Raw genomic sequence first — 72,089 nt, 5'->3', positions numbered from 1 at the left:
CACTCGACAATGGTTCGGTAGCTCATTCCAGATTTGTGCAGCATTATAGCGAAACGATCTTAAGCCATATTTAGTAGTTCGAACTCTTGGGAGTACTGCTGTTTTCTGTGATCTTAAATCATACTTGTTAATTTTTATATCAATCAAATCATGAAGGTAGCTCAGACTTTTTTGGTGAATTATTTTAAATGTTTCTATTGCAATTGTTTTTATTCTTCTTATTTTTACAGATGGTAATTTAGATTTTTCTAGCAATTTTTCGTAAGGAATATCATAATCTTCATAAATGAATCTTAGAGCTCTTTCTTGAATTTTTTCCATTTTAAAAGAATTTTTTTCACTACAGTAGTGCCAAATTACTGGACAATAGTTAAAGTTCGAAAGTATGAATGAGTAGTATGCTGTTAACCTACCTAGCCTGTTTAAATATTTACCCATACGTTTTAGAATATTTAATTGTTTTGATGCCTTTTTACATATTTCAGAAATATGATTGTTAAAATTTAAGTCCGAATCTATAGTTATTCCAAGAAGTTTAACATTTTTTTCACAAGAAATTTTATTTCCATTTAAATTAAATATCAAATTATGTTTATTTGTTTTTTTCCCAATGGCTATAGCCTGGAATTTGTCAGGATTAGCCTTAATTAAATTTATAGAAAACCAGTTTATTAGATTTAAACTATCAGTTTCTAAACTTTCAACAACTTTATCTAAATTATGATCACTGTATGATACAGTGTTGTCATCAGCATAATTATAAATGGTGCTTTTTTGTACAAAATGAAATATGTCATTTATGAAGACATTGAAAAGAACTGGACCAAGAATTGACCCTTGTGGTATGCCTTTAAACATACGATCCCATTCGCTGTAAGAACTTCCAATTTTAACAACCCATGATGGCAGTCAAAAGAAATGCAGATTGAAGATGCTGTTCCATTTAAGGAGAGCAATTATTTATTTTGTTTTCAAAATGGTTTCCCAGAATTTCCGAGATACGTCACCTTTGGCAATATAAAATATCAAACTCAGTAAAAAGTAATGGACCTGATTTTCAGAACGCTTGGTTTGTATAATCCAGAAATTCTATTCTGCCAGATTTTACTGAGTTTGATAATTTATATCCCTACCATATGCAGGGATAACTACACTTCAGAATTATAGGGAGGAATAACTTCTTCCTGGCAGCCAAACAGGGCGGATTCCACTTTAAAAAAAAAAAGGGTTTTTAACCAAGGATAAAGGGGTTGGGGTTCCAACTTTGATATGTCTGTATTCAAAAATCAAAAATGGTTGGACCCAATCCCAGGAACCCCTTGCATCATTTTCAAAACGGAGATAGCAACCCATGATGGCAGTCATTATAAATCATTGATGGTAAAAGATTATTTTTGTAAATTATCCTATCTTATTTTAATTTGAATGATTGTATTTCTCTGCATTTCCTGTCTTGTTATATAATGAATACTGTTTGCCTTGCTGCTGGTGCCAATTTTGTATGTTTACAAGCAATTTCCAGTTTTCATAAAATTGAAGTTCTTTTGTATTAGAACTTTTTTAAGATTCAATAGAAATATATATTAAAAACCAATTCTTCAGAGAACAATTGAAGGTCTTTCCACCTCGATAATAAGAATGAAATTTAAAAAACGATGTTAGAAAATGTCACTCCATGTTGATGTAATGTGGTATAAAATCAAACTGATAAAAAAAACCAGAAGATTAATAGGTTTATGCAGTAGACTTTAATTGTTTTATAATGAACCAGAAAGAATTTTTAGCAAAGGTCAAAATCTAAAACGTCAAATTGACCTTTGACCTTGGCCTCAATTTTGAGGTCATAGGTCAGTGATCTCAAATGAAAAGACCCAAGGTCAATCACTTGTATGGCTGTGGAGAAATACTGATTTCATATACATAAGGGGAGAAAACTGATCCTATAAGGGTTAACCAAAACTCTTCGACTTATGTAAATTCTGTTGCCTTAGTAATACATTGTAATAAATTGCCCATTGCAGATTTTTTAATATTGATAGAACTGAAAGACATTGTAATCTTTGTAATGCTAATGAACTTGGTGATGAGTTTCATTACTTACTCAAATGTACCTTTTTCAACAATGTAAGAGCTAAATTTTTACATTTAAATATATGTAACAACTTAAATGTTTTAAAATTTAAAGAATTGATGAATACATCAGATTTATTTACACTTACTGGAATAGCAAAATTTTGTAAAAGTGTTATTAAAACCTTTTAATACATGTGCTTAATCATGTTACTATAATTTGTACTTCCTGTCAAATATCTATTAATTATATACTATTATTGCACCTTTGTTAACCATGTTCTAATGTAAATATGTTCACAATTTTATTGTTTGTTAAAAAATGTTGTACTAACATACCCCATGTGGGGGCTTTAGTGAAATAAAATGTCTTATGTCGGCTTAGATAGGTTGAAGTTGCTCCTTATTGTAAACAGTTATTTGGCACATCATACATGTATCATTTACTGTAACAGTCATGACAGTTTCTTTTGAATAACAATAACAAGCAAAATTTAAAATTTATACCTTGACCTCAATTTCCTTAAGTTTAAATAGAACATGGACTTCATATCAAGACTGTAGACCTCTCTAACTTACAACGTATGAATTGATCCAACATATCGCCTATCTTAAATTTTCAAAGGGAAATAACTCCCATAAGATGTCTTCTGATTACTCCAGTGAAAATTAACCAAATCATTCTTAACAGTAGACAAACAATTTGTTGAAAACAGTTTGTTAAAATCTTTTATCGTTTTAGAGATATAGCAATAACAAGAAACAGGAGGAGGGGGGGGGGGGGGGGGGGGGGATAACTCCTATAAGAATAAGTGTTCTGTCAAACAGGGTGAGTTTTGAAACCCCCATTACTGTACAACATCAATGGCCAAAAAATCCATTCAATATGTTGTAAGACAAAAAAGCATCTCAGACGGCAGAAGAAAAAAAAAATAATCAGAAGAATAACAAAAGATCTAATTATGGCATGTTTATACCAAAGACAAAGTTTTCATTTAAACTTGTGTTTTGAGAAACAAATATATGTTAATATTTGTGTTCCATATTATTTGATATAAATAAAGCACCAGGGATTTCTGATAAATAATCTATTTCACATACATGTCTAATTTGTACTCATTGTTCATGACAGGTGCAGTTATTAAAGCATGGGATCAAGGTGTCGCCACAATGAAAAAGGGGGAGATTGCCCGCTTAACCTGTAAACCAGAATATGCCTATGGAGAGACTGGTTCCCTTCCTAAAATACCAGCAAATGCTACCTTAGTATTTGAAGTTGAGCTGTTTGATTGGAAAGGTAAATTATATTTGAAATATGTGCTATTTCTTCATGGAATATATATGTTACAGGCAATTTCTAAATTTAGGCAATTTGTAAAATGACTGAAATTTTTAGGCATTTTCTAAAACGCCTTCATGATTTAGGCATTTTACAAATTGACTATTTTTTTCAGGCATTTTATAAAATGCCTGAAAAAATTGTAAGGCATTTTACAAAATGCCTAAAAGACTATAACTGAACGGAATGTACTCAAAATTTAATGACTGGAAATATCAAACAGATTATTTTATTCTATCATTAAATATAGCATGCAATTTAAACAGTTACAGTTTTATAATTGTAATTAAATCATTTACATTAACATTGAATATGACAATTATTTTTGCTACATGTAATGATTGGATGACGGCAACTGTTATACATTTTTTCTGAGTTTTTGCAAAGACGTTTAGTGTTACATTTAGTCTCACCATTAGCACTACAGCCACATTTTGTGTAACCCTGACCATCACACAAAGAAACTTAACTGAGAGCTTTACTGAAGGATATTTCATTATCATAATTTACAGATTGAATAGCAAAAAAGTTACTGACAGACTGTTCAAAGTGATTCCTGGTGTAAGGTCCACGTAGTATTCCATCTTTAATTTCCAGTTGATAACCATGCTCTTCCGTTCCAGTAACAACAGTTGATCCACATGGGGAAATGCAACTAATACATTCGCTCCAATATCTGCCTCTGTCAAAACTCTTTCCGATAGATTTCGAAGCTGACAGCTTGTTTTGTCATTGAGTCTGATGCATGCCTTCTTTCATTTTTGATAACAGAAGTCGTCAACTCAATCTTATTATGTGATTTTGTCCTTTTTTAGCTCACCTGGCCTAAAAGGCCATGTGAGCTTTTCTCATCACTTGGCGTCCGTCGTCGTCGTCGTTAACAATTTTTCAAACATCTTCTCCTCTGAAACTACTGAATGGATTTGAATGAAACTTAACATGATTGTTCCTTAGTATATCCTGCACAAAATGTGCGCTTCGATTTTTGATCCGTCAAAAAACATGGCCGCCGTTACTTAAAATAGAACATAGGGGTCAAATGCAGTTTTTGGCTTATATCTCAAAAACGAAAGCATTTAGAGCAAATCTGACATGGGGTAAAAATATTCATTAGGTCAAGATCTATCAGCCCTGAAATTTTCAGATGAATCAAACAAACCATTGTTGGGTTGCTGCCACTTAATTGGTAATTTTAAGGAAATTTTGCAGTTTTTGGTCATTATCTTGAATATTATTATAGATAAAGATAAACTGTAAACAGCAAAAAAGATCAGCAAAGTAAGATCTACAAATAAGTTAATATGACCAAAATTGTCAATTGACCCCTTAAGGGGTTATTGTCCTTTAATGACAATTTTTCACAATTTGTTCATCATATTTGCTAACTTTAAAAAATCTTCTCCTCTGAAACTACTGAATGGATTTGGTTAAAACTTAGCATGATTGTTCCATAGATTATCCTGCACAAAGTGTGTGCTTTGATTTTTGATCCGTCAAAAAACATGGCCGCCGTTACTTAAAATAGAACATAGGGGTCAAATGCAGTTTTTGGCTTATATCTCAAAAACGAAAGCATTTAGAGCAAATCTGACATGGAGTAAAAATGTTCATTAGGTCAAGATCTATCAGCCCTGAAATTTTCAGATGAATCAAACAAACCATTGTTGGGTTGCTGCCACTGAATTGGTAATTTTAAGGAAATTTTGCAGTTTTTGGTCATTATCTTGAATATTATTATAGATAAAGATAAACTGTAAACAGCAAAAAAGATCAGCAAAGTAAGATCTACAAATAAGTTAATTTGACCAAAATAGTCAATTGACCCCTTAAGGGGTTATTGTCCTTTAATGACAATTTTTCACAATTTGTTCATCATATTTGCTAACTTTAAAAAATCTTCTCCTCTGAAACTACTGAATGGATTTGGTTAAAACTTAGCATGGTTGTTCCTTAGTTTATCCTGCACAAAGTGTGTGCTTTGATTTTTGATCCGTCAAAAAACATGGCCGCCGTTACTTAAAATAGAACATAGGGGTCAAATGCAGTTTTTGGCTTATATCTCAAAAACGAAAGCATTAAGAGCAAATCTGACATGGAGTAAAAATGTTCATTAGGTCAATATCTATCAGCCCTGAAATTTTCAGATGAATTAAACATCCAATTGTTGGGTTGCTGCCACTTAATTGGTAATTTTAAGGAAATTTTGTAGTTTTTGGTCATTATCTTGAATATTATTATAGATAAAGATAAACTGTAAACAGCAAATATGATCAGCAAAGTAAGATCTACAAATAAGTCAATTTGACCAAAATTGTCAATTGACCTCTTTAGGAGTTATTGCCCTTTAAAGACTTTTTTCACAATTTGTTCACCATGTTGACTTACTTTAAAAAATCTTCTCTTATGAAACTGCTGTATCAATTTCAGCCAAACTTAGGCTAAATGAGTTTCAGAGTTTCAGAGTATCTAGTATAAATTTTATATTTCATTTCCTTGTATGTCAAGAAACATAGCTCCTATGGCTAAAATAGAACATAGGAGAAAATGATTTTTTTTTGCTTTTGAAGAAAATAGGACGATTCAAAGAACATTTAAATAAATTGAAAAGCCAAAATAATCATTGATGAGAGATTAAACCAAAAAAATTCAGGTGAGCGATTCAGGCTCTTGAGAGCCTCTTGTTTTACTTGACCAATTTAAAAAATATTCCTTGAGTGTATCATACTTTTATTTTCAATATTTTGCAAGGTAAGCAATTCAGGCTCCTAGAAGCCTACAGATTTACGTATTAACGCTTGTTACATTTTTAAAGAATAATCTTAAATTTATTTTACTTAACCCTTTTTGTAGCTTTACAATATCGTTTTCATCTATTACATGTATTTCATATTTACACAATTTGCCTGAAACAGACCAGGCAATTTGTAAAATTTTCATTAAAAATTTCAGGCATTTTACAAAATGACTAGGTTTTTTTTAGGCATTTTATAAAATGCCTGTCAACTTTAGGCATTTTAGAAAATGCCTAAAAATTCAGTCATTTTACAAAATGCCTAAATTTAGAAAATGCCTGTAACATATACATGTAAGGTGATAGTATAGAATAGTATGCTATATTTTTTAGCAGGATTTCCAAAGGAAAATATTGATTAAATTAATTTGGTGATGTACAATAGTTTGGAGGTACAATGTAAGGACAACTGCCAAACAGTGTCCATGCAATAACTTGAGAAGGCTTTAATGAAATCTTTTTGTATTTAGATATGTGTATTCCTGTGACTAAATGTACATGTACATGATGTATGTCCAATTTGATTTTCTTGATTTTAACTCTAGCAAAAAGTGAAACTCAGATTAACTTTGGCTGTTCCATTTCTGAACCCTTCATAAATCATTTATTTTATATACTTTATCCTGTTTGGGGGTCCAGATTTGCAAATACCATTTTCATGCAATCTTGAAAAGCGTGTATTGATGTCAATCTGACAGCTTCTTGTTTTTGTATTACTTGGGGTCTTGCTAGAAGCTCTCAGTACTCTCAATGAAATAGTCATGATCTTTCAGACTCTTGTTTGGGTATAGTAAATCAACTTATTTTAGCGGATACTTTATTTTGCATTTAGCCCTTACCAACACTTTTTGCTGCCATTTAATTTCAAGATTTTCAAATTTGCTGGATGTAGTTTAATGAGAAAAGATCCATGTTTTATATATTCACAATGATTTAAATTTGAGTTATTCATCCACTCATAAAAGACAGGAAAATAAATAGCCTGCAAAAATTATTTAGTTTCATTGGCTGATCTAGAACAATTCATAAGAAGGGGCCAACTGACTTCCTAAAAGAAATCTGGTTCTGGTCCTGCTTTAGTGATTCCCTATATAATCAAGCAAATTTTTCCTAGAAAAGATCTAAATCCGCTTCTGGGTTATCAGTTACTTCAGTCATGCTAGAACCCCTAAATATTCCAATTTAATAGTAATTATCTTTCAGACTAACATGACTAAAGACTTGTTGAAATATAAGAATGTCAGATAAATGTAAACTCACTTTAATATTTAAATACATATTGATGACATGGAATAAGTACAAATTTACATTGTAGGTGAAGATGTATCAGAGGACAAAGATGGTTCTATCATCAGGAGTGTTATAAAGAAGGGAGAAAAATATAGTAATCCTAATGATGGGGCAACTGTCAAAGGTGAGAAAGTTACAGTAATCCTAATGATGGGGCAACTGTCAAAGGTGAGAAACATTCAGTACTTCTTATGTCAGGGCAACTGTCAAAGGTGAGAAAGATACAGTAATCCTAATGATGGGGCAACTGTCAAAGGTGAGAAAGTTACAGTAATCCTAATGATGGGGCAACTGTCAAAGGTGAGAAACATTCAGTGCTTCTTATGTTGGGGCAACTGTCAAAGGTGAGAAACATTCAGTGCTTCTTATGTTGGGGCAACTGTCAAAGGTGAGAAAGATACAGTAATCCTAATGATGGGGCAACTGTCAAAGGTGAGAAAGTTACAGTAATCCTAATGATGGGGCAACTGTCAAAGGTGAGAAACATTCAGTACTTCTTATGTCGGGGCAACTGTCAAAGGTGAGAAAGATACAGTAATCCTAATGATGGGGCAACTGTCAAAGGTGAGAAACATTCAGTAATCCTAATGATAGAGCAACTGTCAAAGGTTAGATAGATACAGTAATCTTAATGATGGGGCAACTGTCAAAGATGAGATAGATACAGTAATCTTAATGATGGGGCAACTGTCAAAGGTCAAAGATAGAGTAACTGACACTGTCAAAGCAGAGATAGAAACAGTAATTCTATTGTGGATGCAACTATCGAAGTTGAAAAAAATACAGTTATCCTTATGACAGATAAGAGCTCTCATGCTTATATATCATGTTTATAGATATTATTTAGCTGATCGTAAAAATAACATCTCCATGCCTTATATATCATGTACTGTAGTACGACCCTAGATTAAAACTGATGTGGAAAGGTAACACCCTGCCATCGAAAGCTTCATTTTAATGCCCATGTGGTCGTGTGGTCTAGCGGGAGGGCTACTGTGCAGGCGATTTGGTGTCACGATATCTCAGTAGCATGGGTTCGAATTCCAACGAGGGAAGAACAAAAATTTGCGAAAGCAAATTTACAGATCTAACATTGTTGGGTTGATGTTTAGACGAGATGTATATAATACATATATATATATATATATATATATATATATACAACTCGTCTAAACATCAACCCAACAATGTTAGATCTGTAAATTTGCTTTCGCAAATTTTTTGTTCTTCCCTCGCCGGGATTCGAACCCATGCTACTGTGATATAGCTGTATGTCGCTTTTCCTACAATCGCAATACTTTATTCATTTACAGTACATACAGAACATTGAACCATGAAAGACATTCATGTTATCAGCATATTTAAAAATACATGTCAATAAAAAACTTCAATATACATATTGTAATTGAACAAAACTTTATTTTGCTTTGTAGTAAAATACACAGCATCATACAACGACAATGTGTTCGAGAAAGAGAGGGAGTTGGAATTCATTGTTGGAGAAGGAGACGAGCAAGGGATCATTCCTGGTTTGGAACAAGCTGTCAAGAAAATGAAACAGCATGAGAAATCCAAATTTGATATCAAGCCTTCACAAGCTTATGGTGCCAAGGGAAATACAGAGTTTAACATCCCAGGGGATGCAACTCTAGTGTATGAAGTTGAACTGTTAAGCTTTGAAAAGGTGAAAGATGTATAGATGTACTCATTGTTTACTTGTGATGTTAACCATGAATAATTTAACTGCTAAAAGTAGGATGAAATATAGAATATAGAATGGAAATTGGAATGTGTAAATGAGACAGCAACCCTAAATAAGAGCAGAATACCACCAATAGTTGTTCAGACATCAAGAAAATCCCTCACGCGGAGGCTGGCTTCAGCTGGCTTCTAAACAATTGAATGTATACTAATCAATAAAACAAACAAATGATAGATTCCAAAAGAAACTCCCAAAAATACAAATAAACAAATGATAGATTCCAAACATTACTCCCAAAAATACAAATAAACAAATGATAGATTCCAAACGAAACTCCCCAAAATACAAATAAACAAATGATAGATTCCAAACGAAACTCCCAAAAATATAAATAAACTAAAACTAAAGAAAATATAGACAAGACTAAAAAAGGCTAGAGTTCCTGACTTGGGACTGGTGCTAAAATGAAGCAGGGTTATACATGTTTTGTGAGATCTCAAACCTCATCCTATACCTCTAGCATAAAAGATCATGTGGTATAACACATGCAGAATGTTGGATTTATCTTCATATTCATTTGATTTTTTATAATCCAAGGCTTAGGTAAATTCCAGTGATATTGTTGGCTTTTTTCAAAACTACCTCTACCCTTTTTTATTGGGAAAATATGCGTCATTTTCATCAAATTGGGAAATTTAAAATAAACCACAAATTTGACTGAAACTTCAATTTACAGACCCCCTTTCAAGAGTCAACCCCTGCTGTGAAATAAAACTCCTTTATGTCAATGATTATACATAAATAGACCATCAAATCTACACATACAGTCATTTAAGGCATGAAAAATGTTTTAATGAGTGTTTTTCAGTTTTTATTCATGCACAATTACTACTGAGACTGCACTGAAGTTGTCTTTTTGGGAATAATTTTAAGCCATTTTTTTTTCAAATTGGGATTCTTCTCCAGGGGAAAAAGCCTTTATTCTCCAATATTTTAAGGCAAACAATATCACTGAATTCTGGTATGGATGTGTATTTATACATTGGCTGATTTCAGGCAAAGGAATCCTGGGAACTTTCTACAGAGGAAAAGTTAGAACAATCAGAGATTGCTAAAAACAGAGGAAGCCAATACTTTAAGGTAAGATTGCTGCAAAACATAACTAAAGTATGGTATGTCTCTTTTAGGAGAAACAACCTTGGGAACTAGATACGTATGGGCGATCGGATATTGCTGAACAAGCCAAAAATAAAGGAAATAAATATGTCAAGGTAGGATACCTTAGGCTTGCAGCTGTTGACGTGTTTTGCTTTGACTTTCTATACTTTTTAACCAAAACATTGCCAAATAGAAACCTATGTTTCACCAGGTTGTTGATGAGGTTTGGTTGTATCATGTTTTATAGACTATTGTCATGATTGTAGCTTTTCTGGGTTTTGTTCAAATCTAATTGAAATGCTATATATATATTCAAAATAAACAGATCTGTCAAATTTTTACTTCATTATCTCAATGCTTTGAGGGGTACATTTAAATGTAAACAGCATAACTACACTGATAAATTCTATTTTCTGAGAAGACACACATGCTTTACCTTGCTTAGAAATGTACAAAATAATTAAAAGTTTTTTAGTTTAAGGATGAAACTGCATGATCTGTAAATTTTCTAAATATTTATAGTTTGCACTACTATTTTTGTATTACTAAAATTTTGTGAAAGCTAGGGATACCTTTCGCTTTATTAATGAAATTAGAATTAACATGGACTCTTCCAGTGATCGTCAATAATATTACTATACATATGTGTGCTTAAGACAAATGCAAATTAAACTGTTTTCAGATAATAAGTTTATCATCCAGGATACAAATATATTTTAAAGTCTACATTTTCAACTTTACTGACTTTTCATGAAATTATAAAAATAATTCAGATAAATGTCCAAGTTGCTGATGTATTTTTGTTTTCATATACATTGTCAACAAATAGGAAAACTCTCATCATTCAGTAAATAATAAAATATTTTGTAGGGAAAATGTATATCATCACCTAGCAATATACTTTCATCCAATATATATCATGTTTATATAGTAAATTCTTATATGTCATGGTACATGTAATTACCCAAATCAAAATCATTCCAAAAAAAAAGCAAATTAAAAGATTTAAAGAAAAAATAAGATTAACATTGGGATAAAACTAGAGGGGATGCTATACAGACTTATTGTTCAGGTCAATATCCAAGTTCAATGTGAGAAAAATTGTGACAAGGTTATTCTCGTGAATAAATGTGCGTCAAGTTCAATTTTGAGTTCAAGAAATGTTGTACTTGATTAATTATAAACTGCTGCCTCATTTCTCTTCTGTGCAATATTGTTTACCCTGTCAATAAACCTTTTCTAATGCTGTTCATCACATTAAAGCCAAAGTAGCCAAAAATAATAAAAAACAAGATGGCTGCCACTTTGGATTTAAAGTAGATCTGAACAGAATACCTGTCACTCGGTATTTAGTAATACATTTATTGTCAAGTCTGACTTTTGTCGCAAAACTAGACATAGCAATCCTACATTCAGTCGTCTGCAGCATCAGTGTCCACTAATATTCACTTGGTGGTTTAAGTTTTTTATATTTTAATAACTTTCTTAAATTATCCTGGATTTCTACCAAACTTTGACAGAAGCTTTTTTATGATCATAAGATATTATCCAGAAGTAAATTTTTTATAAAAAAAACCCTGTTTATCAGTATTTTACATATAAACATGATAAATGAACTTAATTTTTCTGCCAATCTGTGGTTAAACATGTTAAAGTTTTTAGAATTTGAATAACTCTCTTAAAATATCCTGGATTTTTACCAAACTTGAACAAGATTTGTTATAGTCAAAACTAGTATCAAGAAGGAAATTTTGTAAAATATTATTTCTTGTTTTTCCATATACATGTATTACTTATAAATGGACTTAAGTTTTTCTTGTTAACATTACAGTCTGTCGTTAAAGTTTTTAAACATTTATAAGATTCATAAAACATCCTGAGTTTTTACCAAACTTGGACAGAAGCTTCTTACAATCAAAAGATTATATTCAAAGGAAATTATTTAATAATTTTTTTCCCAATTTTTGTTGCCTATGACTAACAGCACAAGTAGGCAAGACACTGGGTTCTGTGGTATTCCTACAAATTTTAATTGATGTTCTAAAGCAGCTACCTACATATAATCTATTGCTAAATACTGAATTAGACTTGAAACATTAGTCTTCACAAATAACCACAAGCCCTATGATTCAAGACCTGGCCAGTTTAACTTTAAATAGATTAATAAAAAATTTCTGAAACAAGGCCTCAAAACACAGACAATTAAAAAAAACTGATTTTGAGCTTGCATGTCAAAAATATTTATCAAGGACTTTCTAATTTGCAGAAAGAAAACTACAGCAAGGCAAAGCAGTTCTACAAAAAAGTGAAAAAATATTTAGAATATGAAACCGATTTACAAGAAGAAAATAAAGAGAAAAGGAATAGTTTAATGTTAGCTACACATCTGAACATTGCCATGTGTGAAATCAAAGTGGGAGATTTCTCTGAAGTGAGAGAAGAATGCAATAAAGCTTTAGAGATAGACCCTAAAAGTGTCAAGGCATACTTTAGGAGGGCTACGGTAAATATTTTATTTTAAGAAAAATTAAAAATGGTTAAATTTTTATAATTCAATATAGAGATTCTTATTTATAGAGTGCAATCTATGAAGGGAGACTCTATTTGTGTAGTTGTACCTTTAGGGAGACCCTATTTGTGTAGTTGTTGTATCTTAGGGAGACTATTTGTGTAGTTGTTGTACCTTTAGGGAGACTATTTGTGTAGTTGTTGTATCTTAGGGAGACTCTATTGTGTATTTGTTGTATCTTAGGGAGACTTTTGTTACACCTTTAGGGATACTCTATTTGTGTGTTTGTTTTACCTTTCAACATGTTGATAACAGGAATACTTTTGTGTTTGTTTTACTTTGAGGGAGACTCTATTTTGTATGTTTTAGGGTCCCTTTACAGAGACTATTTGTGTGTGTGAGACTCCATTTTTTTATGTTTGTAGAACTTTCAGACAAATTTGATATGTATGGGTTCTCAATTCTCTTCAACTACATACATGTACTAGATTTGACTAACTTTTTTTGACCCCACCATTAAGTTTTACCCTTGTCTGTGTGTACATACTTATGTATGACCCAAAGTTAGTTTCTGTTCTCTTACTTTAGTTTGCCTCAGCCAAATGTTATCAAACTTTTACACAATGCTAATTACCACAAAACACAGATCGAGTTTGATGAGTTATGCCTCTTTACAAATGAAAAAAATGCTTAATTTGTTCTTTCTGTTCTCTTACTTTTATTTAACCAAATGTTATGAAACTAATACACAATGCTTATAACCTTAAAATATAGACCATGTTTGAATTTTGGTGGCATCTTTATTGCCATTCTAGAGTTATGCCCCTTTAAATATGGAAAAATTGCTGAATTTTGGTTTCTGTTTCTTAAACTTTAGCTTCTCTCAACCAAATGTTATGAAACTTATACACAATGTTTATTACCAAAAAAATGCATTATCTGTCTAGCGTTATGCCACTTTACTATACACAATGCTAATTACCCCAAAACTCAGATCAAGTACAAACTTTACTATGATACGTATACACAATGCTAATTACCCCAGAACTCAGATCAAGTACAAACTTTACTATGATACGTATACACAATGCTAATTACCCCAGAACTCGGATCAAGTACAAACTTTACTATGATACGTATACACAATGCTAATTACCCCAGAACTCGGATCAAGTACAAACTTTACTATGATACGTATACACAATGCTAATTACCCCAGAACTCGGATCAAGTACAAACTTTACTATGATACGTATACACAATGCTAATTACCCCAAAACTCAGATCAAGTACAAACTTTACTATGATACGTATACACAATGCTAATTACCCCAAAACTCAGATCAAGTACAAACTTTACTATGATACGTATACACAATGCTAATTACCCCAGAACTCGGATCAAGTACAAACTTTACTATGATACGTATACACAATGCTAATTACCCCAAAACTCAGATCAAGTACAAACTTTAGTGGTGTCACTTTACTATTATACGTATACACAATACTAATTACCCCAAAACTCAGATCAAGTACAAACTTTACTATGATACGTATACACAATGCTAATTACCCCAGAACTCAGATCAAGTACAAACTTTACTATGATACGTATACACAATGCTAATTACCCCAAAACTCAGATCAAGTACAAACTTTACTATGATACGTATACACAATGCTAATTACCCCAGAACTCAGATCAAGTACAAACTTTACTATGATACGTATACACAATGCTAATTACCCCAAAACTCAGATCAAGTACAAACTTTAGTGGTGTCACTTTACTATTATACGTATACACAATACTAATTACCCCAAAACTCAGATCAAGTACAAACTTTACTATGATACGTATACACAATGCTAATTACCCCAAAACTCAGATCAAGTACAAACTTTACTATGATACGTATACACAATGCTAATTACCCCAGAACTCAGATCAAGTACAAACTTTACTATGATACGTATACACAATGCTAATTACCCCAAAACTCAGATCAAGTACAAACTTTACTATTATACGTATACACAATACTAATTACCCCAAAACTCAGATCAAGTACAAACTTTACTATGATACGTATACACAATGCTAATTACCCCAAAACTCAGATCAAGTACAAACTTTAGTGGTGTCACTTTACTATTATACGTATACACAATGCTAATTACCCTAAAACTCAGATCAAGTACAAACTTTAGTGGTGTCACATTTACAGTTCTTTAATTATGTTCTTTTATAACTTTAAACGCAAGTGGGGACATCATCTGTGTCCCATGGACATATTCCCCATTTATTTAATTCAAGCATTATGGATGAGTTTTTTGGTAGATGAAACATTGTACTATCTTGCATACTTGTCTTGTACTATAAAGCAGATTTTATATGTATCTTTTAATTTTAGGCCTATTTTCAAGTTCACGATCATGAATCAGCTAAAGCAGATTATGAGAAAGTCTTGGAACTTGAACCAGAGAACAAAGCAGCCAAAAATCAAATAGTTATTTGTGACCAAAAACTGAAGCAGTTCAGGGAAAAAGAAAAACATATTTATGCTGGAATGTTTAATAAATTTGCTGAACGTGATTCACGCCATGTAAGTTCATAGAAACAGAAAATTAGAAAAAAAAACTAGGGTAAAGGTTAGGGTTAGGGTTACCTAGAAAAATAAGGAAATAGCTGAAATATCAAAAGATATACTGTGCATTCATTATTATTCGTTGGATACCAATTTTCGTGAGTACTGTTGAACCACGAATTCAAATCTTCAACGAAATTACATATTTTATATAGGGTTTGCATGCAGACTGGCAAAACAACAAAATCATATATCCACGAAAATGCAAGTTTTCCTGAATCCACAAAAATTGATTCCCACGAAAATTAATGAATCCACAGTAGTTGTAGTTTTTCAATCAACCTGAAACTTAGTACACATGTTCCCTCTTGAAACTTTGTACACATTTTCCCTCTGATATCATCTTTCTAATTTTAATGCCAATTGAGAGTTTTGTCCACATTTTGCAAAAAATGTTTTTCAATGGTAAATATTTCTATTTAGGGCACTTTTAATTTTCTTTTATGTTATAACTTTTCATGGCTTTGTATTCAGAGCTCCAGATAAATTGCATATTTGCGTGATAACGCAATAAAAATAATTAAAAACCTGATGCAATTGCCCATTGCAGCGTTTAAAAACCCAAATCATTCAAAGGAAAATCCAATTATATGCCAAAACCATGAGTTCTTAACGCTTTTATTTGCTATCGTTTGCGTTATTTACCCTTATCTATTACATAGTCATCGCGTAAATCTAAACATTTATAATTGGAAATGTCCTTTCGTTCTAAAAATAGAGCGTTGCATCAAGTAGTTGAACTGGGTCCCTGTTGGAATTTTCCATTGGTCTAAAGGTACATGTGTTGATGAAAACATTTCCATCTTCTCTGTGTTTATCCAATTAGTGTTTGTCATGTTGTCATAATTTTATCGAATTGCTCGGGATTTATCATAACACAATGAATTAAAACGAAAGTAAATGTCTGGTAAAAATATTGAATAGAAGCATGTTTTTATCTTCTTTTTGATAGCTGAGGGATAATAATTATGATGCATATATGATAACAAGACACAGCTAGTGTTTAAGGAAGCATCCAAAGAACGCACAGGCGTGTTTGCGTGCCTTAGTAAGAACATTGTTAGAACGACAAACACAGAATTTTGTCAAGAACTAAATCAGTTGAAACAGTGATAGGCCAGTAGTTGGAAAGCATTGGAAACCAAAAGTTCTAATAAGGGACAAATTAACCCAGATTTATGTAAAATAAATTAAACAAAAACATTCAAGTATAAGTTTATTTTATATATTATTTTTTCTTTTTAGCTGATGAATGAAATCACATATATATCCATTTTTATGTAAATGCAGCTCGACATTTTCTTTGTTTTTGGTCTAATTGTTCTGAATGCTTAAGTTAAGATAGTTGTCTTATTGGCAGTGCAGTGTAACATTGTTATTTATTTATTTGATGTTGCAGGATTATTTGTAAATTTCAATTGAATGTGGTCCCCGTCATTAAACCACCCTATAAACCTGGTCAAGGTCTGGAACTACTTATTATTTTTTTTAAAAGAAGTCTGGCAAATAGGTGATAGGACTGGCAAAACTATCTTACAGCACTTAATGTTCACATATATTACATAAAAATCTAAACACTAAGCCACACCTACCGGCCGGTGACGTACCCCATCTAAACTGTAGGGTGATCATATGTGATCTAGAAAGGTAATTAGTTACTGTCCAACTAGTGACACCAGCTGCAGTTTATATTAGTTGTGAGAAAATACAAAACTGGCAGAACGATTAAAACCGGACACAAATTAAACATACGATTGCTCCTCAGTGTATAAACCAAATAAAACAGCTATCACATATACAAAGAAAGAAACATTTAAGATGGATGAACATCTCAGTTAGATATAAAGTGATTATAACATGCCTAAATATTCAATATTGTGTTGATGAATAACCCAATACATTAAGGAGCTTGGTGGTGAAAAACCCAATTTGATATTTGCTTGAGGGGTGAATTGGAATTGATAATGCAATTATAAAACTTTATCACTCAATTACATAAAAAAATGGTGGGTAAAAACCCCAATTTGTGAATTCTCATCTGGAGCTCTGGTATTAACAAATGATTAATAATCCTTTCAAAACAAATATTTTGGAAAATTTCCTTGAATAATGCACTAATGTATATATTCCATATTTTATAAAGCACTACATGTGTTATCTAGCATCTTTGTAAATAAAGAAACTAGTATAAAAAAATATTCAGGTGAAGACATGAATTATTTCCGGGTTATTGAAAATTTGTGTACAAACATAATTAATCATAACAGATGTTCTATACTAATGATAATAAGGCCAGGATAAGGTACCGGCATTTGATCTACCTTTTAACAAATGTAAAAATGTTAATAAAACTTAGTTTAAGAAAAAAAAACGAAAAAAAAAAAAAATTGATTAAGGGCCAACTCTTGTTTTGTGAACAGTGTTTGTCAATATTTTTTATTAGAATTGATATGGGAAACAAACAAAGCTGGTGTGAGGCACACAGGTATCAACATTTGTAAAAAGATAAAAAGATTTTCTGTTGCAACATAATACCCCTTTTATAAATTCTACTAAAACAACAATATGATTATCAAAGGTTAATGATGAGGTATGAAGAACACTTTAGTTATAATTTGTATCACTATTTCATAGTGTACATATTGTATATGAAGTTGGAAAAAATGGTTCAGTGTTCTTCAATCTGATTCAAATACAGATCTGGTTTCCATGCTGTGCTAACAACTCACAGTTCTTCTTTCTGTCTTAAAGACCTTTCGGAATCCTCTGGTTTTGTTGTAATAGTACACAATTTTCAAAATTTGAGGACAGACATTTCATTGGCTGTTGTAAGAATTAGCAGAACAGAAAGAAGAAAGAAGTGTAATGAGATCCTTGTAACTGAAGCTTGGACACAGGATCTGTATGTCAGATTGAGTGTTCTCTTGATGTATTGTCAGAACATTATTTCAAGACGTGTCTAGTTTTGTATCTAAAACCTAGTTTGCTATAAAATAGTTTTATATTCGTCAAACTACTTGTGTATTGAAAATAAAGGTGCCACCATTACAGCAATAACTACAGTTTTGATTGGGAGGGATTGGTATTATATGAAAACTGACATGTATAAATGTTGGAGAACTTCATAGACCAGGTTTGGTATTATATGAAAACTGACATGTATAAATGTTGGAGAACTTCATAGACCAGGTTTGGTATTATATGAAAACTGACATGTATAAATGTTGGAGAACTTCATAGACCAGGTTTGGTATTATATGAAAACTGACATGTATAAATGTTGGAGAACTTCATAGACCAGGTTTGGTATTATATGAAAACTGACATGTATAAATGTTGGAGAACTTCATAGACCAGGTTTGGTATTATATGAAAACTGACATGTATAAATGTTGGAGAACTTCATAGACCAGGTTTGTATTAATCACCTCTGACTGTGAAAGGGAGAACCCTAAAAAAAAAAAAGGACAAGTTTCATATACAGGTTTGCTTGATTACCCTACTTTAATGAATTTGACTATTAAAATGATTTAAAAGAAAAATCTAGCATGCTATGTATATTGATAACTTGTCCTTTTTGTTTTCCAGCCATACTCTGGCTATGAAGATGGGCTGGAAAGCATTGGGGAATGGCACAATGAAATGGCTGATGGTATGATGACACTTCAGCAAGAGTGTGAGGCATTCGGTGAAACAATGCCTGAACCTAAAACCAACAATCATGGCAGGAAACACCAAGAAGATGATTGACAGGCAGGCTACAAGATATGACAATGGTATTAGAAATGGTGTCTTCAGTTTCAATACGGATTTGACAATTTTAAACATGTATCAGCAGCCCTATTTGCACTTATTCTTTTGCTTCTAGCCTATTCAATTAATATAAAAGAATAGGGTAGAAAGTTGTTTGTTATTCTTTCACATATTTGTGCATCATTTATGATTTGTTTTCCATTTGTTGTTTAGGCAGTTGGTTTTCTGATGTATTAATGTAACCAATTCAAACAAAAAAGTTAAGGTCTGATTAATGTACTAAACAAGTATGATATAATACTACAACAAACAACAACTACTGAATTACAGGACTTCTGATTGTTGTGGGGTTTCTACCACTAAGTGACCACTGTCACCAGTTAAACATGTTTGCTGACACCGAAACCTCCCCCTTACCTGGTGATATGTTTCAAATGTTTTGAAAATTTCTGAATCCTGTATGTTTTTATTTTTCCTTCCAGGTGAAAGTTTCAGATGAATCAAAGACAACCAAACAGTCGGATTCTAAACCAGAAGAAAGTGCCCCAATGGAAACAAGTTAAAATGGTGGAGGATTTTTATTTACTTTTATAATTATTATTGTTGATTTAATTGTGATCTGTGTACTGCCATTTTGTTTTTGAGATACAATTTTGTTCCTAAGCTACGGTATGTATTTTTGTTAATAATAAATTGTGCCATGAATATAATAATTTTTTAACATTGAAACATTTGTATGTAAATCATTTATACATCTGATTTTTGTTGAACAAAAAAGACATAGAAATATATGGACCTTGCAATTTTTTATTCAGTTTGTATAACAAACTTCATACTTAATATATTATGTATTATCTTACATGTATATCATATCTTTGTATACCATATCAGACAAAAGTTATATATATACATAAGTTCCAACGGTATATATTGTTTACACAACTCTAAGTTACAGTTATAATTATACTTTGAACATCATTCTTTATATTCATATGTAATTTTTTCAGTGTCTTTTTGGTATGAATAGAATTGGCATTATTAGAAAGAAATCCTCTTATTGTAATTTAAACTGACCAAAATCTCCATGTTTCCCATCCAATTCAAATAAGGTACAACAAATATTTAACAGAAACATAAACTTTTGCCCAACATACTTCAATATTATTTTACAAATAGTATTTGTTGAGACATAATAATAATGGTTATTCCCCCGTTTTTTTAATTAAAAAAATAAATTATCAGCTGTAAACCTACAAACCAGTTTAGAAACTTTCTAAATGTTATTCTTATAATTAATACAAAATTAACTGTATGATAATGGGTAGTGTTAAAGTTTTGAGGTCATTTCCACACCAGAACATGTACAGGTAAACCAGAAATATCAACAGAATAAAATTGTTAGTCTAATATTAAAGCTTTATTACTTACTGTTTGAAAAGAGCAATCCTGAAAAGTAAAACCTTTAATTGTTCTGTGTGCACATAAATGAGGAAGATCTTGGGAGGAGGCATTTTTTTCCTTCTTATATTTTTTTTTTTACAAATCTAGAAAATCGAGACTACAATCTTTTTTGGAATTGTTTTTCAAAGTTATAATAAAATTATTGCATGAATTGTAATGAACTGCTTACTTAAATTGATAATTGCATAATATTATCTGTCAAACATATTGTGATAAATCCATAACTCATTAGTCTCATCAACTATACAGTAGAAATCATTGTATACATTCCAATAAATCATTGTAATAAATCTTTTTATATTAAACATTTCTTTTGTTGATATAGTTACTATAGCATTATATTCCTTTGTTACACCCCTGACATCTGAAGTAGAACATTGATATGAATTTATGGGAGTCTGTCTATTTATTCCACTGAAGTATTTATGATTGCTCCTGAATTTGGACTGGTACATACAGAATGTGACAGGATTAAACATTTGGACAGGTACATACAGAATGTGACAGGATTAAACATTTGGACAGGTACATACAGAATGTGACAGGTACATACAGAATGTAACTAGATTAAACATTGTTGCTGCTGCTGAAGTTTTTGTCAAGTGAATTTCTCATGAGTTTGGTTTTTATCTCAGATATTATGAGCAATGTGTCAGCAACATTAATTGTATCTTGTAATAATTGTAATGTGTGTGTATTTTGTTTGGCAGGATTCATCTGACCTTGGACTCATTTTATCGTTGATTGATCACTGTTAAATTTCTAATGATTGGTCCATTCTTCAGATACTGTAAGCAATAGGTCAAAAATATTTTATGGTTTGTTTAAAATAAATGTTCTTCTTTCTTGTAAGTTCATTTTGACCTGGCTCCAATTAGTAGTTACCTTATGGTTTAATTATGTTATAGAATAAGAAGATGTGGTATGATTGCAAAAGAACAAATAAGAAGACTAAATAAAATGTTGTCACAGAGATTTGTATTGTCTTTTTGGAATTTTGATTATGCAAATGTTGAAATGAAAAAATCAAAACTTAAAAAAGAGGGGCAAAAGATACCTGAGGGACAGTCAAACTCACAAATCGAAAATAAACGGACAACACCATAGCTAAAAAAAAGGCAAACAGACACAAGACAACATAGAAAACTGAAGACAAATACTGGGGTGATCTGCTGTGCTACAGAAGGGTAAGCAGTTCCTGCTCAACATGTGGCACCTGACATGTTGCTCATGTTATTACAAATGTTTATTCCATTATGGTCAACCAACTGGTGATGGTATCCATAAAAATTTACAAAGCTCCAACGTTTGGAAATCTTGGTTTAAAAGCTTCCTAGTTAGCAGCAACCATCTTTCAAGGAAATCATGACAGGAAATACAACCCCAGGAATATTGTATCAATTAGTAGATATATACTCCATATGCCTGCATGTTTAACATTTTACAAAAGTTATGCAAATATTCAAAGTCAAGGAATCATGGCTGAGGTAAATGGCTAAACAATCTCCATGTAAATGAGATGTGCCAATGCTAATACAGTTGCATACGAAATACTAGTACCATTGATGCCTTATAAGTGGTTCCCTTTAAACAGACCTAAACACAAACATAACTTGTAAACTATGTGAAAGTTTCAAAGTCAATGGACCATGAGGAGGGGTGGGATTATCCAATCTCCATGGAAATGAAATCTGCCAATATTTGTAAAACTGTATACCAAATATCATTGACCTACCACTTGTGGTTCCCTATAAACTCATCTAATCACAAACTAATACATATAAACTAAGTAAAAGTTTCAAAGTCAGTAGACTATGACTAAGGGGGCATGGCCAAATAATCTCCATGGAAACGAGATGTACCAATGCTAATACAACTGCATTTCAAATATGATTGACCTAACACAAGTGGTTTACCATAAGCTAGACCTAATCACAAAGGAATACACTGTTGACGCTGCTGCCTTCTTCGCTGGAAACAGCATACCTATGTCTCGCTTTCGGACTCCGTCAAGGTCAGACAAAAACTACAGGTAGCCCTTCATTCTTCAGCCATGCACAAATCACTGTTGAAAAGTAACCTTTTTAAGCCCCTTTAACAACATAATATAGAACAATTCAAAGGGAACATCCAATTTACTTTTCTAAGGTAATAACATTAAATGAAAAACAATACTAGTTGGGATGTGTGTTCAAAACATTGTCTAGATTTCCTCACTGTAATCAAGTGAATTTTTAAGTTTTTAAAGGAGAGAAATAAAACACTTCCTTTGTTAAGACTTTATTTCTTGTATAAATCTGTATAAAACTGATACTTTGATAACATATAAAGAAATCAGCAATTTAAAGCTCATAAACAAACCTACAACCATAAACCACATTTACTGTTAATAAGTACTGAGAGATATACATATTTAACAACTACCAGAACTTCTTAATACATATTCTACAAGATCTCTTAATCATCATAATATTTGAGCTGCATCAGAAAGAAATCGACCTTATGTGAGTGCACACACACACACATATATATATGTATGGAACACCCATTCATTTTGGAACATTCAAATACAATGAATAAAATGAAAGTTGAAATTTGGGCTGTTTTGAAGGGTTCTTAAAATAACTAATTATTCAAACAGTTACCAACTTGGTATAGAGATTTTTTTCAACATGAAATAGGATATGAATGCCTCAGGGAAGTTTAGTTTATTGTAACTAACTGTGTTTACTTTAATAAAGAATACATTATTACACTATTATAACAGATGTATTGATATGAGGGCCTCAGGAAAGTTTAGTTTGTTGTAACTAACTGTGTTTACCCACTTTAATAAAGAATACATTATTACACTATTATAACAGATGTATTGATATGAGGGCCTCAGGGAAGTTTAGTTTGTTGTAACTAACTGTGTTTACCCACTTTAATAAAGAATACATTATTACACTATTATAACAGATGTATACCCACTTTAAAAAAGAATACATTATAACACTATTATAACAGATGTATTGATATTCATTTGCATACGGTAGATTTATATATGACAGCTCGTTCATGATTCTTCAATCCTATTTTCTAATTCTTTATTTCATTTGATATTTCCTCCTAGTTGTAAGATATCTCATATGTACTGACCTGTTGTTAACCTGATATACATTAATCATTATTTCACTGCCAATTATACAAAAAGATTTCATCTTTCTTTCCCGTAAGCAACACAATTGACTATAAAACAATCAGATAAGTGATCACATCAATATAACCAAGCATTCTTAATACTTTCTGATTACAATACAAGCAAATACACTTTAAGTGTGTAAATGAAAGGAGACGACAGATATATTCAAAATTCTTAATCAGAAATTATTTTTAATAGTGTTTTCCAACAAATATATATTTGAGATTCAAACTTTTCCATTCAATTTTAGGGCAAAATGAGGTGAAAAGCATCAGATTTTTATTTTACATGTACCTATTGAAAAATATCATTCAAATGGATAGAAATTATACTTTGGACCAAATTTTGGGACTTTATAAACATTTTCAACTCCCTTTTTGCAATATTTTGTATGAAGAAATGCAGATTGTTACCATGGTTACACAAAGAAAAAGCTTATATTTTATCATTTCAAATATTGAAAATAAAATCTATGAAGATGTTGCATACATATTAGCATGGTTTTGGGTGTGGCTTAGCTAACTACATGTACTACTCAAACATCTTGTTTATGGTCTTTCTCTTATTTTGACAGTTAAAGATTTCTGCAGATATTTAATTTTAATGTGTCTCTTGCAATTACAATACCAGTACAAATCAAATAAGTAGAAAAGTTAAATGAAATATTTGTGACTAGAATTGCAGTGGTCACAGGAAAATTTTTCACATAACAGGTGCAAAATTAATACCTTTTTTGGTTTTCAAAATTTATTTTTTGATATGCAGGCTAAAAATAAAATTAAAATGCTAAAACAAAGATGTTTTAAAAAATAATATATAACACCTAATCTATATTTGTTTTGAAATAAATAATTTAATGACAATGTGTCAATAAAAGAACCTTGTATCAAAAACTACTAAAAATAAATCATAAAACTACATTATATGTATTGGCACTAAATTCTAAGCAAAACGTTTATATATTTTACTCGTCATAATTAAAAAAAAACATTACCTAAACAAAGTGTATTACATGCTAAAAGATTGATAAAAATATGGCTACTACACTCATCTTAATAATATGATATTTCTAAGACATTAAGGTTAATCAGCAGTACTAAAGTTACACAACATAGCTAATTGATTACAGGATGATGTTTCGACGTACTCAGAAACTGTTATTTATGGCAAATTGCTGGATTATCCTGAAAACAAGCAGAAATTTATCAAATGAACTACACTTTTGTACAGACAAAGTGAGATTCATGCTTTGCCATTTTAACCCCCAAATTAGTTGGATCAATCAATGAAACAAGAGGTTCACAATGGCATAATGTAAGAGAGATTCAGTTAAAGCTTAAACAGTTACAATGTACAGGGACTTTCTTTACAAACGGGACTTGTCTCTATTGATTTTAACTGATTACTAAGCCATCTGTATAAAGCTACCACCCAACGATAAACTTAGTTTCGTATCTCTGATATACGATGCTGAGTAATTATTTGCGTATTTCACAGTTCACTGTAATTATATAATTATTATTAATTGTTAATATAAAAATTGATTCATAGCCATTTTCGGTTACAATAATTTATAAGATTTTGAAAGAATGATGAATTATCATACTCAGATGTATCTTTTTAAAGAACATCCCAGTTGTGTAAAATGGAAATACATATCGAACAAGATGGCGGCTACTGAAAATTCAAGGAACAAATACCTCAAAGTTTTGAAAAACAACATTTTGCAATGACAAAATGTATAAAATTTCATAAAAACGTTTTTTTGTTAAACTTGAACATATATATATATAAAGAACACTTCGTAAATGTGAAATGATTTGCTAAAAAGCCATGTGACATCAGCTACGGCCGAGAACAGTGATAATTTGTATAGACATCGTTATAAGTGACCCGTCCCATTAGTATAGAATGTCCCCGCATTGTACCAACTCATATTAAACGCCTGCCCCTTTCTAAAGATATTACATAAACTCAGGTAGAAAATGAATGTAACTTGCAAGTCTATAAAGGTGGTTAAATCTAAAATAATATGATAGCTTGGCTCAACATGACAACAGATAATAAAGGTTTAACATCTGTATGAACAAAATTTGACCTTGTTTACTTGTCTACAAGTATATTTAAATCTTATTTTAATAACAAAAATACCCCAAAAATGCATCAGAAACAGGTAAATGAACCATTTGGATCGTTCCTCATCCAACTACATCAAGTGAATTAGAAAATCCCGAAATTAAATTAAGTAGGAAGTGGATGCTCTGCTTCTTTGTCTCTGGTGCTGACTGACGGCATTGGATCCTTATAAATTTGGCCTCAAATTGTTCATTTTTCATTTATCTCTTCATTTAAGTAATTATATATGTCATCTACCTGTATTAATAGCATCTAAACTGACGATTAATAAAAATGGGACTAGAGATTCTGTTTTTAAGTACATGTTTTAAAACTTACATATGAACATAGTATTTAGGAAAATATAATAATAATAGCTTTCGCTCCTATAAATGACATTAACATGTGAAGTAAACAAAAAAAATCAATACAAGTCTGGCCTGAAATTACACATTTGATGGACTCTATTTTTGTTCATAAACTAAAATTTATTCATTCCTCACCCAGGTCTCATTAATAAGTTCTCAATCATTTAACAAAGCTAATAAAAGCTAAGCTTTTTTTAAAATACAAAGTAAATTTTTCTGTCACAAAGACAATGACAAAGTAATGGACCAGTGATTCTTGGATACATTTAGAAATCAAAACTAGCCATAAATCATCTTATCTAAATAAAAAAGTTATACTTTTAATCACCAACTTGGCAAGTGGTTCATATATACATCTTTATAAAATACAATGTTGTTGGAGATATTTGTACAATTGGGATTGAATAAAAAAAACAACTTCGGTGGAGATTTCATACAATTGGAATAGAATATATAACTACTTCAAAAGTAAAGCAGTGTCATAAGTAAACCAAATATTATCTTATTTCCTCTCACAAGATTTAATCATAAAAAAAGAGCTAGCTGTTGATACATAACATCTGAATGATAATTGATACTGTCCCTGCAGCATTTGGTCTGATATTTCATAAGACATAATAGTTCCATTGATTTAAAGAAAAAAAACAGCTCCCTGTAGTTTTTGTAAAACAGCTCCCTGTAGTTTTTGAAAAACAGCTCCCTGTAGTTTTTGAAAAACAGCTCCCTGTAGTTTTTGAAAAAACAGCTCCCTGTAGTTTGTGAAAAAACAGCTCCCTGTAGTTTGTGAAAAACAGCAGCAGCTTTGAATTCAACAGAAAATAATTGTTTTTATATAACCTACAGAAAGCGGTGAGCAGATCTTTATAGACAACACTGGTGTCAAATAAAATACTCCATGAGCAATAATCCATCAAGTCTAGGCTAAAATGTATTTGTGTGGCCGATATATTTAAAGCTAAATAGGATTTCTTGACTTCTGTTTCTGTGCTAAAGCTGATTATACATTGTGTTCCCTGGTACATTCCAACACTGTCAAGTCTTTAATTCCTGAACTTATCTTCCCTGAAACCCCAACATAAACATAGTGATGCTGCCATTGTACAAACCTGTCAAAATATATAATAGAAAAAATAAGTTGGTTAACAGTAAGTAATGACTTATAAGATTTCAAGAATGAAGTTCCATACCCTATCCAAGAAAGCACCCTGCTAAATGACTTAAAAAGTAAAATATTTAGTATCTTGAAAACTTTCTACTACAAAATACAGATGGACTTAACCACCTTCTCCTAAATGTTTTCAAATAGCACAATGGCATTTTAAATTGGTAGCTTCCTTAAAAGCATAGTCATTTTGCTTAGTTTCTTCTGTTACCTATTCTGACATCAGACTTCAACTTCTTTTAAAATAAGTTTTACTGTGCGTATACTGTGTGTTTGTTTATTCTACATTGGCTAGATGTATAGGTGTAATACCACCATTGATTTTCCCCTATTAGTCTTTGTTAAATTTGCACTTTTCAAAAAAATGTGCAGAATTTATCCTCGTTTCAAATAAAGAAATACTTGGCATGAGTAAAGTTTTATCCTGTCCAGTTCTATAGAAAAAAAATGATTTGGTGGTATTACACCTAAAGGGGGAGGATTGTTAGTCTAGTATGTTTTTTTTATTTTTGTTCATTTATATTTTTTAGAGTTAAGTATGAGGTTCATTTTCTCTGCTGAGGCTGAGGTGGGATTGTCTTTCTTCATTGAAGATCCATTGGTGGCCTTCAGCTGTTATCTCTTTGACATATTCCCGATTTCCATTCTCAATTATATAATATATCAGTGTAAGATTTATCTAATTTAGTACTTATTTTTTTAAACTAAGGTAAAATTAGGAACAATTGTTTTTTAAGTTTCAAGTTTAACTTCATCATTGTCAACTGTAGTTAAAGGGGAGATAATAATGTAATGGTTTATTTCTCAATGTTGCAATGTGACATATTTGGAAAAGATTGTTTCTCCACTAAATTTCAATATAAGCTTGAAAATGACATATGGCTTCATTATGTAGCAAGATTATACGTGCTAATTTTGTGAGAAAAATGACAAAAATATAGAAAAGAAATGCAAAATTTATTGTTAAATCATGAACATTTAATGCATATGAGTCATTTCCAAAGAATTGTTACACAAATTCAGAGCATACTTCTATAAGAAAGATACTCTGATTGATTAGAATTATGAATAAAAAAAGTGAGGTATTTGTAAACAATGGGGAAAAAATCATTTCAAAATAGAAAACATATCGAAAATTACCACTTATTTATCTCTGAGATAAAAACTATCTTAGCCAGGTCACTTCTATGCAAATTTGACAGGACCAGTCTGCACGGTTAGCCACTAGTCCGATACCCCAGACTAGTAAAATTTCATTCGGACTAGTAAGTTTTTGCAAAACTTTGTTTGGCCCAATAAGAAAAATGTCAGAATATTGGTCTTCGGACTAGTAGTTGAAAAAGTTTTTGGTGCAGACTGCAGGACTACTTTTAACAACACACTTCTCCCCTGAAAGGGTCATGTCATATTTGACCATGTTGGAGCTACCTATTCAAGCATGTATGGTGGATTGTAATGGTGAAATTCAAAACTTGTACAGGCTTGCTTGCAATTAGTAAATGTGTAATGTTGATTCACTTATCAGCAAATTATGAAAAAATCTTAATTCAAGACAAACCTACCTGTAACACAATAATCATTAAAGCAGATATCCCTAAAGCAGTCATATTCTGTATAAACCAATAATCTATTTCTCCTTTACAGCCCTGTAAAATACAATATTAATTATTTCTCACATACATCAAAATTAATTATTGCTTCCTTACACCCCTGTAAATACAATATTAATTATTTCTCACATACATCAATATTAATTATTTCTCCCTGACAGCCCTGTAAAATACAATATTAATTATTTCTTCCATACATCAATATTAATTATTTCTCCCTGACAGCCCTGTAAAATACAATATTAATTATTTCTCCCTGACAGCCCTGTAAAATACAATATTAATTATTTCTCCCTGACAGCCCTGTAAAATACAATATTAATTATTTCTCCCTGACAGCCCTGTAAAATACAATATTAATTATTTCTCCCTGACAGTCCTATAAAATACAATATTAATTATTTCTCCCTTACAGTCCTATAAAATACAATATTAGTTATTTCTCCCTTACAGTCCTATAAAATACAATATTAATTATTTCTCCCTTACAGTCCTATAAAATACAATATTAATTATTTCTCCCTTACAGTCCTATAAAATACAATATTAGTTATTTCTCCCTTACAGTCCTATAAAATACAATATTAGTTATTTCTCCCTTACAGTCCTGTAAAATACAATATTAGTTATTTCTCCCTGACAGCCCTTTAAAATACAATATTAATTATTTCTCCCATACAGCCCTTTAAAATACAATATTAATTATTTCTCCCTTACAGTCCTATAAAATACAATATTAATTATTTCTCACATACATCAATATTAGTTATTTCTCCCTGACAGCCCTTTAAAATACAATATTAGTTATTTCTCCCTTACAGTCCTATAAAATACAATATTAATTATTTCTCCCTGACAGCCCTGTAAAATACAATATTAGTTATTTCTCCCTTACAGTCCTGTAAAATACAATATTAGTTATTTCTCCCTTACAGTCCTATAAAATACAGTATTAATTATTTCTCCCTTACAGTCCTATAAAATACAATATTAATTATTTCTCCCTTACAGTCCTATAAAATACAATATTAGTTATTTCTCCCTTACAGTCCTATAAAATACAATATTAGTTATTTCTCCCTGACAGTCCTATAAAATACAATATTAGTTATTTCTCCCTTACAGCCCTTTAAAATACAATATTAGTTATTTCTCCCTTACAGTCCTATAAAATACAATATTAGTTATTTCTCCCTTACAGTCCTGTAAAATACAATATTAGTTATTTCTCCCTTACAGTCCTGTAAAATACAATATTAATTATTTCTCCCTTACAGTCCTATAAAATACAATATTAATTATTTCTCCCTTACAGTCCTGTAAAATACAATATTAGTTATTTCTCCCTTACAGTCCTATAAAATACAATATTAGTTATTTCTCCCTTACAGTCCTGTAAAATACAATATTAATTATTTCTCCCTTACAGTCCTATAAAATACAATATTAATTATTTCTCCCTTACAGCCCTGTAAAATACAATATTAGTTATTTCTCCCTTACAGTCCTGTAAAATACAATATTAATTATTTCTCCCTGACAGCCCTGTAAAATACAATATTAGTTATTTCTCCCTTACAGTCCTATAAAATACAATATTAGTTATTTCTCCCTTACAGCCCTTTAAAATACAATATTAATTATTTCTCCCTGACAGCCCTGTAAAATACAATATTAGTTATTTCTCCCTGACAGCCCTATAAAATACAATATTAATTATTTCTCCCTTACAGTCCTATAAAATACAATATTAATTATTTCTCCCTTACAGTCCTATAAAATACAATATTAGTTATTTCTCCCTTACAGTCCTATAAAATACAATATTAATTATTTCTCCCTTACAGCCCTTTAAAATACAATATTAGTTATTTCTCCCTTACAGTCCTGTAAAATACAATATTAGTTATTTCTCCCTTACAGTCCTATAAAATACAATATTAATTATTTCTCCCTGACAGTCCTATAAAATACAATATTAATTATTTCTCCCTGACAGTCCTATAAAATACAATATTAATTATTTCTCCCTTACAGTCCTGTAAAATACAATATTAATTATTTCTCCCTGACAGTCCTATAAAATACAATATTAATTATTTCTCCCTTACAGTCCTGTAAAATACAATATTAATTATTTCTCCCTTACAGTCCTTTAAAATACAATATTAGTTATTTCTCCCTTACAGTCCTATAAAATACAATATTAATTATTTCTCCCTTACAGTCCTATAAAATACAATATTAATTATTTCTCCCTTACAGTCCTGTAAAATACAATATTAGTTATTTCTCCCTTACAGCCCTTTAAAATACAATATTAATTATTTCTCCCTTACAGCCCTGTAAAATACAATATTAGTTATTTCTCCCTTACAGTCCTATAAAATACAATATTAGTTATTTCTCCCTTACAGCCCTTTAAAATACAATATTAATTATTTCTCCCTTACAGTCCTATAAAATACAATATTAGTTATTTCTCCCTTACAGTCCTGTAAAATACAATATTAATTATTTCTCCCTGACAGCCCTGTAAAATACAATATTAATTATTTCTCCCTGACAGCCCTGTAAAACACAATATTAATTATTTCTCCCTTACAGTCCTGTAAAATACAATATTAGTTATTTCTCCCTTACAGCCCTTTAAAATACAATATTAATTATTTCTCCCTGACAGCCCTGTAAAATACAATATTAGTTATTTCTCCCTTACTGTCCTATAAAATACAATATTAGTTATTTCTCCCTTACAGTCCTATAAAATACAATATTAGTTATTTCTCCCATACAGTCCTATAAAATACAATATTAATTATTTCTCCCTGACAGCCCTGTAAAATACAATATTAATTATTTCTCCCTGACAGTCCTATAAAATACAATATTAATTATTTCTCCCTGACAGCCCTGTAAAATACAATATTAATTATTTCTCCCTGACAGCCCTGTAAAATACAATATTAATTATTTCTCCCTGACAGCCCTGTAAAACACAATATTAATTATTTCTCCCTGACAGCCCTGTAAAATACAATATTAATTATTTCTCCCTTACAGTCCTATAAAATACAATATTAATTATTTCTCACATACATCAATATTAGTTATTTCTCCCTGACAGCCCTTTAAAATACAATATTAGTTATTTCTCCCTTACAGTCCTATAAAATACAATATTAATTATTTCTCCCTGACAGCCCTGTAAAATACAATATTAGTTATTTCTCCCTTACAGTCCTGTAAAATACAATATTAGTTATTTCTCCCTTACAGTCCTATAAAATACAATATTAATTATTTCTCCCTTACAGTCCTATAAAATACAATATTAATTATTTCTCCCTTACAGTCCTATAAAATACAATATTAATTATTTCTCCCTTACAGTCCTGTAAAATACAATATTAGTTATTTCTCCCTTACAGCCCTTTAAAATACAATATTAATTATTTCTCCCTTACAGCCCTGTAAAATACAATATTAGTTATTTCTCCCTTACTGTCCTATAAAATACAATATTAGTTATTTCTCCCTTACAGTCCTGTAAAATACAATATTAATTATTTCTCCCTGACAGCCCTGTAAAATACAATATTAATTATTTCTCCCTGACAGCCCTGTAAAACACAATATTAATTATTTCTCCCTTACAGTCCTGTAAAATACAATATTAGTTATTTCTCCCTTACAGCCCTTTAAAATACAATATTAATTATTTCTCCCTGACAGCCCTTTAAAATACAATATTAGTTATTTCTCCCTTACAGCCCTGTAAAATACAATATTAGTTATTTCTCCCTTACAGTCCTATAAAATACAATATTAATTATTTCTCCCTTACAGTCCTGTAAAATACAATATTAATTATTTCTCCCTGACAGCCCTGTAAAATACAATATTAATTATTTCTCCCTGACAGCCCTGTAAAACACAATATTAATTATTTCTCCCTGACAGCCCTGTAAAATACAATATTAATTATTTCTCCCTGACAGCCCTGTAAAATGTAATATTAGTTATTTCTCCCTCACAGTCCTATAAAATACAATATTAATTATTTCTCCCTGACAGCCCTGTAAAATACAATATTAGTTATTTCTCCCTGACAGCCCTGTAAAATACAATATTAATTATTTCTCCCTTACAGCCCTTTTAAATGTAATATTAGTTATTTCTCCCTTACAGTCCTATAAAATACAATATTAGTTATTTCTCCCTGACAGCCCTATAAAATACAATATTAGTTATTTCTCCCTTACAGCCCTGTAAAATACAATATTAATTATTTCTCCCTGACAGTCCTATAAAATACAATATTAGTTATTTCTCCCTTACAGTCCAATAAAATACAATATTAGTTATTTCTCCCTGACAGCCCTGTAAAATACAATATTAATTATTTCTTCCATACATCAATATTAATTATTTCTCCCTAACAGCCCTGTAAAATACAATATTAATTATTTCTCCCTGACAGCCCTGTAAAATACAATATTAATTATTTCTCCCTGACAGCCTTGTAAAATGTAATATTAGTTATTTCTCCCTTACAGTCCAATAAAATACAATATTAGTTATTTCTCCCTGACAGCCCTGTAAAATACAATATTAATTATTTCTTCCATACATCAATATTAATTATTTCTCCCTGACAGCCCTGTAAAATACAATATTAATTATTTCTCCCTGACAGCCCTGTAAAATACAATATTAGTTATTTCTCCCTTACAGCCCTTTAAAATACAATATTAATTATTTCTCCCTGACAGCCCTGTAAAATACAATATTAATTATTTCTTCCATACATCAATATTAATTATTTCTCCCTGACAGCCCTGTAAAATACAATATTAATTATTTCTCCCTGACAGCCCTGTAAAATGTAATATTAGTTATTTCTCCCTTACAGTCCAATAAAATACAATATTAGTTATTTCTCCCTGACAGCCCTTTAAAATACAATATTAGTTATTTCTCCCTTACAGTCCTATAAAATACAATATTAGTTATTTCTCCCTGACAGCCCTGTAAAATACAATATTAGTTATTTCTCCCTTACAGCCCTTTAAAATACAATATTAATTATTTCTCCCTGACAGCCCTGTAAAATACAATATTAATTATTTCTTCCATACATCAATATTAATTATTTCTCCCTGACAGCCCTGTAAAATACAATATTAATTATTTCTCCCTGACAGCCCTGTAAAATACAATATTAGTTATTTCTCCCTTACAGTCCTATAAAATACAATATTAGTTATTTCTCCCTGACAGTCCTGTAAAATACAATATTAGTTATTTCTCCCTTACAGTCCTATAAAATACAATATTAATTATTTCTCCCTGACAGCCCTATAAAATACAATATTAGTTATTTCTCCCTTACAGCCCTTTAAAATACAATATTAATTATTTCTCCCTGACAGTCCTATAAAATACAATATTAGTTATTTCTCCCTGACAGCCCTGTAAAATACAATATTAATTATTTCTCCCTTACAGTCCTATAAAATACAATATTAGTTATTTCTCCCTGACAGCCCTGCAAAATACAATATTAGTTATTTCTCCCTGACAGCCCTGTAAAATACAATATTAATTATTTCTCCCTTACAGTCCTTTAAAATACAATATTAGTTATTTCTCCCTTACAGTCCTATAAAATACAATATTAGTTATTTCTCCCTTACAGTCCTATAAAATACAATATTAGTTATTTCTCCCATACAGTCCTATAAAATACAATATTAGTTATTTCTCCCTGACAGCCCTGTAAAATACAATATTAATTATTTCTCCCTGACAGCCCTGTAAAATACAATATTAATTATTTCTCCCTTACAGCCCTTTAAAATACAATATTAATTATTTCACCCTTACAGTCCTGTAAAATACAATATTAATTATTTCTCCCTTACAGTCCTATAAAATACAATATTAATTATTTCTCCCTTACAGTCCTATAAAATACAATATTAATTATTTCTCACATACATCAATATTAATTATTTCTCCCTTACAGTCCTTTAAAATACAATATTAGTTATTTCTCCCTTACAGTCCTATAAAATACAATATTAGTTATTTCTCCGTGACAGTCCTATAAAATACAATATTAGTTATTTCTCCCTGACAGCCCTTTAAAATACAATATTAATTATTTCTCCCATACAGCCCTTTAAAATACAATATTAATTATTTCTCCCTTACAGTCCTATAAAATACAATATTAGTTATTTCTCCCTTACAGTCCTTTAAAATACAATATTAATTATTTCTCCCTTACAGTCCTATAAAATACAATATTAATTATTTCTCCCATACAGCCCTTTAAAATACAATATTAGTTATTTCTCCCTTACAGTCCTATAAAATACAATATTAGTTATTTCTCCCTTACAGTCCTATAAAATACAATATTAATTATTTCTCACATACATCAATATTAATTATTTCTCCCTTACACAGTCCTTTAAAATACAATATTAATTATTTCTCCCTTACAGCCCTTTAAAATACAATATTAGTTATTTCTCCCTTACAGTCCTATAAAATACAATATTAGTTATTTCTCCCTTACAGTCCTATAAAATACAATATTAATTATTTCTCCCTTACAGCCCTGTAAAATACAATATTAGTTATTTCTCCCTGACAGTCCTATAAAATACAATATTAATTATTTCTCCCTTACAGTCCTGTAAAATACAATATTAATTATTTCTCCCTTACAGTCCTGTAAAATACAATATTAGTTATTTCTCCCTTACAGTCCTATAAAATACAATATTAATTATTTCTCCCTTACAGCCCTGTAAAATACAATATTAGTTATTTCTCCCTTACAGTCCTATAAAATACAATATTAATTATTTCTCCCTTACTGTCCTATAAAATACAATATTAATTATTTCTCCCTTACAGTCCTGTAAAATACAATATTAGTTATTTCTCCCTTACAGTCCTATAAAATACAATATTAATTATTTCTCCCTTACAGTCCTATAAAATACAATATTAGTTATTTCTCCCTTACAGTCCTATAAAATACAATATTAATTATTTCTCCCTTACAGTCCTATAAAATACAATATTAGTTATTTCTCCCTTACAGTCCTATAAAATACAATATTAATTATTTCTCCCTTACTGTCCTATAAAATACAATATTAGTTATTTCTCCCTTACAGCCCTTTAAAATACAATATTAATTATTTCTCCCTTACAGCCCTGTAAAATACAATATTAGTTATTTCTCCCTTACAGTCCTATAAAATACAATATTAGTTATTTCTCCCTTACAGCCCTTTAAAATACAATATTAATTATTTCTCCCTTACAGCCCTGTAAAATACAATATTAGTTATTTCTCCCTTACAGTCCTGTAAAATACAATATTAATTATTTCTCCCTTACTGTCCTATAAAATACAATATTAGTTATTTCTCCCTTACAGCCCTTTAAAATACAATATTAATTATTTCTCCCTTACAGCCCTGTAAAATACAATATTAGTTATTTCTCCCTTACAGTCCTATAAAATACAATATTAATTATTTCTCCCTTACAGCCCTGTAAAATACAATATTAGTTATTTCTCCCTTACAGTCCTATAAAATACAATATTAATTATTTCTCCCTTACTGTCCTATAAAATACAATATTAATTATTTCTCCCTTACAGTCCTGTAAAATACAATATTAATTATTTCTCCCTTACAGTCCTATAAAATACAATATTAATTATTTCTCCCTTACTGTCCTATAAAATACAATATTAATTATTTCTCCCTTACTGTCCTATAAAATACAATATTAATTATTTCTCCCTTACAGTCCTGTAAAATACAATATTAATTATTTCTCCCTTACTGTCCTATAAAATACAATATTAATTATTTCTCCCTTACAGTCCTATAAAATACAATATTAGTTATTTCTCCCTTACAGTCCTGTAAAATACAATATTAGTTATTTCTCCCTGACAGTCCTATAAAATACAATATTAATTATTTCTCCCTGACAGCCCTGTAAAATACAATATTAATTATTTCTCCCTGACAGTCCTATAAAATACAATATTAATTATTTCTCCCTTACAGTCCTATAAAATACAATATTAGTTATTTCTCCCTTACAGTCCTATAAAATACAATATTAATTATTTCTCCCTTACAGTCCTATAAAATACAATATTAATTATTTCTCCCTTACAGTCCTATAAAATACAATATTAGTTATTTCTCCCTTACAGTCCTATAAAATACAATATTAGTTATTTCTCCCTTACAGTCCTGTAAAATACAATATTAGTTATTTCTCCCTGACAGCCCTTTAAAATACAATATTAATTATTTCTCCCATACAGCCCTTTAAAATACAATATTAATTATTTCTCCCTTACAGTCCTATAAAATACAATATTAATTATTTCTCACATACATCAATATTAGTTATTTCTCCCTGACAGCCCTTTAAAATACAATATTAGTTATTTCTCCCTTACAGTCCTATAAAATACAATATTAATTATTTCTCCCTGACAGCCCTGTAAAATACAATATTAGTTATTTCTCCCTTACAGTCCTGTAAAATACAATATTAGTTATTTCTCCCTTACAGTCCTATAAAATACAGTATTAATTATTTCTCCCTTACAGTCCTATAAAATACAATATTAATTATTTCTCCCTTACAGTCCTATAAAATACAATATTAGTTATTTCTCCCTTACAGTCCTATAAAATACAATATTAGTTATTTCTCCCTGACAGTCCTATAAAATACAATATTAGTTATTTCTCCCTTACAGCCCTTTAAAATACAATATTAGTTATTTCTCCCTTACAGTCCTATAAAATACAATATTAGTTATTTCTCCCTTACAGTCCTGTAAAATACAATATTAGTTATTTCTCCCTTACAGTCCTATAAAATACAATATTAGTTATTTCTCCCTTACAGCCCTTTAAAATACAATATTAATTATTTCTCCCTGACAGCCCTGTAAAATACAATATTAGTTATTTCTCCCTGACAGCCCTATAAAATACAATATTAATTATTTCTCCCTTACAGTCCTATAAAATACAATATTAATTATTTCTCCCTTACAGTCCTATAAAATACAATATTAGTTATTTCTCCCTTACAGTCCTATAAAATACAATATTAATTATTTCTCCCTTACAGCCCTTTAAAATACAATATTAGTTATTTCTCCCTTACAGTCCTGTAAAATACAATATTAGTTATTTCTCCCTTACAGTCCTATAAAATACAATATTAATTATTTCTCCCTGACAGTCCTATAAAATACAATATTAATTATTTCTCCCTGACAGTCCTATAAAATACAATATTAATTATTTCTCCCTTACAGTCCTGTAAAATACAATATTAATTATTTCTCCCTGACAGTCCTATAAAATACAATATTAATTATTTCTCCCTTACAGTCCTGTAAAATACAATATTAATTATTTCTCCCTTACAGTCCTTTAAAATACAATATTAGTTATTTCTCCCTTACAGTCCTATAAAATACAATATTAATTATTTCTCCCTTACAGTCCTATAAAATACAATATTAATTATTTCTCCCTTACAGTCCTGTAAAATACAATATTAGTTATTTCTCCCTTACAGCCCTTTAAAATACAATATTAATTATTTCTCCCTTACAGCCCTGTAAAATACAATATTAGTTATTTCTCCCTTACTGTCCTATAAAATACAATATTAGTTATTTCTCCCTTACAGTCCTGTAAAATACAATATTAATTATTTCTCCCTGACAGCCCTGTAAAATACAATATTAATTATTTCTCCCTGACAGCCCTGTAAAACACAATATTAATTATTTCTCCCTTACAGTCCTGTAAAATACAATATTAGTTATTTCTCCCTTACAGCCCTTTAAAATACAATATTAATTATTTCTCCCTGACAGCCCTGTAAAATACAATATTAGTTATTTCTCCCTTACTGTCCTATAAAATACAATATTAGTTATTTCTCCCTTACAGTCCTATAAAATACAATATTAGTTATTTCTCCCATACAGTCCTATAAAATACAATATTAATTATTTCTCCCTGACAGCCCTGTAAAATACAATATTAATTATTTCTCCCTGACAGTCCTATAAAATACAATATTAATTATTTCTCCCTGACAGCCCTGTAAAATACAATATTAATTATTTCTCCCTGACAGCCCTGTAAAATACAATATTAATTATTTCTCCCTGACAGCCCTGTAAAACACAATATTAATTATTTCTCCCTGACAGCCCTGTAAAATACAATATTAATTATTTCTCCCTTACAGTCCTATAAAATACAATATTAATTATTTCTCACATACATCAATATTAGTTATTTCTCCCTGACAGCCCTTTAAAATACAATATTAGTTATTTCTCCCTTACAGTCCTATAAAATACAATATTAATTATTTCTCCCTGACAGCCCTGTAAAATACAATATTAGTTATTTCTCCCTTACAGTCCTGTAAAATACAATATTAGTTATTTCTCCCTTACAGTCCTATAAAATACAATATTAATTATTTCTCCCTTACAGTCCTATAAAATACAATATTAATTATTTCTCCCTTACAGTCCTATAAAATACAATATTAATTATTTCTCCCTTATAGTCCTGTAAAATACAATATTAGTTATTTCTCCCTTACAGCCCTTTAAAATACAATATTAATTATTTCTCCCTTACAGCCCTGTAAAATACAATATTAGTTATTTCTCCCTTACTGTCCTATAAAATACAATATTAGTTATTTCTCCCTTACAGTCCTGTAAAATACAATATTAATTATTTCTCCCTGACAGCCCTGTAAAATACAATATTAATTATTTCTCCCTGACAGCCCTGTAAAACACAATATTAATTATTTCTCCCTTACAGTCCTGTAAAATACAATATTAGTTATTTCTCCCTTACAGCCCTTTAAAATACAATATTAATTATTTCTCCCTGACAGCCCTTTAAAATACAATATTAGTTATTTCTCCCTTACAGCCCTGTAAAATACAATATTAGTTATTTCTCCCTTACAGTCCTATAAAATACAATATTAATTATTTCTCCCTTACAGTCCTGTAAAATACAATATTAATTATTTCTCCCTGACAGCCCTGTAAAATACAATATTAATTATTTCTCCCTGACAGCCCTGTAAAACACAATATTAATTATTTCTCCCTGACAGCCCTGTAAAATACAATATTAATTATTTCTCCCTGACAGCCCTGTAAAATGTAATATTAGTTATTTCTCCCTTACAGTCCTATAAAATACAATATTAATTATTTCTCCCTGACAGCCCTGTAAAATACAATATTAGTTATTTCTCCCTGACAGCCCTGTAAAATACAATATTAATTATTTCTCCCTTACAGCCCTTTTAAATGTAATATTAGTTATTTCTCCCTTACAGTCCTATAAAATACAATATTAGTTATTTCTCCCTGACAGCCCTATAAAATACAATATTAGTTATTTCTCCCTTACAGCCCTGTAAAATACAATATTAATTATTTCTCCCTGACAGTCCTATAAAATACAATATTAGTTATTTCTCCCTTACAGTCCAATAAAATACAATATTAGTTATTTCTCCCTGACAGCCCTGTAAAATACAATATTAATTATTTCTTCCATACATCAATATTAATTATTTCTCCCTAACAGCCCTGTAAAATACAATATTAATTATTTCTCCCTGACAGCCCTGTAAAATACAATATTAATTATTTCTCCCTGACAGCCTTGTAAAATGTAATATTAGTTATTTCTCCCTTACAGTCCAATAAAATACAATATTAGTTATTTCTCCCTGACAGCCCTGTAAAATACAATATTAATTATTTCTTCCATACATCAATATTAATTATTTCTCCCTGACAGCCCTGTAAAATACAATATTAATTATTTCTCCCTGACAGCCCTGTAAAATACAATATTAGTTATTTCTCCCTTACAGCCCTTTAAAATACAATATTAATTATTTCTCCCTGACAGCCCTGTAAAATACAATATTAATTATTTCTTCCATACATCAATATTAATTATTTCTCCCTGACAGCCCTGTAAAATACAATATTAATTATTTCTCCCTGACAGCCCTGTAAAATGTAATATTAGTTATTTCTCCCTTACAGTCCAATAAAATACAATATTAGTTATTTCTCCCTGACAGCCCTTTAAAATACAATATTAGTTATTTCTCCCTTACAGTCCTATAAAATACAATATTAGTTATTTCTCCCTGACAGCCCTGTAAAATACAATATTAGTTATTTCTCCCTTACAGCCCTTTAAAATACAATATTAATTATTTCTCCCTGACAGCCCTGTAAAATACAATATTAATTATTTCTTCCATACATCAATATTAATTATTTCTCCCTGACAGCCCTGTAAAATACAATATTAATTATTTCTCCCTGACAGCCCTGTAAAATACAATATTAGTTATTTCTCCCTTACAGTCCTATAAAATACAATATTAGTTATTTCTCCCTGACAGTCCTGTAAAATACAATATTAGTTATTTCTCCCTTACAGTCCTATAAAATACAATATTAATTATTTCTCCCTGACAGCCCTATAAAATACAATATTAGTTATTTCTCCCTTACAGCCCTTTAAAATACAATATTAATTATTTCTCCCTGACAGTCCTATAAAATACAATATTAGTTATTTCTCCCTGACAGCCCTGTAAAATACAATATTAATTATTTCTCCCTTACAGTCCTATAAAATACAATATTAGTTATTTCTCCCTGACAGCCCTGTAAAATACAATATTAGTTATTTCTCCCTGACAGCCCTGTAAAATACAATATTAATTATTTCTCCCTTACAGTCCTTTAAAATACAATATTAGTTATTTCTCCCTTACAGTCCTATAAAATACAATATTAGTTATTTCTCCCTTACAGTCCTATAAAATACAATATTAGTTATTTCTCCCATACAGTCCTATAAAATACAATATTAGTTATTTCTCCCTGACAGCCCTGTAAAATACAATATTAATTATTTCTCCCTGACAGCCCTGTAAAATACAATATTAATTATTTCTCCCTTACAGCCCTTTAAAATACAATATTAATTATTTCTCCCTTACAGTCCTGTAAAATACAATATTAATTATTTCTCCCTTACAGTCCTATAAAATACAATATTAATTATTTCTCCCTTACAGTCCTATAAAATACAATATTAATTATTTCTCACATACATCAATATTAATTATTTCTCCCTTACAGTCCTTTAAAATACAATATTAGTTATTTCTCCCTTACAGTCCTATAAAATACAATATTAGTTATTTCTCCGTGACAGTCCTATAAAATACAATATTAGTTATTTCTCCCTGACAGCCCTTTAAAATACAATATTAATTATTTCTCCCATACAGCCCTTTAAAATACAATATTAATTATTTCTCCCTTACAGTCCTATAAAATACAATATTAGTTATTTCTCCCTTACAGTCCTTTAAAATACAATATTAATTATTTCTCCCTTACAGTCCTATAAAATACAATATTAATTATTTCTCCCATACAGCCCTTTAAAATACAATATTAGTTATTTCTCCCTTACAGTCCTATAAAATACAATATTAGTTATTTCTCCCTTACAGTCCTATAAAATACAATATTAATTATTTCTCACATACATCAATATTAATTATTTCTCCCTTACACAGTCCTTTAAAATACAATATTAATTATTTCTCCCTTACAGCCCTTTAAAATACAATATTAGTTATTTCTCCCTTACAGTCCTATAAAATACAATATTAATTATTTCTCCCTTACAGCCCTGTAAAATACAATATTAGTTATTTCTCCCTGACAGTCCTATAAAATACAATATTAATTATTTCTCCCTTACAGTCCTGTAAAATACAATATTAATTATTTCTCCCTTACAGTCCTGTAAAATACAATATTAGTTATTTCTCCCTTACAGTCCTATAAAATACAATATTAATTATTTCTCCCTTACAGCCCTGTAAAATACAATATTAGTTATTTCTCCCTTACAGTCCTATAAAATACAATATTAATTATTTCTCCCTTACTGTCCTATAAAATACAATATTAATTATTTCTCCCTTACAGTCCTGTAAAATACAATATTAGTTATTTCTCCCTTACAGTCCTATAAAATACAATATTAATTATTTCTCCCTTACAGTCCTATAAAATACAATATTAGTTATTTCTCCCTTACAGCCCTGTAAAATACAATATTAGTTATTTCTCCCTTACAGTCCTATAAAATACAATATTAATTATTTCTCCCTTACTGTCCTATAAAATACAATATTAATTATTTCTCCCTTACAGTCCTGTAAAATACAATATTAGTTATTTCTCCCTTACAGTCCTATAAAATACAATATTAATTATTTCTCCCTTACAGCCCTGTAAAATACAATATTAGTTATTTCTCCCTTACAGTCCTATAAAATACAATATTAATTATTTCTCCCTTACTGTCCTATAAAATACAATATTAATTATTTCTCCCTTACAGTCCTGTAAAATACAATATTAGTTATTTCTCCCTTACAGTCCTATAAAATACAATATTAATTATTTCTCCCTTACAGTCCTATAAAATACAATATTAGTTATTTCTCCCTTACAGTCCTATAAAATACAATATTAATTATTTCTCCCTTACAGTCCTATAAAATACAATATTAGTTATTTCTCCCTTACAGTCCTATAAAATACAATATTAATTATTTCTCCCTTACTGTCCTATAAAATACAATATTAGTTATTTCTCCCTTACAGCCCTTTAAAATACAATATTAATTATTTCTCCCTTACAGCCCTGTAAAATACAATATTAGTTATTTCTCCCTTACAGTCCTGTAAAATACAATATTAGTTATTTCTCCCTTACAGTCCTATAAAATACAATATTAATTATTTCTCCCTTACAGTCCTATAAAATACAATATTAGTTATTTCTCCCTTACAGTCCTATAAAATACAATATTAATTATTTCTCCCTTACAGTCCTATAAAATACAATATTAGTTATTTCTCCCTTACAGTCCTATAAAATACAATATTAGTTATTTCTCCCTTACTGTCCTATAAAATACAATATTAGTTATTTCTCCCTTACAGCCCTTTAAAATACAATATTAATTATTTCTCCCTTACAGCCCTGTAAAATACAATATTAGTTATTTCTCCCTTACAGTCCTGTAAAATACAATATTAATTATTTCTCCCTTACTGTCCTATAAAATACAATATTAGTTATTTCTCCCTTACAGCCCTTTAAAATACAATATTAATTATTTCTCCCTTACAGCCCTGTAAAATACAATATTAGTTATTTCTCCCTTACAGTCCTATAAAATACAATATTAATTATTTCTCCCTTACAGCCCTGTAAAATACAATATTAGTTATTTCTCCCTTACAGTCCTATAAAATACAATATTAATTATTTCTCCCTTACTGTCCTATAAAATACAATATTAATTATTTCTCCCTTACAGTCCTGTAAAATACAATATTAGTTATTTCTCCCTTACAGTCCTATAAAATACAATATTAATTATTTCTCCCTTACAGTCCTATAAAATACAATATTAGTTATTTCTCCCTTACAGTCCTATAAAATGCAATATTAATTATTTCTCCCTTACAGTCCTATAAAATACAATATTAGTTATTTCTCCCTTACAGTCCTATAAAATACAATATTAATTATTTCTCCCTTACAGCCCTTTAAAATACAATATTAATTATTTCTCCCTTACAGTCCTATAAAATACAATATTAATTATTTCTCCCTTACAGTCCTATAAAATACAATATTAATTATTTCTCCCTTACAGTCCTATAAAATACAATATTAATTATTTCTCCCTTACAGCCCTTTAAAATACAATATTAATTATTTCTCCCTTACAGTCCTATAAAATACAATATTAATTATTTCTCCCTTACAGTCCTATAAAATACAATATTAATTATTTCTCACATACATCAATATTAGTTATTTCTCCCTGACAGCCCTTTAAAATACAATATTAATTATTTCTCCCTTACAGCCCTTTAAAATACAATATTAGTTATTTCTCCCTTACAGTCCTATAAAATACAATATTAGTTATTTCTCCCTTACTGTCCTATAAAATACAATATTAATTATTTCTCCCTTACAGTCCTATAAAATACAATATTAATTATTTCTCACATACATCAATATTAGTTATTTCTCCCTGACAGCCCTTTAAAATACAATATTAATTATTTCTCCCTTACAGCCCTTTAAAATACAATATTAGTTATTTCTCCCTTACAGTCCTATAAAATACAATATTAGTTATTTCTCCCTTACAGTCCAATAAAATACAATATTAATTATTTCTCCCTGACAGCCCTGTAAAATACAATATTAGTTATTTCTCCCTTACAGTCCAATAAAATACAATATTAATTATTTCTCCCTGACAGCCCTGTAAAATACAATATTAGTTATTTCTCCCTGACAGCCCTATAAAATACAATATTAATTATTTCTCCCTTACAGTCCTATAAAATACAATATTAATTATTTCTCCCTTACAGTCCTATAAAATACAATATTAATTATTTCTCCCTGACAGCCCTGTAAAATACAATATTAGTTATTTCTCCCTTACAGTCCTATAAAATACAATATTAATTATTTCTCCCTTACTGTCCTATAAAATACAATATTAATTATTTCTCCCTTACAGTCCTATAAAATACAATATTAGTTATTACTCCCTTACAGTCCTGTAAAATACAATATTAGTTATTTCTCCCTTACAGCCCTGTAAAATACAATATTAGTTATTTCTCCCTTACAGTCCTATAAAATACAATATTAATTATTTCTCCCTTACAGCCCTTTAAAATACAATATTAATTATTTCTCCCTTACAGTCCTATAAAATACAATATTAGTTATTTCTCCCTTACAGTCCTATAAAATACAATATTAATTATTTCTCCCTTACTGTCCTATAAAATACAATATTAATTATTTCTCCCTGACAGCCCTTTAAAATACAATATTAATTATTTCTCCCTGACAGTCCTATAAAATACAATATTAGTTATTTCTCCCTTACAGTCCTGTAAAATACAATATTAGTTATTTCTCCCTTACAGCCCTGTAAAATACAATATTAGTTATTTCTCCCTGACAGCCCTTTAAAATACAATATTAATTATTTCTCCCTTACAGCCCTTTAAAATACAATATTAGTTATTTCTCCCTTACAGTCCTGTAAAATACAATATTAGTTATTTCTCCCTGACAGCCCTGTAAAATACAATATTAATTATTTCTCCCTTACAGTCCTATAAAATACAATATTAATTATTTCTCACATACATCAATATTAGTTATTTCTCCCTGACAGCCCTTTAAAATACAATATTAATTATTTCTCCCTTACAGCCCTTTAAAATACAATATTAGTTATTTCTCCCTTACAGTCCTATAAAATACAATATTAGTTATTTCTCCCTTACAGTCCAATAAAATACAATATTAATTATTTCTCCCTGACAGCCCTGTAAAATACAATATTAGTTATTTCTCCCTTACAGTCCTATAAAATACAATATTAATTATTTCTCCCTTACTGTCCTATAAAATACAATATTAATTATTTCTCCCTTACAGTCCTATAAAATACAATATTAGTTATTACTCCCTTACAGTCCTGTAAAATACAATATTAGTTATTTCTCCCTTACAGCCCTGTAAAATACAATATTAGTTATTTCTCCCTTACAGTCCTATAAAATACAATATTAATTATTTCTCCCTTACAGCCCTTTAAAATACAATATTAATTATTTCTCCCTTACAGTCCTATAAAATACAATATTAGTTATTTCTCCCTTACAGTCCTATAAAATACAATATTAATTATTTCTCCCTTACTGTCCTATAAAATACAATATTAATTATTTCTCCCTTACAGTCCTATAAAATACAATATTAGTTATTTCTCCCTTACAGTCCTGTAAAATACAATATTAGTTATTTCTCCCTTACAGCCCTGTAAAATACAATATTAATTATTTCTCCCTTACAGTCCTATAAAATACAATATTAATTATTTCTCCCTTACAGTCCTGTAAAATACAATATTAATTATTTCTCCCTTACAGCCCTTTAAAATACAATATTAATTATTTCCCCTTTAAAATACAATATTAATTATTTCTCCCTTACAGTCCTGTAAAATACAATATTAATTATTTCTCCCTTACAGTCCTGTAAAATACAATATCAGTTATTTCTCCCTTACAGTCCAATAAAATACAATATTAATTATTTCTCCCTTACAGTCCTATAAAATACAATATTAGTTATTTCTCCCTGACAGCCCTTTAAAATACAATATTAGTTATTTCTCCCTTACAGTCCAATAAAATACAATATTAATTATTTCTCCCTTACAGTCCTATAAAATACAATATTAATTATTTCTCCCTTACAGTCCTGTAAAATACAATATTAGTTATTTCTCCCTTACAGTCCTATAAAATACAATATTAGTTATTTCTCCCTTACAGCCCTGTAAAATACAATATTAGTTATTTCTCCCTTACAGTCCTGTAAAATACAATATTAGTTATTTCTCCCTTACAGTCCTATAAAATACAATATTAGTTATTTCTCCCTTACAGTCCTATAAAATACAATATTAATTATTTCTCCCTTACAGTCCTATAAAATACAATATTAGTTATTTCTCCCTTACAGTCCTGTAAAATACAATATAAGTTATTTCTCCCTTACAGTCCTATAAAATACAATATTAATTATTTCTCCCTTACAGTCCTATAAAATACAATATTAATTATTTCTCCCTTACAGTCCTATAAAATACAATATTAATTATTTCTCCCTTACAGTCCTGTAAAATACAATATTAGTTATTTCTCCCTTACAGTCCTGTAAAATACAATATTAATTATTTCTCCCTTACAGCCCTGTAAAATACAATATTAATTATTTCTTCCATACATCAATATTAATTACTTCTCCCTGACAGCCCTGTAAAATACAATATTAGTTATTTCTCCCTTACAGCCCTTTAAAATACAATATTAATTATTTCTCCCTTACAGCCCTTTAAAATACAATATTAATTATTTCTCCCTTACAGCCCTTTAAAATACAATATTAGTTATTTCTCCCTTACAGTCCTGTAAAATACAATATTAATTATTTCTCCCTTACAGCCCTTTAAAATACAATATTAGTTATTTCTCCCTTACAGTCCTATAAAATACAATATTAGTTATTTCTCCCTTACAGTCCTATAAAATACAATATTAATTATTTCTCCCTGACAGTCCTATAAAATACAATATTAATTATTTCTCCCTGACAGCCCTGTAAAATACAATATTAGTTATTTCTCCCTGACAGTCCTATAAAATACAATATTAGTTATTTCTCCCTTACAGTCCTATAAAATACAATATTAGTTATTTCTCCCTTACAGTCCTATAAAATACAATATTAGTTATTTCTCCCTTACAGTCCTATAAAATACAATATTAATTATTTCTCCCTTACAGTCCTATAAAATACAATATTAGTTATTTCTCCCTTACAGCCCTTTAAAATACAATATTAATTATTTCTCCCTTACAGCCCTGTAAAATACAATATTAGTTATTTCTCACATACAGCCCTTTAAAATACAATATTAATTATTTCTCCCTTACAGCCCTGTAAAATACAATATTAGTTATTTCTCCCTTACAGCCCTTTAAAATACAATATTAATTATTTCTCCCTTACAGCCCTGTAAAATACAATATTAGTTATTTCTCACATACAGCCCTTTAAAATACAATATTAATTATTTCTCCCTTACAGTCCTGTAAAATACAATATTAATTATTTCTCCCTTACAGTCCTATAAAATACAATATTAATTATTTCTCCCTTACAGTCCTATAAAATACAATATTAGTTATTTCTCCCTGACAGCCCTGTAAAATACAATATTAGTTATTTCTCCCTGACAGTCCAATAAAATACAATATTAGTTATTTCTCCCTTACAGCCCTGTAAAATACAATATTAATTATTTCTCCCTTACAGTCCTATAAAATACAATATTAATTATTTCTCCCTTACTGTCCTATAAAATACAATATTAATTATTTCTCCCTGACAGTCCTATAAAATACAATATTAGTTATTTCTCCCTGACAGCCCTGTAAAATACAATATTAGTTATTTCTCCCTGACAGTCCAATAAAATACAATATTAGTTATTTCTCCCTTACAGCCCTGTAAAATACAATATTAATTATTTCTCCCTTACAGTCCTATAAAATACAATATTAATTATTTCTCCCTTACTGTCCTATAAAACACAATATTAGTTATTTCTCCCTTACAGCCCTGTAAAATACAATATTAATTATTTCTCCCTTACAGTCCTATAAAATACAATATTAATTATTTCTCCCTTACTGTCCTATAAAACACAATATTAGTTATTTCTCCCTTACAGCCCTGTAAAATACAATATTAGTTATTTCTCCCTTACAGCCCTTTAAAATACAATATTAGTTATTTCTCCCTTACTGTCCTATAAAATACAATATTAGTTATTTCTCCCTTACAGCCCTGTAAAATACAATATTAATTATTTCTCCCTTACAGTCCTATAAAATACAATATTAATTATTTCTCCCTTACTGTCCTATAAAACACAATATTAGTTATTTCTCCCTTACAGCCCTGTAAAATACAATATTAATTATTTCTCCCTTACAGCCCTTTAAAATACAATATTAATTATTTCTCCCTTACTGTCCTATAAAATACAATATTAATTATTTCTCCCTTACAGTCCTGTAAAATACAATATTAGTTATTTCTCCCTTACAGTCCTATAAAATACAATATTAATTATTTCTCCCTTACAGCCCTGTAAAATACAATATTAGTTATTTCTCCCTTACAGTCCTATAAAATACAATATTAATTATTTCTCCCTTACTGTCCTATAAAATACAATATTAATTATTTCTCCCTTACAGTCCTATAAAATACAATATTAGTTATTTCTCCCTTACAGTCCTATAAAATACAATATTAATTATTTCTCCCTTACAGTCCTGTAAAATACAATATTAGTTATTTCTCCCTTACAGTCCTATAAAATACAATATTAATTATTTCTCCCTTACAGCCCTGTAAAATACAATATTAATTATTTCTCCCTTACAGTCCTATAAAATACAATATTAATTATTTCTCCCTTAAAGTCCTGTAAAATACAATATTAGTTATTTCTCCCTTACAGTCCTATAAAATACAATATTAATTATTTCTCCCTTACAGTCCTATAAAATACAATATTAATTATTTCTCACATACATCAATATTAGTTATTTCTCCCTGACAGCCCTTTAAAATACAATATTAATTATTTCTCCCTTACAGTCCTATAAAATACAATATTAATTATTTCTCCCTTACAGCCCTTTAAAATACAATATTAATTATTTCTCCCTTACAGCCCTTTAAAATACAATATTAATTATTTCTCCCTTACAGTCCTATAAAATACAATATTAATTATTTCTCCCTGACAGCCCTTTAAAATACAATATTACTTATTTCTCCCTTACAGCCCTTTAAAATACAATATTAGTTATTTCTCCTTTACAGTCCTATAAAATACAATATTAATTATTTCTCACATACATCAATATTAGTTATTTCTCCCTGACAAACCCTTTAAAATACAATATTAATTATTTCTCCCTTACAGTCCTATAAAATACAATATTAATTATTTCTCCCTGACAGCCCTTTAAAATACAATATTAATTATTTCTCCCTTACAGCCCTTTAAAATACAATATTAATTATTTCTGCCTTACAGTCCTATAAAATACAATATTAATTATTTCTCCCTGACAGCCCTTTAAAATACAATATTAATTATTTCTCCCATACAGTCCTATAAAATACAATATTAATTATTTCTCCCTTACAGTCCTATAAAATACAATATTAATTATTTCTCCCTGACAGCCCTTTAAAATACAATATTAATTATTTCTCCCTTACAGCCCTTTAAAATACAATATTAATTATTTCTCCCTTACAGTCCTATAAAATACAATATTAATTATTTCTCCCTGACAGCCCTATAAAATACAATATTAGTTATTTCTCCCTTACAGTCCTATAAAATACAATATTAATTATTTCTCCCTTACAGCCCTGTAAAATGTAATAATAATTGGAGATCTAAAGTGATAAAAATGAAATGAACATTGAGGACAATTAAAATTCATTTTCCTCCACCATAATAACAGACTTCCGGGTGTCCTAGCACTCCCTTTGTGTTGGGGTGGGGATTGTCCTTGTAAATATTGTTGTAAATACATTAGTGACATATCTCCATTAATCCCAAAAGAGAGCGTACACAGGTTTCACTGTACCCTCGCAGCTATCGAAGGGTGCTATGAATAACGGAGAAATCTATCAGTACATACTTACCCGGCGGAACCACACAGCAGTAGAAGATTTGCCACACTCCTCCCCTTCATGTAAACAGCAGGAATCGGTAACATAACTCTTCCCTGGCCATGCTGGATGGTTAAACCAGTCTGTGTAATTGTTTATACCACAACATTTCAGCTGCAATCAGAAATATATATTACCATCATGTGGTGCAGAGGTAAACTATTGACAACCATACATACATGATCACAGTGTTGTGACCATACATACATGATCATAGGGGTGTTACCATACATACATGGTCACAAAAAAGTATGTGGCTAAAAGAAAGCCTTTTTTTCAGAACAAAACTAATGACAATGCTAGAGTAAAATACTATGCTCTAAACCTTTCCATTTCTAGAATTCTTAATAAACTCTTAATCTTAAAAATTCTCTGTTAAGGGTAAAACTTAATGCCTCCTTAACTATGGTGAAGGTGGAGCATAAAAAAAGAGAAAAGATTAAACAAGAGTACACACTGTAAAATGTCTAGCCTGATATAATATAAAATAACTTGTCATGATGGAATTATGTTGAAGGTCTTATACTAAGGTTTTACTGCTAGTATTTCATAATCATGATCAATGATCCATTTAATGAGGTTAATGTCAAATGAATCTTGCAAGACAGACATGTATACTTTACACTGGATAAACAAATATTTTAATTACTTACGTCTTGTTGTATGTAATCTATAACATTATCTACACCTTCTCTTTTGTTTGATTGGATGTCAGGATTATGACTAAACTCTAAACTATACATTAATTCTTCCTTCACAAAAGACTGCAGCTGTAATACAAGAATATCTCCATCATATATTAACTCTTCATGCTCATAACAATTCATTCAAAGCTTATATCTAGGACTTAAAAAAATGAGAATTGGTGAAGGTTTCCTAAAGAAAAATTGCATCAAATTCTTCCTCCTATACATATGAAGCCAATTCTTTTCAAAATTTTACTACCTGTTTTGATTATAAAAAATCATATAAATAAGAAGGGACAGCTTTTTAAACTAAAACTATGATTAAAAGTCACTTTGATAAAAAAAAAAAAAAAAAAAAAAAAAAAAAAGCCTATTCAATTACTGATAAGGTAAATATTGCCATTTCAAATACAAATATCAAAATATATGGCTAATGAATGAATTCAAGATATTTCACAATTAATGATTAGAGTGTGTGTACAGGGTATACCCCAGCCACTATCCCCAGACATAAAGGTCTTGTTGTGGCAATTCACAATGCATATGGTTTAGGTGTGTGTACAGGGTATACCCCAGCCACAATCCCCAGACATAAAGGTCTTGTTGTGGCAATTCACAATCCATATGGGTTAGGTGTGGGAAAACAATCTATTTTATACAAGATTGGACCCAAATTCCTTTTAAAAATCAGATTCAATGGTTCACAAGTTACACATCGTCTTGGGTTAGAGCACCTGTGTACCTTACATCTAAACCCCAAAATGGGGAGTAATACTTTCTTTTTTGGACACATATCTATCCCATCAAATCAACTAGATTGACCCTTATGTCAGAGGTCACATGAATGTCAGGGAGATATATCATACACCATATGTTGTTAAAACACAATCGAACCAAATGGAAAATTTCAATTTCTTAAGAATAAAAAGTTTTGACACCATACAATATTTCATGACAACAAGAACCAAAAGAAAATAAATGGGGAATGTGTCCACGTGACACAGATGATGCCCCTGCTTGCATATAACATTATAAAGGGACATAACTCAAGAACGGTAAAAGTGATGCCACTTAAATTCATACTTAAATGAGGGACATAAAAGTGATGCCACCTAAATTCATACTTTAATGAGTTTTGTGGTAATAAACTGTATTAACATTGCATAAAAGTTTCATTTAACATTTAGTTTTACATTAACAGGTGTAAGTGTTCGAAATTTTGTCTGATATTACCATGGTTAAACAGTTACTTTTCTGATGAAATGTGGGCTAGCTTTTCTGTTTGTAAGTGTTGCACATTACCTGGGATTTCTTTGAGAATCCTATAGCAATAATAGTTATTTCTGCAGCAAATACCACAATATTAAACACAAAATACTGAAAATAAAATAGGAATACATTTTACGATATGTTTGAACATGTTGAATAAAAACACATTTTTCTTCTAGACATATTGCGCACACACACACACACACGTCTAATAGAATAGTAAATAATAATAACCAATTAGTAAAAGCCTCTTTTAAATCATGTAGATATGGAGTATATGTCAGTAGCTTTAACTCTTAAATCATGTAGATATGGAGTATATGTCGGTAGCTTTAACTCTTATATCATGTAGATATGGAGTATATGTCAGTAGCTTCAACTCTTAAATCATGTAGATATGGAGTATATGTCAGTAGCTTCAACTCTTAAATCATGTAGATATGGAGTATATGTCAGTAGCTTTAACTCTTAAATCATGTAGATATGGAGTATATGTCAGTAGCATTAACTCTTAAATCATGTAGATATGGAGTATATGTCAGTAGCTTTAACTCTTAAATCATGTAGATGTGGAGTATATGTCAGTAGCTTCAACTCTTAAATCATGTAGATGTGGAGTATATGTCGGTAGCTTCAACTCTTAAATCATGTAGATGTGGAGTATATGTCGGTAGCTTCAACTCTTAAATCATGTAGATATGGAGTATATGTCGGTAGCTTCAACTCTTAAATCATGTAGATATGGAGTATATGTCGGTAGCTTTAACTCTTAAATCATGTAAATATGGAGTATATGTCGGTAGCATTAACTCTTAAATCATGTAGATATGGAGTATATGTCGGTAGCTTTAACTCTTAAATCATGTAGATGTGGAGTATATGTCGGTAGCTTTAACTCTTATATCATGTAGATGTGGAGTATATGTCGGTAGCTTTAACTCTTAAATCATGTAGATGTGGAGTATATGTCGGTAGCTTTAACTCTTAAATCATGTAGATGTGGAGTATATGTCGGTAGCTTTAACTCTTAAATCATGTAGATGTGGAGTATATGTCGGTAGCATTAACTCTTAAATCATGTAGATGTGGAGTATATGTCGGTAGCTTTAACTCTTAAATCATGTAGATGTGGAGTATATGTCGGTAGCTTTAACTCTTATATCATGTAGATATGGAGTATATGTCGGTAGCTTTAACTCTTAAATCATGTAGATATGGAGTATATGTCGGTAGCTTTAACTCTTAAATCATGTAGATATGGAGTATATGTCGGTAGCTTTAACTCTTAAATCATGTAGATATGGAGTATATGTCGGTAGCTTTAACTCTTAAATCATGTAGATATGGAGTATATGTCAGTAGCATTAACTCTTAAATCATGTAGATATGGAGTATATGTCAGTAGCTTTAACTCTTAAATCATGTAGATATGGAGTATATGTCAGTAGCTTTAACTCTTAAATCATGTAGATATGGAGTATATGTCAGTAGCATTAACTCTTAAATCATGTAGATATGGAGTATATGTCAGTAGCTTTAACTCTTAAATCATGTAGATATGGAGTATATATGTCAGTAGCATTAACTCTTAAATCATGTAGATATGGAGTATATGTCAGTAGCTTTAACTCTTAAATCATGTAGATATGCTATTGTTTCAGAAAAAGGGAGAAGGTTTGGATCCATGAAAACGTTTAATCCCGCTGCAAATGTTTGCACCTGTCCTAAGTCAAGAATCTGATGTACAGTAGTTGTCGTTTGTTTATGTAATATATACGTGTTTCTCGTTTCTCGTTTTGTTTATATAGATTAGACCGTTGGTTTTCCCGTTTGAATGGTTTTACACTAGTAATTTTGGGGCCCTTTATAGCTTGTTGTTCGGTGTGAGCCAAGGCTCCGTGTTGAAGGCCGTACTTTAACCTATAATGGTTTACTTTTTAAATTGTTATTTGTATGGAGAGTTGTCTCATTGGCACTCACACCACATCTTCCTATATCTATATATGGAGTATATGTCAGTAGCTTTAACTCTTAAATCATGTAGATATGGAGTATATGTCAGTAGCATTAACTCTTAAATCGTGTAGATATGGAGTACATGTCAGTAGCTTTAACTCTTAAATGATGTAGATATGGAGTATATGTCAGTAGCTTTAACTCTTAAATCATGTAGATGTGGAGTATATGTCGGTAGCTTTAACTCTTAAATCATGTAGATATGAAGTATATGTCAGTAGCTTTAACTCTTAAATCATGTAGATATGGAGTATATGTCAGTAGCTTTAACTCTTATATCATGTAGATATGGAGTATAGGTCAATAGCTTTAACTCTTAAATCATGTAGATATGGAGTATATGTCAGTAGCTTTAACTCTTAAATCATGTAGATATGGAGTATATGTCAGTAGCTTTAACTCTTAAATCATGTAGATATGGAGTATATGTCGGTAGCTTTAAATCTTAATTCATGTAGATATGGAGTATATGTCAGTAGCTTTAACTCTTAAATCATGTAGATATGGAGTATATGTCAGTAGCTTTAACTCTTAAATCATGTAGATATGGAGTATATGTCAGTAGCTTTAACTCTTAAATCATGTAGATATGGAGTATATGTCAGTAGCTTTAACTCTTAAATCATGTAGATATGGAGTATATGTCAGTAGCTTTAACTCTTAAATCATGTAGATATGGAGTATATGTCAGTAGCTTTAACTCTTAAATCATGTAGATTTTTTTTTTTTACACTAGTAATTTTGGGGCCCTTTATAGCTTGTTGTTCGGTGTGAGCTAAGGCTCCGTGTTGAAGGCCGTACTTTAACCTATAATGGTTTACTTTTTAAATTGTTATTTGTATGGAGAGTTGTCTCATTGGCACTCACACCACATCTTCCTATATCTATGGAGTATATGTCAGTAGCTTTAACTCTTAAATCATGTAGATATGGAGTATATGTCAGTAGCATTAACTCTTAAATCATGTAGATATGGAGTATATGTCAGTAGCTTTAACTCTTAAATCATATAGATTAGATATGGAGTATATGTCAGTAGCTTTAACTCTTAAATCATGTAGATATGGAGTATATGTCAGTAGCTTTAACTCTTAAATCATGTAGATATGGAGTATATGTCAGTAGCTTTAACTCTTAAATCATATAGATTAGATATGGAGTATGTCAGTAGCATTAACTCTTAAATCATGTAGATATGGAGTATATATCAGTAGCATTAACTCTTAAATCATGTAGATATGTAGTATATGTCGGTACCTTTAACTCTTAAATCATGTAGATATGGAGCATATGTCAGTAGCTTTAACTCTTAAATCATGTAGATATGGAGTATATGTCAGTAGCTTTAACTCTTAAATCATGTAGATATGTAGTTTATGTCAGTAGCTTTAACTCTTAAATCATATAGATATGGAGTATATGTCAGTAGCTTTAACTCTTAAATCATGTAGATATGGAGTACATGTCAGTAGCATTAACTCTTAAATCATGTAGATATGGAGTATATGTCAGAAGCTTTAACTCTTAAATCATATAGATTAGATATGGAGTATATGTCAGTAGCTTTAACTTTTGAATCATGTAGATATGGAGTATATGTCAGTAGCTTTAACTCTTAAATCATGTAGATATGGAGTATATGTCAGTAGCATTAACTCTTAAATCATGTAGATATGTAGTATATGTCGGTACCTTTAACTCTTAAATCATGTAGATATGGAGCATATGTCAGTAGCTTTAACTCTTAAATCATGTAGATATGGAGTATATGTCAGTAGCTTTAACTCTTAAATCATGTAGATATGGAGTATATGTCAGTAGCTTTAACTCTTAAATCATGTAGATATGGAGTATATGTCAGTAGCATTAACTCTTAAATCATGTAGATATGGAGTATATGTCAGTAGCTTTAACTCTTAAATCATGTAGATATGGCATATATGTCGGTAGCTTTAACTCTTAAATCATATAGATTAGATATGGAGTATATGTCAGTAGCTTTAACTCTTAAATCATATAGATATGGAGTATATGTCAGTAGCTTTAACTCTTAAATCATGTAGATATGTAGTATATGTCAGTAGCTTCAACTCTTAAATCATGTAGATATGGAGTATATGTCAGTAGCTTTAACTCTTAAATCATGTAGATATGGAGTATATGTCAGTAGCTTTAACTCTTAAATCATGTAGATATTGAGTATATGTCAGTAGCTTTAACTCTTAAATCATGTAGATATGGAGTATATGTCAGTAGCTTTAACTCTTAAATCATGTAGATATGGAGTATATGTCAGTAGCTTTAACTCTTAAATCATGTAGATATGGAGTATATGTCGGTAGCTTTAACTCTTAAATCATGTAGATATGGAGTATATGTCAGTAGCATTAACTCTTAAATCATGTAGATATGGAGTATATGTCAGTAGCTTTAACTCTTAAATCATGTAGATATGGCATATATGTCGGTAGCTTTAACTCTTAAATCATATAGATATGGAGTACATGTCAGTAGCATTAACTCTTAAATCATGTAGATATGGAGTATATGTCAGTAGCTTTAACTCTTAAATCATGTAGATATGGAGTATATGTCAGTAGCTTTAACTCTTAAATCATGTAGATATGGAGTATATGTCAGTAGCTTTAACTCTTAAATCATGTAGATATGTAGTATATGTCAGTAGCTTTAACTCTTAAATCATGTAGATATGGAGTATATGTCAGTAGCTTTAACTCTTAAATCATGTAGATATGTAGTATATGTCAGTAGCTTTAACTCTTAAATCATGTAGATATGGAGTATATGTCAGTAGCTTTAACTCTTAAATCATGTAGATATGGAGTATATGTCAGTAGCTTTAACTCTTAAATCATGTAGATATGGAGTATATGTCAGTAGCTTTAACTCTTAAATCATGTAGATATGGAGTATATGTCAGTAGCTTTAACTCTTAAATCATGTAGATATGGAGTATATGTCAGTAGCTTTAATTCTTAAATCATGTAGATATGTAGTATATGTCAGTTGCTTTAACTCTTAAATCATGTAGATATGGAGTACATGTCAGTAGCTTTAACTCTTAAATCATGTAGATATGGAGTATATGTCAGTAGCTTTAACTCTTAATTCATGTAGATATGGAGTATATGTCAGTAGCTTTAACTCTTAAATCATGTAGATATGGCATATATGTCGGTAGCTTTAACTCTTAAATCATATAGATTAGATATGGAGTATATGTCAGTAGCTTTAACTCTTAAATCATATAGATATGGAGTATATGTCAGTAGCTTTAACTCTTAAATCATGTAGATATGGAGTATATGTCAGTAGCTTTAACTCTTAAATCATGTAGATATGGAGTATATGTCAGTAGCTTTAACTCTTAAATCATGTAGTTATGGAGTATATGTCAGTAGCTTTAACTCTTAAATCATGTAGATATGGAGTACATGTCAGTAGCTTTAACTCTTAAATCATGTAGATATGGAGTATATGTCAGTAGCTTTAACACATTCTTGATGTATTCTATTTCTTTAGTTTACACATTTATTTTAGCTACCACAATGTACTAATTTCAATAGTGCAAAATTCAAAATTAGCGTGAGTTTCAGTTCTTTGATTAATGCTGTACAGTGAATTCGAGCTGCTCATTTCCATTCAAATTCTATTGAGTTGCCTAAACGCTAATATGTTTCTCAGATATTGTATATCATTCATAGCATGAAAGAAGGGAATTTTTATTTGTACCATTTTTTGGTGACAGGTCTGAAAGACTAAACAAGAAATCAATTTGTTTAGTGGTTTATTCTTTTTGACAAATAAGTGATATGCAGTTCTGTTCAGACACTTTTGTTGCAGTTTTATCTAATTAACTTATTTGTCCTACTGTTTAATGTATGCTGCAACCATGATGAAACTGTTAACATTTCTGGACCCAGACAAACCAGTACCTTGTTTCCCTACCTTATTCTGTTGCTTAATAAATAAATATGACAAATTTCATTTAACCAAACATTTTAAAAATAAAAATGAAGAAATCATTGACCATGAAATTCATAAAAATAATCATATTTGATTATGTGTAGGCAAATGTTTTTTTTATTGAGTTTGAATAAGCATTTTAATACAGTAAAAACAAAACTGATTTTAGTAAGTATAAAAAAGAAGATGTGGTATGATTGCCAATGAGACAACTGTCCACAAGAGACCAAAATGACACAGACATTAACAACTATAGGTCACTGTATGGCCTTCAACAATGAGCAAATCCCATACCACATAGTCAGCTTTAAAAGGCCCTGATATAAAAGGCATTAATCATAGTAATTTTAAATATTTTTCAACATAAAACTAAAAAGTCCAGGATACAAACCAAATGAGTATAGACTGACAGGCTTACAAGACTGTGTCTCATGTGCAGTCTGCTGAGACTTTGGAATTGATCAAAACTAGAAACTAAATTCTGTCAATGTCTGTGACATTACTAGATTCAGTTCTTCTCAACTTATATTTTTAAAAGCACTTCAAATTCTGTTCTATTGTTTTATTCATTTTGCTCTTTGAATCAACTTAAAATCCCAAAAAGGTTAACATCTACGTTGGTTTGTTTTTTGGACAAGTAACGATTCCATTCAAATAAGTAAGTTTTGGTATGTACATTTTGTACTTGTCCTATTGGACACATTGAAAAAACGTTTTTGATGAGGCCTGTGCAGTCTCAATCTCTATCAGACAAAATCTTAAAATATCACTTTAGACCAAGGTCACAAATAATTGTAATGGATTGCTGTCTCATTCACAGTATAATTTTACATGATTTTCCTATGAATACCTTCACAAATTAATTGTTTATAATCAAGATACTTACTACAACCATACAAAGACGACTCTCCATGATACCACCAACTAGGCCACAAAATCCTATAATAAGTGCCACAACACCTGTTATACATATTATTGCTGTGGCACCAAACACATAGTGGCTGGGTAGCAGATTTATGTAGGGTCCTGTGTTAACCTGCATCCAAATACCAACAGAAAATAGTCCACAACCAATCAACTGTAAATAGTTAAAAAGAATCTGCTCATATGGGTAAAATATATTCATGATAATAACTACCGGTAATTGAAATAATTAACATAAAATTTCCATTCTGAAATTTGGTCGGAATCAAAATTGAACAACACTTTTTTTTATACATTTTCTCATCAACCTATTGGGATCACATGTACTTCATCCAGCTCCTGTATTATCTTACAATTTCTAGGGTTTTACTTATCATGACAATTAAGGCTATTAAAACCATAAAATTTAAAGTTAAGAACATATGTATTATGTGAGATCATTGAAGATGATACATGTATATATATCTATATTTATACTTTTAAATTAATTAAAACCTACATGTACCCGTATAAGAACATTGAAGATAATAAATATGTACGTTAATCAAAACCTATCAATATAATACATGTAATAAGATTGAAGATAATAAATATGTACAGTAATCAAAACCTACCCATATAATAACATTGAAGATAATAAATATGTACTTTAAAGTACAGAATGCTGAAGTTTTCATGCTCCCCATATCTTTAGTGATGTATCATATCTGTAAATCTGAAAAACAATGATTGAAGTAGAACAATATACATGATACCGTGCTAATATTTTACATTTAATCATTTTCAAGTGCAAATAAAATATGTTTTCTTCAAGTAGAATAATATACATAATATAGTGCTAATAATTTACATTTAATTCAATTGCTTAATGGACAAGCCCTGTACAATGTACATGTAAGGTATTATAAGGTATAATTGGCAACCAGTGTCAAATGCTTTGACAAACAAACAATGCGACAGAACAAACAAAAATCACCCTTTTTCTGTCACACTTTCGAACAGGGTCAAACAAGAAAAAGGCAAACATGACAAACTTGTGGTGATCATGGACTAAGGTTTATTGCTACAATTCTAAAGAAAACAGAATACCTGTAAAGTTGTTTTTTTCAAAAGGAAGATCTAAAGTGCACAGCTTGTGTTTAATGATGGGGATTTTTGGCTTTCTACAAGAAAATTATTGTATCATTAACAACATTCCCATTGTTAAGCCATAATCTGCAAGCCATATACATGATATATAAATGTAAAACCAAGAATCAATATCAAGAAATTTAATGCTTTGACATCTAGGCATTAATCATGTTAATTAACAGGTTGGGGACAACCCGCCAAATGGGGAACTATTCCCCAAATGAGTAACAATCCCACATTTGAGTAATCATTTCATAGTGCTAAAAACTAGAGTACAGAAATACTTGCATGTGAGCACATGGAAAAATTTTGAAGCATGGCTGATCCTGGTTATATAAAATTTTTATTTATAAAAAAAATTATTAGTTATTTTACAAATAACAAACATATGTTATTACAGATTTATTAAATTTGAGGAATAAAGAGTAGACAACTCATGAAAGTGTCTGTAATAACACATGCAAGTAATTTCCTGTAATAAACCTATAGAGTTATATTCCTGACTGATCATACATTTTGTAGATACATAAAGATACGCTTGGGTTTAAATAAATAGTGGTAAACGCTTTGAATATAGAAATTGACGAATGCGCTTTTGGCATACCAATTCCCACTTAACCTGATACGAACCAATAAACCATGTTACAAAAACACACCATCAATTTTAAATATTTCCATGTGTTCAAATGAATTTCAAGAATTTATACCATAAGGCCGAGAAAAAAAAGATCAATGTTTCCGGTAACCCGACCGACCCTGTTTTTTAGCCCCGACCCTAACTTTTTTATTGGATCTTCAAAAAAAAAAAAAATTGTATCAACCGACCCCGTTTTTGACACAGGCTTCTGATAGATGACATAATATTTTTTCTCTCTTGCTTCTACTTGCATAGAAAGCCAGTAAAACATTTTATTAATGTCAAAAGGTATTCCAAATAGGTTAAAATCCAAGAAATTTGCACAGCAGGTGCTTCAAAAACATTGCAAATGGCACACTGCCGGTTTTTTAAACTAATTACGGATCCGGACTTGGTAAAACCATGATAATTTTCCGGATTTCATTTACGATGTCAAAAAAAAAAAAAAAGAATTCCGACCTACCGACCCTATTTTTCAGAATGATGTTACCGGAAACACATATCTTTTTTTTTTAGGCCTAAGCATAAGTTTATCAAATTTTAATATCCCTAATGTTAATAGTTTTGCTAAAAGTAGGTAGAACCAACTCAAGGTGGATGGACTCTATATCGGCAAAGGAACTCTGAAGGTGGGTCTCTGAACGAACAGCCCTAGGGCTAGGGTGACCAAAAATTCAGTGCGATTAAATCAGGACAACGGACCCAGGGCGAACACGAACCCTGTGCTAATTAGTGATGATGAGATTCATTGTTTGTTATATATATATGCCAATGACTTGGTACTATTGTCAAGTAGTCCAGAAGGACTACAATGTAGTCTTGACACTCTAGCTCAGTTCTGTACAGATTAATGGAAGCTGGAAGTAAATTCTACAAAATCAAAAGTCCTAACATTTAATTCTAGCAGCAAATCATTTCTTTTTTACTATCAACAAATATTGTATTGAGACAGTCGATAAATATTGTTACCTTGTGATAAAAATGTAACTTTAAAATGCAATTGTAAATTTAACCTTGCCTCCAATTTATTGATGGAAAAGGCTAGAAAAGCTCTATTCAAAATAAAGAAATCTCTTAGTCTTAACAATTCATGTAGACTTTTAGAAAAACTTTTTGATACAATGGTACTTCTAATTTTATTATATGGAAGTGAAGTTTGGGGTATTGAACATGTTGAATCAATTCAAAAAATACTGAGAATGAACCATATGAAAAGTTTCATATAAAATTTATGAAAGAAATTCTTGGGGTTCACTGTAAAACTTCCAACCATGCATGTCGCCGTGAGTTTGGTAGACTCCCCCTAAAAGCTAAAATTTTGTTGTCTTCCATGAAATTTTTAGATCATTTAATCTCATCTAACAAGATCTTAGCTCATGACATATTTATTCAAACAAGAGAAAATAACCTATGGCTATGGACAAGTAATATGAAGAAATGTATCCAAAATCTGGGTTTCTCGTATTTAACATCTTTTAAAATCAATATAGTTTATTCATATTTTAATATAGGGCCGTATCGACGTGGGACGGATCAACCTTGGCCGGATCGACTTGGGGCCAGAATTGACTTGGGGCCAGAACGACCGGATACCGGCCGTTGGCAATTATTGTAATTGAGTTTGTGCCAATAAAATATTTGTATTTGTAATCAGGGTAAATCCAATAACGGCACCTAGGCAGTAACAAAAATGAACAATATATCTATCATAAAAAAATGACAGCCTTAAATAAATAAAGATAATGTCTGATTAATAATGACTTTTATGTCACGAATCTCACATAAATTTAATGTTTATCAATTACGATAAATTGGTCAATCTGATCATAGTATCTAAATATTTTTAAATCTAATTGTGTGTTTAGTAAGTTATGCTTACATATAATTTGATAAATTCATGATAATTTACAATAAATTAGAGAGACTGGATTTTGTTCATACGCCTCCATTTTGCTTGAGGTCAAGGGTCAATTCAACGGTGAGTAATAACCGAAACAAACTCGAATTTTATTCCGGGTCTAGAAAGATTGTAAGACCCTTAACGATTGGAGGAAATAAATCTCAACAACCAACCATAAAGGAGCTATTATAGACAAATACACTACCACGTCAACATGGTCGACAGCTGATGTTCGCTGAGAACTTCAAATACAGTTTGCACCTCACATCTTAAGAGAAGGTGTAAAGGTTAAGAAAAAAGACAATTCAAATATGGTACAAAATCTCTTTATGGAAAGACGGACACCATTAAACATAAATTGATCTCAGGTGTAAACTATTGCCAATAGTACAGTAGAAATTTAATTTCTAGTCAAATCGACACCCGGTTAAATCGGCACCGGGTATAGTCATTTCGGCACTCATGATAAATGTCTTAAATATGGACTTATTAACAATTGTTGGGGGTTTCTATATATTTCCCCCGTTAAACAGGTTACCCGTAACCCCTGTATGGTGATTATACCTGTATAGAGGGATAATCCTTCTATAGAGGGGTATTTTTGTTTGCACTGGATTTCTTCTTCTTCTTTAGGTTTCTAGCGATCCTTCAATTATTGAAGATTATTCGCCGGGCGTCGACTATAAAATTTATAATTTACACTAATTTAGCAACAAAAAATCAAAAATAACAAAATCAAAAAATCAACATAACGTATGTACATTTGAAAAAATAAATTGTGATAAAACTATATACATTTGATAACAGAATAGTTAGGGATAGAAAATGGGGATGAGAGCAGATTCTGAGATCATACTCTTGAATCCCTCTACTGTACTGCATGATACTATTTGTTGTGGCAGATGATTCCAATTTATAACTGTTCGAGGATAAAATGAATATTTATAACTGTCTTTAGATGTTTGTATTTGCCTAAATGAGTGTGGATTGCTATGTCTGGTTCTATTGTCAAGTGGGATCAAAAGATTATGTGTAGGAACTGCAACAATTTCATGAATAATTTTGTAAAAGAAAACAAGTCTGTATCGTAAACGCCTAATTTCGAGTGGGTACCAATTTAGGTCTGTCATCATTTCAGTAACTGAGCTGGTGTTATGGAAGCGGTTGCATGAGAAGCGTGCTGCTCTTCTCTGAACCTTTTCAATTTGTAGAGTTTGTTGTTTTTGATGTGGGTCCCAAATTGTTGAGCAGTACTCTAATTTTGGTCGGACAAGAGCTTTATATGCATGAGCTTTAACTTTCGGTGATGCTATTTTTAGGTTTCTACGAATAAATCCAAGGGACTGGTTTGCTTTTGATGTCATGTTATCTATATGTTTGTCCCATTTTAAATTTGATTGAAGAGTTAGGCCTAAATATTTTGTAGAGTCAACTTTTTCTAAAGAGTGATTGTGTAATTTATAGGTAAAGTCTAAAGGTTTGCGTTTTTGGGTTACACTGAGAATGTTGCACTTATCAGGGTGAAAATGCATGAGCCAGTCCTGCTCCCACCTGCCGGCCGCTTCTAAGTCAGACTGTAATTTAAATGTGTCATCTGTTTTTTTAATTTCCCTATAAATAATGCTGTCATCTGCAAACAATCTTAATGTACTGTGTTCAATATATTCTGCCAAATCATTAATGAAGATTAAAAATAAAATTGGACCAAGCACTGTGCCTTGAGGTACCCCAGATGTTACAGGAATTTTATTTGATGTTTCACCTTCAAGGACTACTGTTTGTGTTCTGTTTGTTAAGAAATCTTGAATCCAATAATATGCATTACAATTTATACCATAGAAACCAATTTTATACATGAGGTGGTGGTGTGAAACTTTATCAAATGCTTTTGCAAAATCCATTATTATGATGTCTATTTGGATGTTTTTATTATTTGAATTTGCAAGATCTTGAATAAATGATATTAGCTGAGTTTCACAGGAGCGGGAGGATCGAAAACCATGTTGTAATTCATATAGTATTTTATTTTTTTCCAGATGTTTCATAATGCTACTAGCTACAACATGTTCTAATAGTTTGCAGCAGATGCAAGTCAATGATATTGGGCGATAGTTTATGGGATCGTGTTTGTCGCCTTTTTTAAATGCTGGACATACACTTGCGTGACGCCAGTCATCTGGGATCTTTCCAGAGTTCAGTGATGTTTGAAATATGATGGATAAGATGGGAGAGATAGATGATTTACACTCTTTTAAAATTTTACCATGGATATGATCAGGCCCAGCAGCTTTGTTGATGTTGATATTATTTAGGAGTTTTTCTATGCCTTGTTTTTGTATCTTGATATCAGGCATCTGTGGATGTTTACTGACGCCCTTGTCTGGTATTGGGTCATCTGTTACAGGTGTAAATGCTTTTTCGAACTGTTCATTTAAAATATTAGCTTTTGCTTTCGAGTCAGATGTTAGTGAGCCCTCTTTTCGGAGTGGTGGTATGTTAGAGCTTTCAGACTTTTGTGTTTTTATGTAACTGAACAGATTTTTTGGGAAGCTCTTTGATATAGTTGTAGGGTTTTCATCAACTGGTATCCCACATATCATATTTTCAATATAATTCCAATAAGATGTTCTTTGTTGTTTTTGTATATCATGTTTCAATTTTTTAAGTTGGTCTAGTTTCCCTTTGCCTTTCAATTTGTACTTTTGATATTTTTTCTTGTACTTTTTCATTTGCCGTCTAATACTGTCTGTTATCCAAGGTAAATTTTTACTATTTCTCATCATTTTCTGTGGTATGTTCTCAGTGATAGTGTTTTGTAATGAGTTTTTGAATATTAACCAAAGTGTGTTTGTATCTTCACTATCTTTTTTATGTATGATCTTTTGATATATTTTGTCTATATCCTCTTTTATTTTTTGCCAATTTGCATTTTTATATTTATATACTTTCCGTGGCTTGGTTTGGCATCTTTTTAGTGATAGTAAACATTCTAAATATACAATATCATGGTCTGCCTCCCCTAGTGGTGGTATGGTTTCAGTTTTTTCAATGATGGCTGGATAATTTGTTAACACAAGATCTAAAATTTTATCATTTCGAGTTGGTATGTTTACAACTTGTGCTAACGAGTGGTCATTTATCATATCTAAAAATTGTTGATGTTGTTTTTGGTTTGGTTTTCCAGGGATGACACTTGTTGTTTCCCAATTGATGTTTCCTAAATTAAAGTCCCCACCAATAATTATGGCTGACTTTGATTTAAAGCAAATTAGGTCAGAATGGCATTGTCTAGTTATATTGGCTATAATCTCTAGCATTATATATGCATCAACATATGCACTTTGCTAAAAATTGGGATAACCAGTTTTCTGCTAAAGTGACAAAACTTGCAACCTATTGTATACCTATCTGAACACCTGATCAACAACCAAAGGAATAGTTGACCTTTAAATTTCATGTTAAATCTAACAATAGAAATTCTGTTCAGTGAGGCATAAGTGAGTAGAATTTACTTGATCATCACACCTTTCAATCATGGTGAACAATAGATTTTATATTTAGTCAGATAAGCAGCAAACTGGGCATGTGCATATTAAATTAAGTACATCAATTGGTGCATCAACTGTTCCAGGTTACTGCCATAATAAGTAGAAAATGCCATTCTGCCCTATTTTGATTTAAATCCAGTCTAAACAAAAATACCCCTATAATTTTATCCTTCTATAGAAGGATTATCCCTCTATACAGGTATAATCACCCTATAGAGGGTTTGTTCCCAACCTGTTAAATCACATCAATGAAATCTTTCTGACTGCAATCTGATATACATGTAAGTTTAGAGGTTCAGCATAAGACATTTTAGCTTTACAAACATCAGCTCTCAAGAGCTTTGAAAACCGACAGAACAACCAGTGAAATGAAACATACATATGAAGTCATGAACATGCAATGAACAACTAAATTAAACATATAAAGCAAGAGTTCATATCAGTTGAGTTGAGCATGAGTTGATCTTAATCTAAACATAATTTATTGTTTTCTAATATAAATGTCAATGAAAGGTTTATACTTTATATAAAGAGTATACTTTATATAAAGAGTATACTTTATATAAAGAGTATATATTTATATATGATTTTAGAGAAACAGGGGTGACTTGGGTTATGCTGTACAATACTTATAAATATGTGTATGAATTTGCATATGATGTATCCAAAGCTTTTATTCAGATTTATGTATTAACTTTATTATGTTTTATTTTGTAGTCTGCACTGTTCAACTTTCAAAGTCTCCTTACAGTAGTATTACTTCTTATCTGTACCTGTGCATACATAAGATCAATAGCACCAAGAATATTGGACAAAAATAAAACTGGGTAAGTCAACAAGTTGTACTTTCTTTGCAAAACAGAAATAGACAGGGATAATATCTACATGTCACATGCATGTAGAGATAACATATGTCTTAAAATTGTGATCAAAATATACACCAAATTATTTCTATTTAAATGAATTAATGTTCTGATGCTTAACTTAATGCAATTTTCTTTTAAAGAGATCATATCCATTGTGATAGAGTTTTATTTATAATTTGGCTACAAATGTATTGAATTGGTAACTGATCTAGTTCAATGAGTAATCTTAAAAATTGGACTTATCTTCCTTTGCCCACAATTGTAGTTGAATTAGCTACAACCAATTCTTTGTACACTGCAATGTTTATAATTAGTTTTACTTCCCACTGATAATTTGAAGCAATCTTTACCTTCAGCATGTTAAGTGCTTACAAGCACTTTGATTTTTATTTGTAGATAATCAAACCTCTTCACTATTGAAATTTTGTGCATTTGAATTGCATGTACATGTACACTTGTATACATGTACTGTGACTTTGTTGTACAGTTTGTGTCTGAATTTATTCATCAAATTTTCAAAAAAAAATCTGTGTCATGAAGACGACTTAGCGCCGGAACTATAACTCTTTTGACCTTCTGCTATTTTTAAAATTATTTGCAGACCATATATATATCAAAGTATCCCATATTTTTCATGTGGTACATGCAATAGCTACAGTGTGAAAGTTAGTTTTTATGAATTTTTTTTATTTCAGAGTTTTAGGTATCTTTTGGAAATGTGCAAGAATAGGTAAGAACTTCTGTATATTAACAAGTCAAATTAAACCCCTTTTTTCATATTAAAAGGTGGAATTAAAGGTTCAAAAGTTGTAATATGGCACTTAGCTCAGAGTTTTACTTTATCATTTTAATATTTTGTATTTGACACTGGTTTTGTTGTAATAGTTTATTTGAAAAAAGGGGTGAAAGATACCAAACAGAGAATCTCAAAAGTTTAAGACTTTGATAGACCTACGAAATCATGGAAAAATGAAATACATGTATGAGGAATAGACAATAAAAGTGTACTTATAAAAAATAAAAACTGAACAACACTAATCCAACCAAAATCTAGTATAATTTCTCCAGAAGAGTGAGCTTATCCACATGTGGCACCTGTTGTGTTGATGAGCTCATTGTTAGTACAATTTGGAAATGCAAATTAAAAAAACCTGTATAAAAAGAAATTAAAACAGAAACCAAATATGTAAGTCACTAGATCCATAATGAATATTCTAAATTTTTGAAGACCTTGCGCAAATACATTTGTACTTAACATCTTTGCACAATTAGTTCTTTGTTGATTTAATAAGATGTAAGACATTTGGTTTTTGCACTATAACTTTAGTATAAGTAAATAGAAATCTATGAAATTTAAACACATGATTTATGACCATAAAAGGAAGGTTGGGATTGATGTTAGGAGTGTTGGTCCCAACAGTTTAGGAATTAGGGGCCAAAAGGGTCCAAAATTAAACTTTGTTTGATTTCTGTTAGACATCAAAAAATGAATTATTGGGGTTCTTTGATATGCCAAATGGACCGTGTATTTAGATTCTTAATTTTTGGTCCTGTTTTCAAATTGGTCTACATCAAGGTCCAAAGGGTCCAAAATTAAAGTTAGTTTGATTTTAACAAAAATTGAATTCTTGGGGTTCTTTGATATGCTGAATCTGAACATGTACTTAGATTTTTATACGACAGCAAAAATTTTGAGGAGATTGAAGATGTTACTGTAAAGGAGAGGATTATAAAAATGGCCCATTTATGGGCATTATGTTTTCTGAACTGTGCGTCCGTCTGTCTGTCCGTCTGTCTGTCTGTGAGTCCGCCTGTCTGTCCGTCTGTCACGCATCAGGTTAAAGTTTTGGTTGAGGTAGTTTTTGAAAAGATTGGAACTTTCTTAAGGCACTGGCCTCCCTTACAACATGACAGGTTAGCTACAAAATGTTTTCACACTGAAATATAGTTCCCTATAGGTCTCGTGTATGTGCACATAATACAGATATATAAACTGTGAAAAAATTAGGTATATTTTTTGAGCAGGTTGTTCAAGAATGTATGTCATTAAGGAGTTGATGTGTACTTGATGTAATAATTTTGATTAAGTAATTGAGTACAATACTAGTATGATTGACAACTGTCACCAAACAATCAGAGACAAGGTGGACCTTTAATTACAATGACCCACCTCCTAAACTACCAATCAAATTGATCACATTACTTATCAACCTCAGTCTTGCATAACTATACAGGCCCTTCAATATGCATCTCAATACACAAATATTTGACCTCATGATTGAATACACAAATGTATATATTAGATGTTTGATATATAAGGATGAACGATTTATTTATGATTAATTTCTCTTTTTCAGGTGAAAGATTAAGTCCGTATGTTGCCTTGTGTTGTGTAGGAATGGCTGTCAGTATTTTGTTTTTAAGCTGAATACAGTATATACATGCAATATAACATTTTATCATAAGAGGAAGCGTAACACAGTTATTACTGGTTAATAAAATCACCAAATCAAGTTAATGTATTTATTATTAAACTGTACATATGTCACTTTACATTTCATTATATAGAAATAAAACCATTTTAGGATTTTACATTTTTTTCTTTTTCTGTAACAACAAAAAATATCAGATTCTTGATTAGTTTGATCTCATCTCTGCAAGTGATACATGTACATGTAGTCCAATCTTCAGGACAGCATTTTTTCCATCGTTTTATACTAGGAGCAACAGAATGATATAACCTACATGCAGGAATGTGAAAAACGCAACATTTAAATAATTCCAACATATTGTGTCATAAAATTGAGAATGGAAATGGGGAATGTGTCAAAGAGACAAAAACCCCACCACAGAGCAGACAGCAGCAGAAGGTCACCAACAGGTTATGCCCATTTACAAATGGAAAAATTGCTGAATTTTTGGTTTCCGTTCTCTTAACAAGTCTGTAGCTTACCTCAACTAAACATTAATAATCTTTTTCACAATGCCTTTTATAACAATACACAGATTAGATTTAAATTTAAGTGGCGTCACTTTTACCATTCTAGAGTTATGCCTCTTTACAAATGGAAAAATTTCTGATTTTTTTGTTTCTATTCTCTAGTCCATAGCTCACCTCAATTAAACATTAAGAATCTTTTTTCACAATGCTTTTTACAATACACAGGTTAAGTTTGTATTTTGGTGGCCTCAATTTTTATGTCCTAGAGTTATGCCCCTTTACAAATGGAAAAAATTGCTGAAGTCTCCATTCTCTCACTTTGGTTTGTTTCAGCCAAAGGTAATGACACTTATACATAATGCTTTTACCACAAAA

The 72,089-nt window shown here is 30.3% G+C and overlaps 2 protein-coding genes and 1 long non-coding RNA gene across 9 annotated transcripts in view; 2 read left to right on the top strand and 1 right to left on the bottom strand.

Moving 5' to 3' along the window:
- LOC139529681 (peptidyl-prolyl cis-trans isomerase FKBP4-like) overlaps positions 1–21,029 on the top strand; it is a 22,306-nt gene extending 1,277 nt beyond the window's left edge. The window contains exons 2-9 of one of the 4 annotated variants that reach the window (XM_071325527.1): positions 3,203–3,367; positions 7,516–7,614; positions 8,924–9,174; positions 10,249–10,332; positions 12,617–12,853; positions 15,277–15,468; positions 19,099–19,286; positions 19,746–21,029. In XM_071325527.1, coding sequence (XP_071181628.1) covers positions 3,203–3,367; positions 7,516–7,614; positions 8,924–9,174; positions 10,249–10,332; positions 12,617–12,853; positions 15,277–15,468; positions 19,099–19,260 — 1,190 coding nt within the window. In that variant the 3' untranslated portion in view covers positions 19,261–19,286; positions 19,746–21,029. Of the gene's footprint in view, positions 1–3,202; positions 3,368–7,515; positions 7,615–8,923; positions 9,175–10,248; positions 10,333–10,379; positions 10,464–12,616; positions 12,854–15,276; positions 15,469–19,098; positions 19,287–19,745 lie in introns of all 4 variants that reach the window. The other 3 variants (XM_071325529.1, XM_071325530.1, XM_071325531.1) reach the window with 3 other exon arrangements.
- A 1,959-nt stretch (positions 21,030–22,988) lies between these two features.
- On the bottom strand, positions 22,989–64,455 carry LOC139529678 (tetraspanin-9-like). 4 transcript variants are annotated; one of them, XM_071325523.1, is made up of 8 exons: positions 64,339–64,455; positions 61,306–61,406; positions 60,654–60,845; positions 53,798–53,872; positions 52,463–52,579; positions 51,783–51,923; positions 29,116–29,199; positions 22,989–27,497 (listed from the first exon to the last, which is right to left on the bottom strand). In XM_071325523.1, the coding sequence occupies exons 2-8, from the start codon at positions 61,375–61,377 to the stop codon at positions 27,432–27,434; spliced, it is 747 nt and encodes a 248-aa protein (XP_071181624.1). In that variant the 5' UTR covers positions 61,378–61,406; positions 64,339–64,455; the 3' UTR covers positions 22,989–27,431. The 4 variants fall into 4 exon arrangements, with proteins under 4 accessions (XP_071181624.1, XP_071181627.1, XP_071181626.1 ...); XM_071325526.1 differs by having other exon boundaries at positions 61,306–61,398; positions 64,339–64,435; XM_071325525.1 differs by having other exon boundaries at positions 64,369–64,431.
- Positions 64,456–64,480: 25 nt separating this feature from the next.
- Positions 64,481–69,496, top strand: LOC139529680 (uncharacterized). Its single transcript, XR_011665870.1, has 3 exons — positions 64,481–64,646; positions 68,625–68,734; positions 69,469–69,496. It is a non-coding gene; the product is annotated as an uncharacterized lncRNA (long non-coding RNA).
- Positions 69,497–72,089: the final 2,593 nt, after the last annotated feature.

The sequence above is a fragment of the Mytilus edulis genome, chromosome 7 (assembly GCF_963676685.1).
Source record: "Mytilus edulis chromosome 7, xbMytEdul2.2, whole genome shotgun sequence".
Classification (NCBI taxonomy): Eukaryota; Metazoa; Mollusca; class Bivalvia; order Mytilida; family Mytilidae; genus Mytilus; species Mytilus edulis.
The sequence above is the reverse complement of the archived record's forward strand: the minus strand, read 5'-3'. Positions and strand labels throughout refer to the sequence as shown.

Coding starts and splice junctions, on each gene's coding strand:
- LOC139529678 (XM_071325523.1), bottom strand. CDS start 61,377: ATGGGGAGCATGAAAACTTCAGCATTCTGTACTTTAAAGTACATATTT. Junction 52,580..53,797: donor GATTCTCAAAGAAATCCCAG/GTAATGTGCAAC, acceptor CTTGTATTACAG/CTGCAGTCTTTTGTGAAGGA. Junction 27,498..29,115: donor TAATGATTATTGTGTTACAG/GTAGGTTTGTCT, acceptor ATATTTTGACAG/GTTTGTACAATGGCAGCATC.